This window comes from Anomaloglossus baeobatrachus, chromosome 3, assembly GCF_048569485.1.
Source record: "Anomaloglossus baeobatrachus isolate aAnoBae1 chromosome 3, aAnoBae1.hap1, whole genome shotgun sequence".
Taxonomy (NCBI): Eukaryota; Metazoa; Chordata; class Amphibia; order Anura; family Aromobatidae; genus Anomaloglossus; species Anomaloglossus baeobatrachus.
Genome location: NC_134355.1, coordinates 460,198,373 through 460,270,461, shown reverse-complemented (window position 1 = coordinate 460,270,461; position 72,089 = coordinate 460,198,373). Strand labels below are relative to the sequence as shown.

The window sequence follows — 72,089 nt, the reverse complement described above, 5'->3', positions numbered from 1 at the left end:
GTGGTCATGCCGATATAAAACAAATTACAGGGGCACGAGGCCTGATAGATGACTGCTTTAGAAGTACAACTAAGGTATAGCCTAATGTCGTACTCCTTATCATCCCTGGTACCTCTAAAGGTCTTGGCCTTACGCATATTTGCGCATGCCTTACACAGGCCACAAGGGTAGAATCCTACAGTTCCAGATGTTATTCTGCCACTATACCCTGCTCGGTAGTGACTATGCACAAGATGATCCTTGATATTCCTCGCCCTACGCGCAGTGATAAGGGGAAGCGATGATAAGCTTCTACTCAAAATAGGGTCGGTCTTAAGAATGTCCCAGTGTTTCTTAAGTATCCCTCCTATATCTCTCCAACGATTATTGTATGTTGTAATTAATCATACTTTATTTTCTTTTTGAAGTCTGGGTACAGAATAATTGGGATACAGAAGAGACTCCCTGGTACATATCTTTGCCCTATCCTGCCCAGGTTTTATCACTCTTTTGCTGTAACCCCGACGCAGAAACCTCTCCGTCAAGTCATCGGCTTGTCTGGAGAAAGCCCCTTCAGTGGAGCAGATCCTCCTAGCCCTCAAAAACTGGGCTACGGGGATGCCCCTGATGGTTGCCGGAGTGTGAGAGGATTCTGCGTGAAGGACAGCATTAGTGGCCGTAGGTTTTCTATATATTTCAGTGCTTAGCACACCCTGTTCCATAGTTCTAATTTTAATGTCCAAAAATTCTATCTCATGGCCACACTTGTATGTAAGAAAGACATTGATGGGATTCTGGTTGAGCCTGTCTATAAATCCAGCCAGCTCATTGGGGGACCCCTCCCACAGGAACCAGATGTCATCGATATACCTCATCCAATTGTGTACCCTACCGATATCGACATCTGGTTACGTGAGAAAAATCTGTCTCTCCCAGGCCCCCAAAAACAAATTTGCATAGGCCGGGGCACAGGCCGCCCCCATAGCGGTGCCACGCCTTTGGATATAGACAGACCCCCCAAAAGTAAATACATTGTGTGTTAGAACGTATTCCAATAGAGTGAGCAACAGTCCCACCAGTGCCCCATCGAGATTACTGGAGTTCAAAAACCATGCCACTGCTTTGAGGCCGTCATGGTGACCAATAGACGTGTACAGACTTTCCACGTCAGTGGTCACCATGATGGTCCCTTCGTCCAGAACTATATTGTCTAACCTCCTGAGGGCCTCCGTAGTGTCTCTTATGTATGATGGGAGGGCAGCAGCCAGAGATTTCAAATAAAAATCCAACAGCTGGCACACTCCCTCACACAACCCATCCATACCCGACACTATGGGGCGTCCAGGAGGATTAGAGTAGTTCTTATGCAGTTTGGGAATCAGGTAGAAGGTGGGCATCCTCGGATGCCTGACAGCCAGGCAGTCAAAGAGCTTTTTTGGAATAATACTGTTGTTATAAGCCTCTTCAAGGATCCCCACCAATTCCACCTGAAACTCCTGTGTTGGATCATTATACAGTTTCTGGTAGCAGGCCTGGTTGCCCAACTGTTTGTTGGCCTCTTTTTCATACATGATGTTAGGCCAGATGACAAGGTTGCCACCCTTGGCAGCTGGCTTAAATTGGACATCATGCCACTCTTTCATCTCCTCTAAGGCTCTGCGTTCCTGCAAGCTCAGATTAGAAAATCTATTGGGTTTTTGGTTCAAACCCTCAATGTCTTTCGTGACCATTCTGACAAATATATCAAGTGCAGGGCATAGACTGAGTGAGGGGAATTTTTTCGATTTTGCATATAAATGGACTGGGAACTTACTTATTTGGGCTCCTGCAGACTCCTCCGCTAGGGCCTCTAATGTTTCTATCGCCTCTTCCTCCCTTTCTACTTCGGTGGACCCTCCTGTAGGGGATTGGGTAAACATACGTGTAAACAACAATTTTCGTGCAAAAAGGTGGACGTCTTTAATGGCAGTAAAAGTATCCAACTGCATGGTAGGGGCAAAGGACAAACCCCTCTCAAGCACTTGGATCTGAATATCAGATAATACATGATTAGAAAGGTTGGTTACCTTAGATTGGTCCGTCCTTTCTTTTACTGCCTGAAAGAGGGGAGCTGTTCGTCTAACACCACCCGATGTAGTATTGACAGTACTGACCGATGGTAGTTCACTCTCTGAATGGTCCACCTCACTAGCCGTAGTCGCTGATGAGAAAGAACCCATTTTGGATCTCCCTCTCTTGGATGGTCCTGATTTATATTGCCATCTAAAGATTTTTTTATTGGCATAATCGGATACATCCCGCTGGTATTTCTTAGACTTTGTTGTACTAATTTCTTTTTCCCACTTTTGCATATCCTTCTCTACTTCCTCAAAAAAATTGTTGGACAGTTTCTGGAGGGAGATCTTTACGTATATTGCTAGCCAATTCCGTCATTTCAGTATCCAATCAGTATCCCCGCCCCGTATATCGATGTTAATCTGGTCTATTGCCTTGACCAGAAGGAGTCGGGAGTCAGAGTTATGAAACTCCTTAAAATGGCGGGGGATAGTTTTAAGTTTTTCGTCATCAGAGGCCTCCTTGAGGCGTGGTGGCTGCGGTCGCACGTGTCAGCCCATCGGTCAGGTCTGTATACTTGTTTGGCCCCCTTCTAATTATGTGGTCTGGATCCAGGCAGGACTTTGCCGGTCATGGAATTTATGGGTGAGCGGTGGGGCCGGATATCGCTACTGTAATGCCATTTGGGCAATAGATGTTGGATCCCTACAGTGGCGATCCCCTCCCCCACAGCTTCAGACTGATCCATACTGTGGATATAGTCTTTACCATTGAAAAGAATACTATAAAATCTAGCTATTATTCAATCTTGGCTTACCAATTGAGAACATGGTGGCCTCCTGAGTATATTTACACTAGCCAGAGACTTTATATTCTAATTTCTGCAATTGCGATGGTGCTATATGTGAATGTATTCAGGAATACTCTATGAATATATGGGTCTATCCCATGGTGTTCCATGGACCACGTGGTGGGCCATGTAAACATTATTTACATGATTACTTTGTTTAATATCTGTCTGATACCGATGGTCTGACTGTGTACGCACCTACCCCTCCCATGTTAGGAGGGACTCACTTGTGGTTCACACTGTCCTATTGAGCCTTAAATAAAATTGTCATTTTTTAGAAAAGTGTTTAATAAAAAATTGTTGTTTATGACATTGTGGCATTTTAGTAATTTCCTTGCGGGGTTACTTAGTGGTTTCAACAAGCACAAAATGTTGATAACATGTATTAGACACATAAAGCTTTCATGTGATGTAACATTTGTTACCATAGAAACAAAAAAAGATCACAAAGCCAAAGACTTATCAGCAGCCCCTCGTTTTATAATTTATTTATATTAAATTATTATAATTTAATATTTATTTATAATAAATAAATATTAAAAAGTCTCTTGAGAAGATGGACTCATTTGGGTACCCAGATGGGGATCTGTAAAACCGGATTAGTAGGCCTGAGACCTGTTAAAAAAAGTAAAAATAACCAAGAGTGAGTATAGGTGTACCAGTACACCTACACTCACTCTTGGTTATTTTTCTTTTTTTAACAGGTCTCCGGCCTACTAATCTGGTTTTATAGATCCCCATCTGGGTACCCAAAGGAGTCCATCTTCTCGAGCGACTTTTTAATATTTATTTTTTTATTTATTATTCAATAAATTAAATACTTTTTAATACGATTAAGTCTCAGTTGTTTCATCTGTTTCCACATTCACGTATTTCAACCCAGGCATAACTACATGTCCCAGATCCCTTCCACCTAGTGAGCTCGGTAGTCTCCAAATATCACTGTTCTCATACATTCACCCTCGCTTCCCATACTGTATGCACCCATCCCCTCCCTTGCTTCCCAAACTATATTTTCAAATCCCCCCTCTGTTCCATATTCTGTATCAGCACCCATCTTCCCCTCAGTCCTCATTCTGTGTCAGGACCCATCTCTGCCTTTCTCCCTAAATCATGTCCTCAAATAACCTTTTCAATTACAATAAATCTTTGGTGTCTTCAGCTCCACTGGAGCACTTACCACTAATGCCGTGTGTGCCTCTGTGGTGCCGGAGAGCGACATCAGCAGCATGATCAACTGACCTGAACATGGTGCTTATGTCACCCTGACCTGGAAGTGCCAGCAGTTAGGGCTTCAAATGTACTCGTGCATGAAAGACGCAAGTACAATTGATCACTGGGAGCCGGCACCCTATGGCCGTCTCTTACTACAGGGAGCTGCAAAATTAAGATGCCAGGGAGACAACTCAGACTCCTGCATTAGGTGGCCCAATGTCGCCCCCCTGCTGGCTGCGCCCGATGTCACATGCTCTGCCTGGACTACCTGGACACGCTGCTGGAGCACCAATCTTTGTACTCCTAGTGAACCCCTCAAAAGTTTGATATTCGAGCTGGTAAATTATTCTTTCCTGTATTTAGGATAGATTTACTAATTTGCAAAGCATTGTAATGCAGGCTGAATCATTATGCCTAGGCCGAGTGTAAAAGTAGCAGGTACGGTTGTTCTTGTCTTCTGAGGAACTCCTCATCGGAGCCTAAATGGAGCCTATGATGTTGAAAATAGTTTCTGATCTCCAGTTAGAATGTTCTGGAGCAGGAGAAGCTGATCGGAGTTGTTTGGTCTAACATGACTCTATGTGACTGCATACTTGTGAATCCTCACATCACATGCACTGTGTACTGTGAGGATTCCCTGGTTTAAAAGCCTGGAACAGTGGTCACATTGACACAAGTATGTGATATGCCTATTCCCTGCCAGAATACCATTAGATGGTTGTGCTCTCACTTAATTCACATGTATTGAGTGAGGCGGTGTCCATCTAGTCAGCTTCTGGCTGGGAGTTTGCATATCATATACTTGTGATTGCCGTTCCCAGCTCTGACACCTGCGAATCATCACAGTGCACAATGTGTGTAATGTGACGATTCATAAGTCTGCAGTCACATAGAATGACACAGAGTGACTGTGTGTCGCCCAGGGAATGGGGTGTTCAGTGCCGGGTGGTTTACTACTGGGGAATATCACTTTGGTGGTGGCCATTGCCCGGTCCCATGCACTGGGTGCTTTTTAATGGGGAGTATTTACAGAGGAGAATAGACATTTGTGTGACGCCACCTGCGGGTTGTGGTTATTATGAGGGAACCGCCGCTGCTGAAGTGATTACTCTCAGGGCTGGTGGTAATGACAGCTGTGGTGGTAGGCTGTCCGCAGGTAGGGCTAGACCTGGGAGATGTATGATGGAGTAATAGGGAAGACTACACCGTGGATTATAAACAACAGTCTCTACTCACTCGGATCCTTGGTCAGCTGGTTCAGGTCCCTGCAGTTCCAGTGGCAGTTGATGACCCGGTTGCTCTGTCCCCGGCATTCTCAGTATGGTTGGGACTCTGAAGCTTGGAACTTTGGTGGTCCCCCAGCCATGATACAGCGGTCCGTACGTTCGGCTGGCAGTGTGGACCCTGTGGGGAGGTATGTGTCCGAACCCTGATCCTTGCTTTACTGCTGATGCCCCTGGTTCTGTAGGTCAGTGAGGCCCGTGAAGGACCCTCACCGTGCAGCTAATTGCCAAGCCGTCTGAAACTGTCGCCTGCCCTAGGGCCCTGTGCCCCGTGCATGCCCGGTTCCAGTGGTGCTCCCTCATACCGTCCCTGGTCATTTCCCTCCGTTCCAGAGGTACTTGTTTGCCCCTATTCTGGCAACCTCACTCTTGTGCCCCCCGGGTCACCGTTATACGACCCAGCTCTCAGGCACGTCCGTGCACTTCACTGTGCACCACTCATCTCTCTAGATTGACTGACTGCAGTCCCTTCCCACCAGGCTGTCTAGTTCCCTGGTCAGGCTCCGCGATCTAGGTGGCCATGCCCTTATCTGACTATACAGTGCCCCCTGGTGTGGAGTGGTAACTAGGATTTTGGTGTGTGTGGGTGTTTCTGGCACTGGTGTTCCAGGTCCCAGGGGGTAGGTCCTGCATCCCCATTAGGATGCAGTTCCCTGTAGTGCCTTGAGGGTCTCAGGGGCACTACAACTGCAGACTTGTCATTTTAGGCCTGACAATCCCTTTGATATTTGATACTGAAAGTTTTGCCACAAAGTGTATAACTTGTATTTTATTCATTGAAATCAATATGTATTTATCCATGTTAGCCCAGTGCACTGTCCTATTCAGTGATAAACAGTCTTCGCTGTATGACTGTGCATGTAGTAAGCTGTCAATCAGCGTAGGACCGCTCACTGGACTCATCTAGACAAACTCAAGGGATTTCAATTAATAAAATACAAGTTATACTAAATCTTTCCTCACAAACCAATATATCAATCTACTCCATTCTCCTTATCTATTGTATGCGGTCCACAGATTGGACTGCATGTACAGTGTGACAACTTCTTTGTAAAAAACCTTATGGTTACTGAGAATCATGACTGAGAAATGCTGGTTTAGGGAAAAGACTTATTTGTTTCCCGCCTCGACTACTGCAACCTCCTGCTCTCTGGCCTCCCTTCCAAGACTCTTGCACCCCTCCAATCTATCCTAAACTCTGCGGCTTAATCCACCTCTCCCCTCGCTACTCCCCAGCCTCGCCACTCTGCCAATCCCTTCACTGGCTTCCCATCGCCCAACGACTCCAGTTCAAAACATTAACCATGACATACAAAGCCATGCACAACCTGTCTCCTCCCTACATCTGTGACCTAGTCTCCCGGTACCTACCTGCACGCAACCTCAGATCCTCACAAGATCTCCTTCTCTGCTCCTCTCTTATCTCCTCTTCCCACAATCGCATACAAGATTTCTCCCGTGCATCCCCCATACTCTGGAACGCTCTACCTCAGCACATCAGACTCCCCACTACCGTGGAAAGCTTCAAGAGGAACCTCAAGACCCACCTCTTCCAACAAGCCTACAACCTACAATAGCCCTCAGTCCAGTAGACCACTGCGCAACCAGCTCTGTCCTCACCTATTGTACCATCACCCATTCCCTGTAGACTGTGAGCCCTCGCGGGCAGGGTCCTCTCTCCTCCTATACCAGTCTGTCTTGTACTGTTAATGATTGTTGTACGTATACTCTCTCTCACTTGTAAAGCGCCATGGAATAAATGGCGCTATAATAATAAATAATAATAATAATAATTTGTTGGACATACAAGAAAATGTACTATTCTAACTTGACTGCTGAGACCCCAATGACCCATCAAGCCTCCCATGCAATGAAGACAGACACACTGGTGCAAACAAAGCATGTTTAATGGAGAGATAACACAACTGTCATCTTTTCTTTGAGGATGGGGTCAAACACAGATGTTTTCTGGGTCCCACAAGGAGGAGAGACCGGAACAAGGAAGCACAGAGATTTATAACAAGGGAAAAGTAGGCGGAGGAAGCACGGGAAGGGTAAGCAGAAGGGACATTGCATGGGAACTTTAACCCAATAACTGCCAAAGTGGGCACGGCAGTCAAGGGGCATCCAGGTAAACCCTGAGGTGCCCCACAGTTCATTGAGCCTCCAGGAATATGAAGCGGGATAATAGTGGTCAACGGACGCAACAGAGAGACCTCAAATACTGCTTTTAAATTTGTTGCTTATGTTTCTCAATATATTTTACATACATAAATATACTCGTATATATTTTTTAGCTACATACAGTCTTGGGCTCGACAGGATGAAAAGTAATTAATTTTCTTTTTGGTAAAATAATAGAAGGAAACAGACTGCTGGGATATATAAACCCCTTTAGAGATTGGAACATACAATAGTGCCCTCATTACAAAGGAGCTCTTATTTTCTTTCTGGTTGGACAGAGCGCTTATCATACAAGAAAGTTGCAAATAATAATATACAGTTTCATTATTATGTCATCAATAAACCGACCTGACCGCAAAGTTATGAGGAAACTAACTGTATACTTTAGAAAAAACTCCCCGAGACTGTGTATTGGGCCATCATCTGGCAACACTGCCTATCTACAATAAGTACTGCTGTGGTGACAGGAAGCCCACTGATTACTATCTAAACTCTACATAGAGGCTAAGTAATAAACTGATGATAAAGATGCAAATATGTTTCATTCTGTAGCTACAAATAACCTTTCAAAGCCTGTACAGAAGCACACAAAGGAAAAGAACGGAAGAATCCAGTCTATATACAGTTTAAGGCTAGGTTCGCACACTGCGTCTTTTTGACGCTGCGTTTTTGTGCGTTTTTGGCCGCTAAAAACGCACAAAAACGCACCTGCGTCGAAAAAACGCATCAAAAAACGCATGCGTTTTTGCCGCAATTTGGTGCGTTTTTGGCTGCATTTTGCTGCATTTTTGATCTCTGCGTTTTGCTGCGTTTTTCCAATGCATTGCATGGGGGGAAAACGCAGAAAAACGCAGGAAAGAACTGACATGTCCATTTTTTTTTTTTAACTCAAAAACGCAGGTAAAAAAAACAGATGTGTGCGGACAGCAAAAATGAAAACTCATAGACTTTGCTGGGGAAGCAAAGTCCTGCAGTTTTGAGGCCAAAAACGCACCCGAAAAACGCGCAAAAACGCCGCGAAAAACGCACTGTGCGCACATAGCCTAGTACTATGGGTACTGCATCTGTACAATGAATGTATGATGCACATCACACTCACAATATTGTTTATATGCCAGCTTGGTCATATCTGCTTTTAATAACATCACCCTACTGTAGCTTTAAGAATGATTAGTCTGGGGTTCTTAAATCAGGGGTTATTTGGGAAAGCTCTGACCATGACTTTCTTAACCCCTTTACCCCGGGGAGATTTTCCATTTTTCATTTTCATTTTTTCCTCCCCTTCTTCCGAGAACCATATTTTTTTTATATTTTTCTTTCAATTTCTCTCTTTTTATTTTTCTTTCAATCTTGCCATATGATGCCTTATTTTTTGCGGGATGAGCTGTACTTTTAAATGAAACCATTAGTTTTACCATATAGTGTACTGGAAAATGGGAAAAAATTTCAAATGTGGAAAAATTGTGAAAAAATTGCAATTGCACGATTGTTTTGGGTTTTTTTTTATTCACCATGTTCACTATATTGTAAAAATGATGGGTGCGAATGATGCCTCAGGTCGGTACGAGTTCGTAGACACCAAACATGTTTAGTTTTACTTTTATCTAAGGGGTGATAAAAATTCAAAAGCTTGTCCAATAAAAGAGTAGCGCTTTTGTTGCAATTTTCGAGACCCATAGCGTTCTCATTTTTCGGAAAACAAATGAATAGTCAAAAGGAAAAGTCAGAGGTCAGGCAACAAAGATCAGAATAGCAAACAATAAGTAATAGGCACACACACACCACCGAGCAAAGCTACGACTGGCAATGGTTTGGCCATTTTCTGACAGCTAAATAGCTAGGTAATTACCCTGAATGGGCGACACCTGGAAGAAACGCAGCAGACTTGCCACTATTGGGAGGCTGGGCCGTCACTCACAATACTTACAGCCCAGCACGTCCCTGACTCTGATTGGGCAGCTGACCTGTCATTCACAATACTGAAAGCCCAGCACGCCCCTGACTCTGATTGAGCAGCTGAGCTGTCACTCACAATACTGACAGCCCAGCACGCCCCTGACTCTGATTGGGCAGCTGAGCTGTCACTCACAATACTGAAAGCCCAGCACGCCCCCGACTCTGATTGGGAAGCTGAGCTGTCACTCACAATATTTACAGCCCAGCATGCGCCTGGGAGGCACGGTGGCTCAGTGGTTAGCAGTGCAGTCTTGCAGCGCTGGGGTCCTGGGTTCAAATCCCACCAAGGACAACATCTACAAGGAGTTTGTGTGTTCTCCCCATGTTTGCGTGGGTTTCCTCCGGGTACTCCGGTTACCTCCCACACTCGAAAGACATACAGATAGGGACTCTAGATTGTGAGCCCCAATGGGGACAGTGTTGGCAATGTATGTAAAGCGCTGTGGAATTAATAGCGCTATATAAATGAATAAAATTATTATTAATTATTGTTAATTCTAAAAGAAGGCTAACCTGTTATGATCCGGAACCATGGAAGACAATCACAAATCATTGGCAAAAAGGTGACAAGAGCATTGGCAACTAATCTGGCCGCCATCCCCTTACTAACCAACACAACTAGAAGTAGCCGAGGGGTGAACTAACATCCTGTGCACCGCGAACCCAGCCGGAGAACTAACTATCCTAAAGGTAGGAGAGATGAATAACTCTCTGCCTCAGAAAATAGACAAGAATAGCAAGCCCCCCACATTCAAAGACTGCGGTGATATAGGAAAAACACAATACACAGGTAGATGACAGGATTAGCAAAAGGTGAGGCCCCCGCTGACTAAAATAGGAAAGGACAGGAAAGGGACTGATGGTTGCCAGAGAAAAACCCTGCGAAATACCAACTTCCTGATAGTACAAAAAGGCCCTCAGATCGCTCGATCTGAACCCCGTCCTATACCAGGTGCCCTTGTCATACCAATGAACAGAAAACAAGAATTATAACAAATTCAACAAGCCACAAACACATGGACCCAAAAAGGAGCTATACTCCACACAGAACTGCAGGGAGTTCCTCAACAATCCACTGAGGGGGAAAATCCCTGGAAGGAAATAAACTGAAACCAACCACAAATAATGACAAACCCAGATAAGCAAAGAACCAGACAATAAATAAAGAGCAAGCACTTATCTGGGGAAGATGTGGTGTAGAACAGGATTAAGCAGGCTAGAGATACAAAGAACAACTGACATCCGGCAACAGCCTGCAATCAGACCAGGACTTAAATAGGCAGAGAGTTAGGAAAGGAAACACCCACTGCACAACACACCTGATCTCTATCCAAACCCTTCCTGGCCACCAGAGGGAGCCTCCCAGCAGCCAAGACATAACTAACATTCACAACACTAACCTGTCACTCACTGTTACCTAGGAAACCGAATTATGACAGCATGATTATTATAGGTGGCACAGAGGGGCACTATTTCTATGCTGAGGCTCAAAGGGAAAGCACTATATGAAGGCACAGATGGAGCACCTTTACTATATGAAGGTACTATTTCTACATGGAGGCACAAAAAGGTGCACTTTTGCAGTATGAGGGAATAGAAGAGGCACTATTATTATATAAAGGCACAGATGTTGGTATGGTTAATATATAAAGGTATAAAGCAAAGCACAATTATTATCTGGAGGCCACTTTTACTGTGTTTGAAGACAGAAATGCAAGAAGATTGAATATGATCAGGGGAAATGCACCTGTGGGTCACTGGATTTATGTGTCAGGTATACACTTATATGGTCCACAGAACTACAATTTCAGTGTAGAACTGAAGTTTGCTTTTTCACGTTCATCAAATTGAAAGTGGGCTTGTGTGCTTTTAATGCTACATCTGAATTTCATTCCCTGTCCATTACTGCTCCATGAGATGCAGGTTTCAGGATCATCAAACTCTCAGATTTTTTTGTTGGAGTGTCCCTCTCGGTAATACATGCTGGATGGGAGCTATGTATGTATCCAATGTGCTGCTGTCTTAATTTTTTATGTTTTTCTCATTGGCTATAGCCTGCTGTATTTCCTATCTATAAGATTTTAGCACCTCCCCCCATCACCACTGCAGATTTGTGTAAAACCCTCTTCACCTGCTATCTCTGCAGAAACAAGGGAGGGGAAAGCAGAGAGAATCATCATAACCAGGAGCAGGAACTCTGACAGATTTGTATCAGTTTTGCAAAAGCAATCCACTAGATAAAGGATTTATAGACCCTCTGAGCAGCAATATTTTAGAACATTTTAAGTGGACTATTTAGAAAGCTACTTTTCAAACTACTTATGTAAATTTTCAGCCAATCTTACAATGTTGACACCTTTGTTACCAGCTTGTTGCCTTGGAGACCGACCACTGCTGCTATGCAGCTGAACATACCCCATGCTTAGAAGCCTTTTTTATTGAGCTTGTAAGTACTATTTTAATGCTTTTAGAATTACTGGATCACGCTATTTCTTTCTAAACCCATCTAGCTTCAACGCATTGCTTTCAAGTTGACAGCAGCGGTGGTCGGTCTCTAGGCAATGAGCTATAAAAAAAGAAAAGTATAATATCTCAAGAACGACTGCAAAGTTTAAGAAGTACTAGCCAACAATATCCATTTATGAAGATGAGAATAACCTTTCAATGCCATGTTGTAAACAGTTTAGACCAGTGTTCCCCAACTCCAGTCCTCAGGCCCACCAACAGTGCATGTTTCCAGGATCTCCTTGGTATTACACAGGTGGTAATGTAAATATTCTGCACAGGTAATGATTCCAACACCTGTGCAATGATAAGGAAATCCTGAAAACATGACCTGTCGGTGGCTCTTGAGGACTGGAGTTGGGGAACACTGGTTTAGACAATGGTTTGCTTCTGGCAACAGTTTTCTGGACTTTTTCTGATTCTAGCATCACTGTGACTTTGTACATAATGCAAGGCTCATATCAAGACATTGGATGATTTTCGTGTCTAGGAACTGAAAGGATCTGTACAGAACCCTGACCTCAACCATGGCGAACATCTTGAAGATGAATTGGAATGTCAAGTGGGAGTTAGACCTCATCTTAAGGCCCCGTCACACTAAGCAACATCGCTAGCAACATCGCTGCTAACGAACAACTTTTGTGACGTAGCAGCGATGTTGCTAGTGATGTCGCTGTGTGACATCCAGCAACAACCTGGCCCCTGCTGTGAGGTTGTTGGTTGTTGCTGAATGTCCTGGGCCATTTTTTAGTTGTTGCTCTCCCGCTGTGAAGCACACATCGTTGTGTGTGACAGCGAGACAGCAACAACTAAATGTGCAGGCAGCAGGAGCCGGCTTCTGCGGAGGCTGGTAACCACAGTAAACATCGGGTAACCAAGAAGCCCTGTCCTTGGTTACCCGATATTTACCTTTGTTACCAGCCTCCGCCGCTCTCACTGTCAGTGCCGGCTCCTGCTCTGTGCACATGTAGCTGCAGGACACATCGGGTTAATTAACCCGATGTGTGCTGTAGCTAGGAGAGCAGGGAGCCAGCGCTAAGCATTGTGCGCTGCTCCCTGCACATTTAGCTGCAGTACACATTGGGTAATTAACCCGATGTGTGCTGTAACTAGGAGAGCAGGGAGCCAGCGCTAAGCGGTGTGCGCTGCTCCCTGCTCTGTGCAGCTGCACCCTGTACTCTATACCCTATATATGTACCCTGTGCAGCTGCACCCGGTGTGCGCTGCTCCCTGCTCTGTGCACATTTAGCTGCAGCACACATCGGGTAATTAACCCGATGTGTGCTGTAACTAGGAGAGCAGGGAGCCAGCGCTCAGTGTGCGCGGCTCCCTGCTCTCTGCGTGTGTAGCTGTGTGTGCTGGTAACCAAGGTAAATATCGGGTTGGTTACCCGATATTTACCTTAGTTACCAAGCGCAGCATCTTCCACGCGGCGCTGGGGGCTGGTCACTGGTTGCTGGTGAGCTCACCAGCAACTCGTGTAGCGACGCTCCAGCGATCCCTGCCAGGTCAGGTTGCTGGTGGGATCGCTGGAGCGTCGCAGTGTGACATCTCACCAGCAACCTCCTAGCAACTTACCAGCGATCCCTATCGTTGTTGGGATCGCTGGTAAGTTGTTTAGTGTGACTGGACCTTAACATGAGCACCTGAAAATCACAAATGCTCATTTTCCTTAATGGGGGCAAATTACTACAGACGACTACAACATTTTGTAGAAAGCCTTCCCAAAAGAGATAAAGAGGATATCCATGACTATTTTTTTTACCATAGGCCTAAAATCTAACAGGTAGGTATTTGTAGGTATTTCTAACTACCTGCCTGTTGTGCCCATCTCTGATTTCTGCGAGCACAGCGTGGTCACTGACTGCTCCTGCTGATGATTCAGCTGCTCCACGTCAGCAGAGCAGCTCATCTTCTTCTGGGCTGCTCTGTTGGCAGGGTGTGATTGCATACATTATGTTGATTGAAAACTGGCTCCCCGCAGTTAGGAAGTGGGGAGCCAACTGTCATGGGTGTGTCACATGTGACAGACAAAAGTTTTAATACTGTGTTAACCAGTTGAAAAATGATTGATTGCTCTCAGTGAGAGAAACAAAATTATAATCTTGTAGTTGTGATATCTTTTAATAGCTAACCAAAATAAAAAATCAAGGACAGTCATGTGGTTTCTGGCCATAGAAGCTCACAGTATCTGGCTGCACAGAATGCTCCCTGACTTTCTATTGTTCCTGCTGTTAGTATTCATTGGTATAGGTAGCGTTCCTGCTGGATTCATCTTTCTCCCTTTTGGACCCAGCAGGAGTTCATCTTGTACCCAGCTGTTGATTATCAGTTTTCCCTTGGTGTTAAATACCCCTTCCTTTGACTAGTGCTGGTGATATTTTTCAGTTCCTTCAAGCCAAGGTTGCAAGGAGGTAAGCATGTGGTTTGTACTCCTCTGGTGTGTCGTTGCTGAAAACTCTGCTGAACTTCTACCTGAGTTATCTAATGATAAGTAGTTGATGTTTTTCCCCCTGTGTGTCCCCATTGTGTCTTCTATAGCTGTTTAGTGCAATTGCTGAAATGTTTATCTGATCCATTCACTATTTAGGGCCCAGTAGTAGGGATACCTAGAGTCAGCTATCCGTCTTGGCACATAGTGCGGAACCTATTTAGGGTGGTGAGAGACACCAGGGACCAGAAGTAGATTCGGTCAGGGGTCACCATCTTCCCTTTCCCTAGACACAGAGTTTCCCTTCCCTTTTGCTGTGCGCTTGGTACTTCCCCGTACCTAGCGGGACAGCATGGTGTCAGCAGTAGAGATGAGCCACCCCCTGGTGTTCGAGTTCGGTTCATCGAACAGAGGCTCTGTTCGACGAACCGTTCGATGAACCACTCGAACCCCATTGAAAACAATGGGAGGCAAACACAAACACAGAAAAACACATTATACATGTACACATACAGTTAATAAACATTGCCATAACACTTACAGGTCCCCGCGACGCGTCCTGTACTCTGTCTCCCGCTGCTTTTCCTTCCGATAATCGCTGTGTCCTCCCGGTAACCAGCACTGATGATAGGACCTATCGTGACGTCAAAATAGCATGTGACCAGTCACGTGTCTATTATCTCATTGGCTACAGACTGGTCACATGGCTAGACGTCATGCTAGGTCCTGTTAGTGCATCTCTCCGGTACGCGGTGATCGTTCCAGCATCTCCTTCCCTGTCCATGCATGTGGGCGCTCTTTACAGAGTCAGCCCACATGCAAGGACTAGATGCCACAGCCGGTGAATTGTGGCACTGGGAATCACGTGATTGGAGCACCGTTGCTATGGTAACCCGCCTGTCAGCGGTGACGTCATCGCTTACAGCACGCAGCTTCTGCTCACTCACTGAGTGAATAGACTGCATGGAAAGCAGCAGCGTTCTTCCTCCCATGCAGTGCTGTCTGATGTAGCAGAGCTGCATGGGTTGAAGGAGAAAGAAGACAGAAGAGCAGGATCGTGGAGGGCTGACAGGGAGTAATAAACATGGAGTCTCTAATATGTCTGTGTATTTATTTCTACTAAAGTATTTTTTCTCTCTGTGGTGTCTTTTTTTTAACCCTTTATTGGAGATTCTTAATGGCCGGGTCAAACTTGCCTGACATTAAGAATCTCTGGCTTAATACTAGCTAGTAAAACAAATATAGTATTAACTCATTATTACCCAGCAAGCCACCCGGCTTTAGGGCTGCTGGAAGAGTTGGATACAGCACCAGATGTTGGCGCTTGTATGAAAGCGCCATTTTCTGGGGCGGCTGTGGACTGCAATTTGCAGCAGAGGCGCCCAGAAAGCTCGGTCCAACCTGTGCTGCGGATTCCAATCCACAGCTGCCTAGTTGTACCTGGCTGGACACAAAAATGGAGCAAAGCCCATGTCGATTTTTTTTTTAATTATTTCATGAAATTCATGAAATATTTAAAAAAAGGGCTTTCCTATTTTTTTTACTTCCCAGCCGGGTACAAATAGGCAGCTGGGGGTTGGGGGCAGCTGTACCTGCCTGCTGTACTTGGCTAGCATACAAAAATATGGCGAAGCCCACGTAATTTTTTTGGGGGGGCAAAAAACTCCTGCATACAGTCCTGGATGGAGTATGCAGAGCCTTGTAGTTCTGCAGCTGCTGTCTGCTCTCCTGCATACACTAGTGAATGGAGCATACTGAGCCTTGTCGTTCAGCAGCTGCTGAACCCAACCCCCAGCTGCCTATTTGTACCCGGCTGGGAGCCAAAAATATAGAGAAGCCCTTTTTTTTTTTAAATTATTTCATGAATTTCATGAAATAATTAAAACAAAAAAAATGACGTGGACTTCGCTCAATTTTTGTGTCCAGCCAGATACAAAATACAAAATCCAAGATGATATTGGATCCGTTCCGTCCAATCCGGATCCAATATCATCTAATCGGTTTGCTGGAAGGCAAAGCGATCAGATGATGTGTCAGGTTCAAAGGCCTGAATCACATGACACAGCAGTTGATTGTATAAACGGCTTTTATACAATCAGCTGATGCATCAGTGCAAAAAAAACCCCCAAAAAACTACACACTTCTCTGCAGACTCCTGTCCGACAGCATCAGCTGATAGTTTAGCCGGCTGGGCGGTAAAAAGCCGGCCTCACCGCTCGACTTATAGTGTCAGCTGATGCCGTCAGGTGACCACATCAGCTGATCATCGCCAGGTCTGGGAGAGAGAGAAAAAGAGAGAAAAAAAGAGAAAAAGAGAGAAAGAGAGAGAAAGAGAGAGAAAGAGAGAGAGAAAGAGAGAGAAAGAGAGAGAGAGATATGCAGCCTCATTCCGTGAACTGCTCCGATTTTAGAGGTGTGTCCCGCGGCTCACAGCTGATGTCCGACTCCTCCCCTCAGTGCATAATTAAATTAAATTAAAATTATAAATAAATAATTATAATTAAAAATAAATTACATTTTTTACCGGGACGGCAGGGACTCGAACTCGTAAACTATTGCTTCTTAGACAGGAGCTCTATCCATTGAGCAACTGGCTTTAATAAGAATCGTAGGCAAATGTGGTAATCTTGACGTCTACATTGCAGGGTGAAGTCTGGTGACAGCGCAGCTCACTTCAGGTGCTACGTGGAGAGGACACAGAGCACTCCCTGTCTACTTCATGTAGCAGAGCTGACAGTATCGTGTGGATTACTTCGGACCTGGATTGTTGTTTGGGGATTAATAAAAAGGTAAATGAGGTTTTTTTTGTCTTTCATTCCAAATAAAGGATTTTTCGGGTGTATGTGTTTCTTTACTTTCATTTACAGTTTAATCATGGAAGGTGTCTCGGGGAGATGCCTGGCATGATTAACTCCTTATTACCCCGATTGCCAACGCACCAGGGCAATTCGGGATGAGCTGGGTAGAATCCCGAGACTGTCACATCTAATGGATGCGGCAATTCTGGGCGGCTGCTGGGTGATATTGTTAGGGTGGTGGGCTCCCCATAATGTGGCGCTCCCCATCCTGACAATACCAGCCTCCAGCTATGTGGCTTTATCCTGGCTGGTATCAAATATGGGGGAACCGCATTTTTTTTTTTTATTTATTTTACTGCACGATATAGACCCCCCCGCCGGCGGCTGTGATTGGTTGCAGGGAGACAGCTGTCACTCAGCGTGGGGACGTGTCTGACTGCAACCAATTATGGGCGCCGGTGGGTGGGGAAAGCATGGAATAACTAATTGAATAATGAAGCAGCAGCCATTTTCAAAATAGGAAATGTCGCTAGAGATTTGTGACAGCCGTGCAACGAGACGCCCGTGATTGGTGAGTCGGAAAGAGAGAGGGATTGTGCTGGGGACGCAGGACACATGCAGATACGAAAGGTGCACACATATTTACTGTGAAAAGCCACGCTTTTGGTGCTCGAACCGTTCTCGAACGTAACTCGAACTGCCGAACTTTTACCAAATAGTTCGAGTTCGAACGACTCAAACACCCCCCAAAATCACTCGAACATGAAATTGGCGAACCTCTAACATCGCTCATCTCTAGTCGGCAGTCATGCCCCATCAACAGAAAAAAGCTTATGACAATTTGATGCTCTGATCTGTTAGCGTGACGTCAGCAGAAGCTGCTGAATCACGAACAGAAATTGGCACTAGGCATAACAGGCAGATGGTTAGTAATGACCTGCCTGTTAGTTCTTAGGCACATAGCATATACAAAAATTAGTCCTAGCTAAACCCTTTAACTATTCTGATCACACCACCCTACTGACATTATGATTCCGATTTATTGCTTCCTAATGTGATTATTTTGTTGCTCTTGCATTGTAACATACTGCTTGTTCCTTAGTAAACCTTTTGTAGATTTATTCAGATCTAAAGTCTATTTTTCATTAGTTTATTGAAGAGAAATAGCCTCCAAAGTGAATTGATCTGTTACAAATATGAGTGAATACAGCAGTACAGTAGATGAAGGCATATCAGAGGATTTAATAAGTAAACTCAGTGCTTAGTGTTCTTACTGTATAAATGTAAAAAAAATATCCTAGTTTTCTGTAGGATCTCAGTTTAGCATAGCCTTCCAAGAAACCCCACCTGCCCTGCCCCTTCTATGGTCAGAAGTATGGATTTGCTTAAATACTCATCATTTCTAGGAGGAGTGAAGGAGCCAGAGTAAATCCTTCTCCCAGACTGTGTTAAAATGAACTTTTGCTCACGTCCAGGACTGATCTCCAAACAAACACTATTTTGTCCCATGTATTAATAGCTTAATCACTGGGAAATCCCATTCCACAGACAGGCAAGCAGCGAGGAGGAGGGCAGTAGCCACCAACCAGCAAAACTGCTATGACTCCTGGAAAAACTGAAGAAATGTTTTAACCCATTGAGGCATTGACACATCCCCCTCTGCTGATTCATTGATCTACAAGCTGTATATAGGAGGGAACCAAAGCCTTCCTCAGTCTTACAGCCGCAACTCTGAGAGCTACTGGATAGCCAGCAACAAGGGTAGGTGACATCTGGATTCTATTATGTTCTCATATTCTTACAATATTTCTGCAATTTTCTTTCTTTCCTGAAAATAACTTCTTACTTCTGGAACCATTTGGATTATTCCTAGACAGATTAATGATATTTGTGTGAAAAGCTTTAAAGAAAATATTAGAAATGTGTAGTATTTTCTGATCTGATCTCCCTATTCCTTATTAGTTTACTGACCTTTTGTTAAGTACAGGTTGGGTGGTCTAAGGAGTTAACAAGTCCAAGCCCAAATATAAAGAAATCTTCAGCCAGACAGTATACATTCTTTTCCCCTAAAATTGCATTGCCTTTCTACAGAGCCTTTTTTCTCAGGAAGGTGCTAATAATACAGATTTTGCATGTCCCTCTATGACTTCCAAGTTTTTACTTGGTGACTGCTCCCTTCAGTCTGGAGCATGAGTGCACACTTGGATTCGCTTAGGACATATTTTTAAACCTAAAAATCTGGACAGTCATTTCTCAAGTACACCAATAGATTAATGTAGAATGAATCCAGATCGGCACAGATTCTAATGAAACATTTCCAATGCGATGTATACACAAGCCAATTCCTAGTAATCCACATGTACTGGGGAACTGCACAGATTTTAGACCTAGAAGAGTTGACTTGGACACTTTCCATCTCAAATGATGTTACTTTTTGGATACAAATACAATGATTCAGTGCACGTAAAATACAATATTGGGACCACATGAATAAGTTTGTCAGGACATCCTTCTACAAGCATGAGACAATCTTTTGGCTGAGCTCAAAGTGTTTCCAAGACAAAATGCAGCCTGTGTATTTGTATTTAGAGATTTATTGAAATACGGACATTGTGGAAAGAAGGAATTTGTGCAGAACATTACTCCCTGTAAAGGAGCTACATGAAAGTGATCACGTTAGATGGAGCTCTTCCAAAAAACATATAACATTAATGATCCAAATTAGAGCCTCCCAGGGTCCATCACAATGTACATTAACTTGTTTTACTATTTCATTTTATGTTTATAGTTTCATGCATGATTGCTTGTTTAATTTCCAAAGAATTTCCTTCCTCGTTTGATTTAAAGGGACCCGTTGATTGGGAAAAAAACTAAAGGCCCTGTCAAACACAACGAGATTGCAGCAGCGATCTCGTTATGTGTGACACCTACCAGCGATCAGGCCCCTGCTGTGAGATCGCTAGTCGTTGCTGAATGGTTGGGACCATTTTCTTCAAAGACGATGTCCTGCTGGGCAGGACGCATCGCTGTGTTTCACACCCACCAATGACCTTCTAACATGGTCCTAATGCCCGCCGAGATCGTTATACAGGTCGGTGATCGTTACTGATTCGTTGTTAAGGTCTGACTGTGTGACATCTCACCAGCGACCTCCCAGCGACTTACTAGCGATCCTTATCAGATCTCATAGTTTTTGGGATCACTGGTAAGTCGTTAAATGTGACGGGGGCTTAATTCTACTCTCTTGACACTCAGGTAGACAATGGTAGGTAGACTAACTATGTTAGTTATGTACCTTAAAGGGAACCTGCCGATCTACAGGTAGCATGTATCAGATATGCATGTATCATTTCAGCCATGTATGTTTGACTCTGAAATGCTACAGTGTTTCAGAGGAAAACATACTTTAAAGACTTCCGGGGACCCCCCACCTGGTCCCCTTGAATGATGGGTCTCTTCCTGTGTGTGTATATAGGAAACACCAGGCAGTCATTGGCAGTGGATGGGGAGAACCCACCGGGAATCCCCCGCATTTCTGATTAGTGTCCCGTTCCTCTTGGTCTCTGGCAGATTTTACAGGTTTTGTTTTTTTTAAACTCCTCAGTGTTTCCGAATAAAACATACACACATGAAATCAAACAGTCATCATCAGGTTCCCTTTAATTTTTGTCTAATATTTAAAGAATCAGCCTCATCTTGTATATATCTGTATGTAATGTCATCCTACCCAGATATTTCACATTATAAAATTTAAGTTTATCAATTAACATTTATTAAAGGAAATCTGTCAGCAGGTAGCAAACACCTGACCTCATCCACCTCATATGACTGGACCATGTATAACAAGCTTTTCTCCCCTCCATTCACCTTTTGTGCCTCCCCTATTTACTCATAGACTGTAAGCTTACGAGCAAGGCCCTCACTCCTCCTGGGATCTTAATTTTGTTATTTTGTATTGTCTCATATTGTCTGTACATGTCCCCTCTGAATTGTAAAGCGCTGCGGAATATGTTGGCGCTATAGAAATAAAACTTATTATTATTATTATCTGACAGCAAGATAATATAGGCAAGGAGATTCTGAATCCAATAGTGTATCACATAGATTACTGGGTGCAGCCGTTCTCACACAATCAAGGAATTGAGTTTAAGCATGTAGCTGAGCTAGGATAGCTGTCTGGCCCACACCAAACTCTCTATATAGATTGTGCTTTGACTGTGAAGAGTCAGTCAGGGGAGACAGGCGTTTCATACTGCTCTGCATGTGTGTTTCTAGTCCTGTAATGTTAATCACAGGGTAATAAAGCCATTAGTTAAACTAAACAATCGCACACACACAGAAAAGAGAGTCATAGTTGCTTTTTATTTTGTTTTTAACCCCTACATAATGCTGCTCTCAGCTTACATAGGAAAAACCTGCTGACCGATTCCCTTTAAGTCGATGTCTGGATGCAGGCATGGACACACCCATCAAAGGGCCACTGTGCAAGACAAGTATCTAGACTTTGTCTTTCTTCCAATTCAGCAGTTATCATAAGCTTTGATATTTGCTAACGTTTAGTTGACAGCCGACTCTGTTATCTATTGGTCCTCAGTATTCTGCTCAGGTTGCAGTTTATCTGCCTTTGGGCTATGCATTATGACCCTCTGCTGCTTAGTATCATATATTTGTGTAGTTTGTCTAGAAATGTTGTGATATTTTAGATCTTATTGACGTTAATTGGACAAAATCATTTGTAAAAGTGCAATTTCTTCTGTGGTTTCTATATGTGATACAGTAGGAAAGAACTCTGGACATTTTCTCCTATTTTATTTCTTAAACCAATGTATTCCTGGCATTCCATTTTCTTCCAGCCATTTGGGATTTCTGTGTTTTTGATGGCAAGAAAAGTGTTGTCTGCAGCACTATACTTGCCATACAAATCAGAAGAACCCTAAGGCTGCATAGTCGTTTGTGGAAAATCTGCTGCATTTATGGTGCCAGCAAAGTGCATGAGATTTTAAGAAATCTTTAGCATATGGTGTGAAATATATCCCCAGCATAAACTGACAGGAGGGGCAGGCTTGAGATCCACAGCATGTCCATTTATGTTGTGGATACAGGTGTGATTTTCTCTTGATGCCATGCAAATGGTGAAATATGCGGCTGCCCCACTTCTTTTCGTTAAGATATCCAAAATGGTATATACTGCTGCAGAAATAACTACCGGACCTCCGCAGATCCACAGCAGACTTGTTCTGTGGGAATTTAGCCTAGTATAAATAAGAGTGCCTGTGTATGTCATGTTTTAGGCTGCTTTCACACTTGCGTTGTTTTGCATCAGTCACAATCCGTCGTCTTGAGGAATTATGGTATCCTTCAAAATATTTTGCAGGAATCTGTTTTTTCCCCATTGACTTCTATTAGCGACGGATTGTGACTGATGCCCCTGCATTGCATCTGCCGCGTGACGAATCAGTCGTTTACTGACTGACCGTCTGACGGGAGCAACGCTGAATGTAACGTTTTTTGTTTGTTGCGGATCGTTTTTATACTGTGAGCTTGCAACAATAAAAAAACATGATCTACTGTGAATTCAGTTCCAGCGGCTGGAACAATCAGCTGATCGGACGGCGGCCGCCTTTTGTGAATGATCAGCTGATCGCCCAGGGGGCGCATTTGTGAACAATACTCATTCACAAAAGCCGGCCGATCAACTGATTGTTCACAAAAGCTGGCCGCCAGTAAAACAGTAAAAAAAACCCCCAACTGATCGTTTTTATGCAGCATCAGTCACATCAGTTGTGCCACTATCTGCAACGCATCCGTTGCATCAGTCACATAACTGATTGTGACGAATGCAAAACAATGCAAGTGGGAAAGCAGCCTTAGGGTTCATGTGCACGGAGCCTATATAGTAGTAGCACACGGATTACGGATTATAGGTCTGTGTTATGGATCTATGAGCAAATGTATGTTGCCGTGTGATGCCTCTGGGAGGCTCAGCATTGTCCCGTCCACCCAGTCATACCTTCCTAATTTTAAAATCAGGGACAATGACATATTACGGCAGGTATCCAGTAATTATACCAATAGTGAATTCCCTTAGTATAATTAATTTATTATCACTCACCCACTACTACACCCCTTTCAATGCCCCCATTCTGCATGATACCCCCACAGTGAATTTACCCCACAGTTTCCACTCACACATATTATGACACCACAGAGCCTCCAACAGAGTATGATGCTACCACCATTACCCTAACACAATATAATTCCTGCCTTAACATGATGCCCCTAAAGTGCCCCCAACTAAGTAGGATAGCCCCAGAGCTACCATATGCATAGCATATAGGGCACACAGGCAACATTCCCCACATCCCACACACACAGTATGAGGGCCTCCACACACAATTTAATGCCCCAACAGATCCCACAGTTATTGTAAGGGCCCCCACACAGTAAAATGTCACTCACAGCCCCCACAAAGTATGAGGGCTCCACATAATGGTGTGTCCCGACAGCCCCAACATGCCGTTTGAGGGACCCTACACACAATATTATGTCAACCACAGACCCCACAGGCATTGAGAGGGTCCTCACCCACACTATGTCACCCACAGCCCCCCTACAAAATACAAGGACCCCACAGCACCACACACAATATGATGTTCCCTTTAGCCCCAAAGTGCAGTTTGATGCCATACACACAGTATTAAAGCCCCCACACACAATACAATGGCCCCCTTAGCCCTCCACTCAGTATAAGGGCCCTCAGTGCCCAAACACAGTATGGGAACTCCCACAAACAAATTTATAGTATTCAAGGTCCTCATACATGGTCTACCACTATAAGCGGTATGCTCTGGTTGTGATGACATTTACTTATATTGTTGAAGTGTATATCATTGGGCATGTTTATCTACTAAGCTGAGTACTTTGATCACACATGCAGTCACGCTCCCCATAGTCAGATCTCTGCATAGCAATTCTAATATATAGTGGTGTAGCGGTTTTCATTCTGGAAGGATTAATCCACACAGTGTCATGGCCTTTCCGTGCTTCTGTTATCTTCTCTTATCTCAGCAGAATTCTGGGAATGTGAGTCTTTCCATATCCCTCTGCAGTTTACAATTTATGTGTAAGTACAGTATATCAATTTCCATCTCCTGCATATGTGCTGAACCTCATTGCCAAAATCTTCAACTTAAGAAACATGAAGTCAATTTTGATGAGAGCAATAATGTAACAAGCTGGGTTGCACAGATCACCACCGCGACTGGACCTGTGCTGCAGGGGGCGCGCTAACCTCAGAACCAACTTCTTCTGGATTTAAGTCCAATGACACACTTTCAGTTGAAGTGAATTGCCAATCAGAGGCCGGCAGCTGATGATGTTGTGGCTATGACCGCCCTTAGATATTGAAGTCAAGGCTTCTTCACCTTTTTTCTGGCCACCATTCCAGACTTATGTAATGTGTGTTGCATAGTGCTTGCATGCTCATCTGTGATCTCACTATTCCGAAGAATAGGAGCCACTTCTACTACCATGTTTGTCCTGCCAGAAGTGATATATATTGTGATGAGCTGACTTGTTGACTCAGATATTTTGCCTGGATGTCCACCTTTTGGCTTTTGAATGGATGGACGGACTTCATTTCATATTCTTCCAACTGTCAAGGCCCTCACATGATGCAGTTTGGCAATTTTATTAGCAGAGAAACCGCTATCGATGACCTGGATAATGCTGTTTTTCTTTTTTTTTGGGAGAAATCTTCATGCTGGGCCCAGGATGAGGACATATATACCACAATGTGGGACATATATACCTGAAAGGGGTCCAAAGGCTTTCTTATAGTGCTTTTGTAGTGTCAATTACACTGGGGATTTCAGTCATTATTTAACTCCATGAATAATGAAGAAACTGTTTTTTTCAAGAAAAAAATGTTAGCAAAGCACTAAAAAAAACCTACCCGGGTGTCTTCTAGCCATTTTTTGAGCCTTCCCCTTGACTGTTATTATAAAGTATAGTGCGTCTTTAGAGCAGAAAACATCTGAAGAATGGACTGCTCTTATTTTGTTTTTTAACTATTTACGTTATAAAAAAAGATGTTGCGTGCACTCATCTTAAGTTTACAGGTATCCACAAAATGACTTTTAAACACATAAAGAAATACAATACAATAAGGCTACCTACATGAATACATGTGACTGATAGATCTATATGTCTATTGATTAACTTCTACATAATTATTTTCAGCAGAATTCTGGTAAAATATTAGCAGTTAAAGTTATGATACTAAAAAGAATAATATTTCAGGTATGTTTTCATATTAGAAACAACAAAGAGCCAGCACCAATGTGCACTAAGGCATCAAATATTCCAAACTGCATTATAAAAATTTTTTTGAGATTTTTGGCAAAAAATTGCAATTTCTTGAGCTGCTTCGCCACGTCACGGCAAATCTCATTTGAAGCAGTCCTACACTAAAATATTTTTATAAAATGTGCCATGCGGCCTCACATATAAATAGCAGAACTGCTCTCAGCAGCACTCACCTGGTCTATTGCAGTCCCGTACCCATGACTGAGTCATGGCTGTGGGCGGGACAGGTCCAAGCAAATGCTGCATGAAGTATATATATAGCCTGTGGACAAAGCCTGATGACCCAATGTGAACAGTCACCAAACGCCAAAATCTATACAGATGGAATACATCCCAAATTGGGGTGCATAGCAAGGTGGAGGTCAACCACCGACCAATTCAACAAAGAAACAACAAAGAGCCAGCACCAATGTGCACTAAGGCATCAAATATTCCAAACTGCATTATAAAAATTTTTTTGAGATTTTTGGCAAAAAATTGCAATTTCTTGAGCTGCTTCGCCACGTCACGGCAAATCTCATTTGAAGCAGTCCTACACTAAAATATTTTTATAAAATGTGCCATGCGGCCTCACATATAAATAGCAGAACTGCTCTCAGCAGCACTCACCTGGTCTATTGCAGTCCCGTACCCATGACTGAGTCATGGCTGTGGGCGGGACAGGTCCAAGCAAATGCTGCATGAAGTATATATATAGCCTGTGGACAAAGCCTGATGACCCAATGTGAACAGTCACCAAACGCCAAAATCTATACAGATGGAATACATCCCAAATTGGGGTGCATAGCAAGGTGGAGGTCAACCACCGACCAATTCAACAAAGAAACAACAAAGAGCCAGCACCAATGTGCACTAAGGCATCAAATATTCCAAACTGCATTATAAAAATTTTTTTGAGATTTTTGGCAAAAAATTGCAATTTCTTGAGCTGCTTCGCCACGTCACGGCAAATCTCATTTGAAGCAGTCCTACACTAAAATATTTTTATAAAATGTGCCATGCGGCCTCACATATAAATAGCAGAACTGCTCTCAGCAGCACTCACCTGGTCTATTGCAGTCCCGTACCCATGACTGAGTCATGGCTGTGGGCGGGACAGGTCCAAGCAAATGCTGCATGAAGTATATATATAGCCTGTGGACAAAGCCTGATGACCCAATGTGAACAGTCACCAAACGCCAAAATCTATACAGATGGAATACATCCCAAATTGGGGTGCATAGCAAGGTGGAGGTCAACCACCGACCAATTCAACAAAGAAACAACAAAGAGCCAGCACCAATGTGCACTAAGGCATCAAATATTCCAAACTGCATTATAAAAATTTTTTTGAGATTTTTGGCAAAAAATTGCAATTTCTTGAGCTGCTTCGCCACGTCACGGCAAATCTCATTTGAAGCAGTCCTACACTAAAATATTTTTATAAAATGTGCCATGCGGCCTCACATATAAATAGCAGAACTGCTCTCAGCAGCACTCACCTGGTCTATTGCAGTCCCGTACCCATGACTGAGTCATGGCTGTGGGCGGGACAGGTCCAAGCAAATGCTGCATGAAGTATATATATAGCCTGTGGACAAAGCCTGATGACCCAATGTGAACAGTCACCAAACGCCAAAATCTATACAGATGGAATACATCCCAAATTGGGGTGCATAGCAAGGTGGAGGTCAACCACCGACCAATTCAACAAAGAAACAACAAAGAGCCAGCACCAATGTGCACTAAGGCATCAAATATTCCAAACTGCATTATAAAATTTTTTTTGAGATTTTTGGCAAAAAATTGCAATTTCTTGAGCTGCTTCGCCACGTCACGGCAAATCTCATTTGAAGCAGTCCTACACTAAAATATTTTTATAAAATGTGCCATGCGGCCTCACATATAAATAGCAGAACTGCTCTCAGCAGCACTCACCTGGTCTATTGCAGTCCCGTACCCATGACTGAGTCATGGCTGTGGGCGGGACAGGTCCAAGCAAATGCTGCATGAAGTATATATATAGCCTGTGGACAAAGCCTGATGACCCAATGTGAACAGTCACCAAACGCCAAAATCTATACAGATGGAATACATCCCAAATTGGGGTGCATAGCAAGGTGGAGGTCAACCACCGACCAATTCAACAAAGAAACAACAAAGAGCCAGCACCAATGTGCACTAAGGCATCAAATATTCCAAACTGCATTATAAAAATTTTTTTGAGATTTTTGGCAAAAAATTGCAATTTCTTGAGCTGCTTCGCCACGTCACGGCAAATCTCATTTGAAGCAGTCCTACACTAAAATATTTTTATAAAATGTGCCATGCGGCCTCATTGCCAAAATCTTCAACTTAAGAAACATGAAGTCAATTTTGATGAGAGCAATAATGTAACAAGCTGGGTTGCACAGATCACCACCGCGACTGGACCTGTGCTGCAGGGGGCGCGCTAACCTCAGAACCAACTTCTTCTGGATTTAAGTCCAATGACACACTTTCAGTTGAAGTGAATTGCCAATCAGAGGCCGGCAGCTGATGATGTTGTGGCTATGACCGCCCTTAGATATTGAAGTCAAGGCTTCTTCACCTTTTTTCTGGCCACCATTCCAGACTTATGTAATGTGTGTTGCATAGTGCTTGCATGCTCATCTGTGATCTCACTATTCCGAAGAATAGGAGCCACTTCTACTACCATGTTTGTCCTGCCAGAAGTGATATATATTGTGATGAGCTGACTTGTTGACTCAGATATTTTGCCTGGATGTCCACCTTTTGGCTTTTGAATGGATGGACGGACTTCATTTCATATTCTTCCAACTGTCAAGGCCCTCACATGATGCAGTTTGGCAATTTTATTAGCAGAGAAACCGCTATCGATGACCTGGATAATGCTGTTTTTCTTTTTTTTTGGGAGAAATCTTCATGCTGGGCCCAGGATGAGGACATATATACCACAATGTGGGACATATATACCTGAAAGGGGTCCAAAGGCTTTCTTATAGTGCTTTTGTAGTGTCAATTACACTGGGGATTTCAGTCATTATTTAACTCCATGAATAATGAAGAAACTGTTTTTTTCAAGAAAAAAATGTTAGCAAAGCACTAAAAAAAACCTACCCGGGTGTCTTCTAGCCATTTTTTGAGCCTTCCCCTTGACTGTTATTATAAAGTATAGTGCGTCTTTAGAGCAGAAAACATCTGAAGAATGGACTGCTCTTATTTTGTTTTTTAACTATTTACGTTATAAAAAAAGATGTTGCGTGCACTCATCTTAAGTTTACAGGTATCCACAAAATGACTTTTAAACACATAAAGAAATACAATACAATAAGGCTACCTACATGAATACATGTGACTGATAGATCTATATGTCTATTGATTAACTTCTACATAATTATTTTCAGCAGAATTCTGGTAAAATATTAGCAGTTAAAGTTATGATACTAAAAAGAATAATATTTCAGGTATGTTTTCATATTCGTGTTTTTTTTATGTTGTTTTCAAAGTCAAAGCCAGAAATGGATCTTTTGAGGAGGATCCTAAAATGATTGCAACTTCTTCTCTATAATCCATTTTTGGCTTTTAAAAACTACATAAAAAGTCTGAACATGTGAATGAAGTTTATGAAAATGATTCTGATGATTCTGATTGTGACAATTATTCTAAACAGACACTAGATGTCATTGTACCAATGTGTATTAGTGCCATTGGCGTATGTAGCATTTTAATAAATTCAAATGTTGCAAAGAATATCATTAATGTAATTTGGTGCTGAGTAATTGAAATCTGCAGTATGCCACTTTTTGCTGTGGTCGTCACCACAGATTTGCAATGTAAAGGGTGAAATATGCAGCCTAACCTCAATGATTCCCCATCAGGGGCAGATTACGGGTAGCCAGGGCCCTGGGAATTTTGGAAGGTGGGCCTCCCAGCCCCAATGTGCCACATAACACTTCAAATGATGCCCTTTTAATAGAACATGTGATAGATCACGTGATTGATACATAGGTGCTCTGGTGCACATCTGTAGATGAAAACAATAGAGACAGCGGTACGCTATGCACGCTGCACACATTTGTTTCCCTTATGTACAGCGCTAGTCAAAACATAGTGCTATACATAATAGAGCAGTGGTGGGAAATTAACTTTCCCGAGAGGCCACGAGAGACCATGACTGTTGGGGAGGCCTTAAATTAACCTCTTATGGACCTATGATGTACTTCCCTGATTAAGAAGGCGTAAATGTCTTTGAAATGCGTTGAAAGGTTTTTTGCCCAGCACAGGTCCCAGTAGTTTGAGCTTAGTGACGTCACACATGCTGGTGGTATCCAGGGCTGTTGCCGGCTCGAGCTCCCTGTTACCAATGTGTACCACTGCCATTTTTTTGCTGTCACACTCCGGAGAGTTTCAAGTGCGATTGATACTGCAGTGAATGCAGTTCATTATTGAGCCTTCGAGCAGTAGCGCACTTCCTCCCTCAGGCTAAAGTCACACTTGTGTGTGATTCTTAGGAGGATGGCATTGCCCGTACTGGACGTGGCTCTCCTGACAGGAGGGGGTCAGTAGCATAGCAATAGATGAAGCTGACACGCTCCTGTCAGGAGAGCAGCCAGCCAGTTCGGGAGGTGCGATGCGATCCTCACGCTAGTCACACGCAACTGTGACCCCAGCCTAAGGCAAGCATCGTCTATCTTGTATATCTAGACAGGCCTGGGCTGACCAGTTCCTTGTTATCTTGCTTCCAGCACACTGCATACTAACAGCTGACATAATGCAGTTTATAAACATTACACTGTTCCAAAGGCAAGCTTCAGCATCCTTTACATTCTAAGGAGGCTGTAACACCTGAACAGTGGCTTCACCTATGCACAGTATGTCCTGTTATCAGGTGAAACCTTGGAGGCTGCAAAGGAAAATCTAAGTATCACCCTAGGACTCCCTTCAGGCAAGGTATAGTACTTTGTAGTTAACTATAATAGGGTTGTAGTTTGAAAGCATTAGTTCCATATGTACTTTCATTTGACCTGTGTATAAGTAAGAACACAGTGATTAGTCATTATTTTTACTTGTGAACAGCATATATCCATGTGCTGATTGTGACTTAGTACCTATTTAAAAAATGTATTTACATAGCTCCCTATTTACAGTATGACCTCCCACATAGCGCTCTAGATACCGTAATGTATGAGGCCTCATGTAGCCCCAATATACAGTATGAACCATCACAAAGCCCCCTATATACAGTATGAGCACCTACATAGTTCCCTATATACAGTATGAGCCCTTACATAGCTCCTGAGATTCAGTATGAACCTAAGTATAGCCCTTATATACAGTATGAGCACCCACATAGCCTCCCTTCATACTGGATGAGTGCACACACAACCCCCTATATACAGTATAAGCTTTAATAAAGCCCCCTACATACAGTATGAGCCCTCACATTGCCCCCTATATACAGTATGAACCCTCACATAGCCTCACTACTTAAAGGATGAGTCTACACACATCCCCCTCATATACAGTATGATCTCTCACATAGCCCCTATACACAGTATGAACCCTCACAAAGCCCCCTATATAAAGTTTGAGCACCCACATACAGTGCTGGCCAAAGGTATTGGCACCCCTGCAATTCTGTCAGAAAATACTCAGTTTCTTCTTGAAAATGATTGCAATCACAAATTCTTTGGTATTATCTTCATTTATTTTGCTTGCAAAAATCAAATCATTGATCATTTCACACAAAACTCCAAAAATGGGCCAGACAAAAGTATTGCCACCCTTAGCCTAATACCTGGTTGTACAACCTTTAGCCAAAATAACTGTGAACAACCGCTTCCGGTAACCACCAATGAGTTTCTTACAATGCTCTGCTGGAATTTTAGACCATTTTTCTTTGGCAAACTGCTCCAGGTCCCTGAGATTTGAAGGGTGCCTTCTCCAAACTGCCATTTTGAGATCTCTCCACACGTGTTCTATGGGATTCAGGTCTGGACTCGTTGCTGGCTACTTTAGTAGTCTCCAGTGCTTTCTATCAAACCATTTTCTAGTGCTTTTTGAAGTGTGTTTTGGGTCATTGTCCTGCTGGAAGACCGATGACCTCTGAGGAAGACCCAGCTTTCTCACACTGGGCCCTACATTATGCTGAAAAATTTATTGGTAGTCTTCAGACTTTACAATGCCATGCACACGGTCAAGCAGTCCAGTGCCAGAGGCAGCAAAGCAACCCCAAAACATCAGGGAACCTCCACCATGTTTGACTGTAGGGAACGTGTTCTTTTCTTTGAATGCCTCTTTTTTTTTCCTGTAAACTCTATGTTGATAGCTTTTCCCAAAAAGCTTTACTTTTGTTTCATCTGATCAGAGAACATTCTTCCAAAACCTTTTAGGCTTTCTCAGGTAAGTTTTGGGAAACTCCAGCTTGGCTTTTTTATGTCTCGGGGTAAGAAGTGGGGTCTTCCTGGGTATCCTACCATACAGTCCCTTTTCATTCAGACGCCGATGGATAGTACGGTTGGCACTGTTATACCCTCGGACTGCGGGGCAGCTTGAACTTGTTTGGATGTTAGTCGAGGTTCTTTATCCACCATCCGCACAATCTTGCGTTGAAATCTCTCGTCAAGTTTTCTTTTCCTTCCACATCTAGGGAGGTTAGCCACAGTGCCATGGGCTTTAAACTTCTTGATGACACTGCGCACCGTAGACACAGGAACTTTCAGGTCTTTGGGGATGGACTTGTAGCCTTGAGATTGCTCATGCTTCCTCACAATTTGGATTATCAAGTCCTCAGACAGTTCTTTGGTCTTCTTTCTTTTCTCCATGCTCAATGTGGTACACGAAAAAGACCAAAGGAAACTTATATGTAGGGGAGGGATCAAGTGTATAGACCAAAGGACCAAAAAACCCCTTTAAAAATACTTTATATTTTATTTAATGCTTGTTAAAACATACCCCAAACAGACACAAAACACATATAGACGGGACATAAATTCCAATAACCGCCAGGAAAGTAAAGGACCCCTTCACTCAGGAGGTCACGCTGGCTAGCACCAGAAAAAGGGAAAATGCACGTCCCTAGTACATAGCAATTAATACTGCCTATTGAAACAGTCAGATTGTATATAAATATCCAATCTAGATTGGTTTGAAACATTCAAATAGTGTATGAATATCCAATCCGGTTTTAGAAGGTGCAACCAGGGTATGGCCAAACGAACCCTATGAAGGCCCTGCCTTGCCGCGGAGGTTGGCACCCTAAACCTAAGCGCTGTGGCGCCCCCACTCAACGAAGACTCACCCTGCTTTCCCTTCGCTGGTCTTATTGTGCAGCTAGTCTGGGAAGGAGGAAGTGAGGGACGGTTGCACTTTTGCAGAAAATACTCAAGGGAAATCTCATACAATCATAACAATAGAACAGTCTTCAATTAAATAGTATAGAGTGTTAAAAGTGGACCATACCAACAGTATTTATAAAGCTTCAAAAATTGGCACACCAATAGTTACTGTGGTGCCTACATATACCACTCACGTATCTCTACACATGCACAAGACAAGGATGGTAAGTCAAATGTGCCTACAATATAAAGAACCCTTGGAAAGACCTCCTAGGTTCCATAAACTACTCAAATGAGCACCCTCAATTCCAGAAAGAAGGAGATAGTCACAATTTCGCATGACAAGACAAAGGCAATGCCTAAAATGTCCTAAATAAAATCTCCTAATGACCCATTGATCACGTACCAAAAGCTCCCTCCACAAAGAGTTTTTTGGGAGACAACAGTCCGTATAGTTAAATAAACATAGGGTGCACACTTCACAGAAGGCAAATAAGATATTGTAGACACTTTCATAGAAGGCAAAATGAACTTCACAGAAGGTGATACATGCAGTGGATTATGAGCTAGTTACTAAGGTCCACATAACCATAACAGACATTGTAAGATGTAAGCATAGTACTTAGCTTAATCATAGAAGTCCTATGACGGATGTAAATACATCAGGGTCCAAATTGACACCACCAAAGCACTGCCCAGTGCTTTGGTGGTGTCAATTTGGACCCTGATGTATTTACATCCGTCATAGGACTTCTATGATTAAGCTAAGTACTATGCTTACATCTTACAATGTCTGTTATGGTTATGTGGACCTTAGTAACTAGCTCATAATCCACTGCATGTATCACCTTCTGTGAAGTTCATTTTGCCTTCTATGAAAGTGTCTACAATATCTTATTTGCCTTCTGTGAAGTGTGCACCCTATGTTTATTTAACTATACGGACTGTTGTCTCCCAAAAAACTCTTTGTGGAGGGAGCTTTTGGTACGTGATCAATGGGTCATTAGGAGATTTTATTTAGGACATTTTAGGCATTGCCTTTGTCTTGTCATGCGAAATTGTGACTATCTCCTTCTTTCTGGAATTGAGGGTGCTCATTTGAGTAGTTTATGGAACCTAGGAGGTCTTTCCAAGGGTTCTTTATATTGTAGGCACATTTGACTTACCATCCTTGTCTTGTGCATGTGTAGAGATACGTGAGTGGTATATGTAGGCACCACAGTAACTATTGGTGTGCCAATTTTTGAAGCTTTATAAATACTGTTGGTATGGTCCACTTTTAACACTCTATACTATTTAATTGAAGACTGTTCTATTGTTATGATTGTGTGAGATTTCCCTTGAGTATTTTCTGCAAAAGTGCAACCGTCCCTCACTTCCTCCTTCCCAGACTAGCTGCACAATAAGACCAGCGAAGGGAAAGCAGGGTGAGTCTTCGTTGAGTGGGGGCGCCACAGCGCTTAGGTTTAGGGTGCCAACCTCCGCGGCAAGGCAGGGCCTTCATAGGGTTCGTTTGGCCATACCCTGGTTGCACCTTCTAAAACCGGATTGGATATTCATACACTATTTGAATGTTTCAAACCAATCTAGATTGGATATTTATATACAATCTGACTGTTTCAATAGGCAGTATTAATTGCTATGTACTAGGGACGTGCATTTTCCCTTTTTCTGGTGCTAGCCAGCGTGACCTCCTGAGTGAAGGGGTCCTTTACTTTCCTGGCGGTTATTGGAATTTATGTCCCGTCTATATGTGTTTTGTGTCTGTTTGGGGTATGTTTTAACAAGCATTAAATAAAATATAAAGTATTTTTAAAGGGGTTTATATCAATGTGGTACACACAAGGACAAGGGACAGAGGTTGAGTCAACTTTAATCCATGTCAACTGGCTGCAAGTGTGATTTAGTTATTGTCAACATCTGTTAGGTGCCACAGGTAAGTTACAGGTGCTGTTAATTACACAAATTAGAGAAGCATCACATGATTTTTCAAACAGTGCCAATACTTTTGTCCACCCCCTTTTTTATGTTTGGTGTGGAATTATATCCAATTTGGCTTTATGACAATTTTTTTTTTTTCATTGAAGACAAATTAAATGAAGATAATAATACCAAAGAATTTGTGATTGCAATCATTTTCAAGAAAAAAATGAGTATTATCTGACAGAATTGCAGGGGGGCAATACTTTTTGCCAGCATTGTAGCTCCCTAGATACAATATGAGCCCTTACATAGCTCCCTGGATTCAGTATTAGCCTCCACATAGCCGCTATATACAGTATGAGCCCCCACATCGCCTCCGCACATACTAGATGACCCACTCACAACCACCCTATATACAGTATGAGCCCTCACAAAGCCTCTATCTACAGTATGCGCCCTCACATAGTCTCCCTATATACAGGATGAGTCCACACACAGCCCCCCTATATACAGGATGTATCCTCACATAGTTCAATATATATATATATATACAGTGTGAACCCTCAAACAACCTCATATATAGTATGAGCCCTCAAACAGCCCTATATATACAGATTAAAGGCTGCTTTACATGCTTCAATTAATCGTGCAATCGCACTCGCCCCCATCGTTTGTGCGGCACGGGCAATTTCTTGCCCGTGTGGCACAATGCAGTAAACCCCCGTCACACGTACTTACCTTCCAAACGACCTCGCTGTGGGCGGCGAGCATCCACTTCCTGAAGGGGGAGAAACGTTTGGCGTCACAGCGACGTCACACAGTGGCCGGCCAATAGAAGCGGGGGGGGGGCGGAGATGAGCGGGACGTAAACATCCCGCCCACCTCCTTCCTTCCGCATTGCCGGTGGGACGCTGGTAAGCTGTGTTCATTGTTCATTGTTCCCGGGGTGTCACACGGAGCGATGTGTGCTGCCCCGGGAACGATGAACAACTGAACGTGCGATTTTTAGAAAATGAGCGACGTGTCAGCGATGAACGAGAAGGTGAGTATTTCTGCTCGTTCATAGCTGTCACACGCTACGATATCACTAACGATGCCGGATGTGTGTCACTTACGACGTGACCCCACCGACATCTCGTTAGATATATCGTAGCGTGTGAAGCCCGCTTTAGCCCTTAAACAGCCTCATATATACAATATGAGCCCGCACATAGCTCCTATATACAGGATGAGCCATCACATAGTTCCTATATGCTGTATGAGCACTCACTTAGCCCCTATATACAGGATGGTCCCTGACATAGTCCATATGTGTTGCCCCATGCCCCGTTACCTTCAGGTTGCCTCAGGGTCTTCAGGGATTCCACGTACGGGATTCTTCTGGTCACAGGTAGGTTGACTTCTATGGGATTCGTGACGCCACTCTCGGTATTTTGGTCAGGGCAACCGCCTCTGCAGTTTAAGGGGCACCTGGGACTGATGGTAGGCACAGTTAGATGTGATAGCCTCCCGAGAGTGAGGCTGGCCCCAGGGCCCGGTGTAGGTGTGTGGAACCACCGGTCACAGAAGAAGCTCATACGCACAGCAGGAATGTCTTTCAGGGTTTTTACTCACTTCAGGTGGCATGGGTGAGTTAACCCAGTCGATGCTGTGATGCTCCAAGTGGGGAACCAGGCTCCTTCAGGCTGACTTAGGGGGTGGCTACTGACTCGCCTTCCTAGCCCTCTTGTTTTTGTGGTGACCCAGACTTGAAGTCCTACGGGGGTCACCCAGGGAAGTTGCTTCCGCCTGTTCTCCCCTTTTCGGCCCGTTTGCTTGTAGCCTGGACCAAGTAACTCCGGCTGCTTGCCTCTTGTCACCTATGGGCCCTCTCGTTGCTATGTGACTGCGGACTCGGTGTTGGTGAGGTGAAGGGCATGAAGTGCCCTCACCAGCAGGTTCAGCAGGCCAACTGAATGGGCCCCTGCTCTGGGGACCTGTAACCCCGTGCGGGCCTGATTCACCTGGCAGTCCCCGCACTCAGCCACCTTTCTGCACACCGGCCTCAGGTGGTTTTCGGCGGCACTACAAGGTGACCGTTCTCCCCCGCCAGCAACCACTGCACCTGCGGTGTCTGACTAGTGACAGCCTCCAGGTTCTTCCTCTGCGACTGCTCTCTCTCCATGAGCTTCACTAACTGACTGTCTCACTACTTCCTCCCCTCTGTGCATGCCTCCACAACTTAGCAACCAGCCTCTCTACCACACCCCTTGAGTGGAGATTGAGGTGTGGCGCCGCTGATCTGGTCAGGCACCCCTGAGTACTGCACCCATGCTGGGGGCAGTACAATACAGGTAATCCAGAAGGCTGACCAAGGTGTGATTACACACGTGCATAGTAATCACGTCTCCCACATCTACCTTTGAGTGGACCCCTGGGGAATCCAGGAGGGGGTGTTGCCTCCATCTCCACTCAAGGGGTGTGGTAGAGAGCCTGGTTCCTAAGTTGTGTAGGCAGGCACAGTGGGGAGGAAGTAGTGAGCCAATCTGAAGTGGAGCTTAGGGAGAGGAGACGCAAAGAGGAGACCTGAGGCTGCCACTAGTCAGACAACGTACGGGTGACTACCAATGGGGGAGATCGGTCACCTGGTTGTGCCACCCGAAATCCACCCAAGGCTGGAGAGAGCAAAGGGGTGGCAGAGTAAGAGGACTGCCAGGGAGGTACCAGGCCCGAAAGGGTAACAGGTCCCAGTGCAGAGATTATTCAATTTTCTCCTGCCAAACCTGCCGGTGGGGGCACTTCAGACCCTCACCATAACACCACAGAGTCCGCAGCTATGTAGCAAAGAGAGGGCCCATAGTTCATAGGAGGCAAGCAGGCGGAGTGACCTGGTCCAGGCTACAAGCAAACGGGCCAAAAGAAGGGGAGAGAGGCATCAGCAACTTCCCTGGGCGACCCCAGCAGGGCTTCAAGTAGGGGTCACCCCAAAACACACAGGGCTAGGAAGGCGAGTTGGTAGTCACCCTCATCAGCCAGCCGGAAGGATACCTGGTTCCAGCCTGGTTCATCCCAGCTACGCCCGGGTTACTCACCCTGCCATCAACTGTGAGTAAAAACCCTGAAAGACTGCCTGGACTGTGTTTGAGTCATTCTGTGCCTTGTGGTTCCACCCACTCAAAACGGGCCCTGGGGCCAGCCCTACTCTCGGGGGGGCCACACCATCTAACTGCACCTACCAACAACCCCAGGCGTCCCTTAACCTGCAGTGGCGGTCCCCTGACCGCAATTCCAAGAGTGGCGTCACGAAAATCCTATAAAGGTTCCCTACCTCTGACCAGACTGTTCCCTCCACGTGGAGTCCCTGAAGGTAACGCACCGACACAACACCTGTGGGGCTTCACAGAGGCCACGCCACCTCCTGGATTCCCCAGGGGCCCCTTCAAAGGTCAATGTGGGAGACCTGGTTACTATGTGCCTGTGTGTCCACACCCTGGTCAGCCTTCTGGATTACCTGTGTTGTACTGACCCAGCATGAGTGCAGTACTCAGTGGTGCCTGACCAGGTCAGGGGCGCCACACATATATACAGTATAAGCCCCCAAACAGCCCCACATATACTGTATGAGCCCTCATATAGCAACTATATACAGAATGAACCGTCACATAATCTGATATATGCAGTATGAGCTTTCAAACAGCCCCAAACATACAGTATGAGCCCTCAAACAGCTCCATGTATACATTCATTCTTTTTCTATCCCCAATCCAGTATGTGAAAGACTAGGAGTGAATAAGGACATGTAGTCTGAAACTAGTTCCTCTACTCTATTGTTCAATGGATTTTTTCTTTTAATTCCCGGATGGACTAATGTGGAATAAAATAAAGAATTTTATTTTTAATATAACCTGAACATGATTGCTGGACATCTTGTTTTCTCCTAGTTCCTTGTATACAGTATGAGTGTGTCGCTCAGGGCTATGGGGTACTCGGTCCTGGGCCGTATATGTACGGGGGATGCTGTGTCACGGTTGTGTAACAGCCGATGCCCAGTTCCATGACCCTGGGGGTTGCTTTTTAAAAGGGGATATATACAGGGGAGATTAAAGAGTTTATATCGTGACGCCACTTGCGGGTTGCAGTTATGGTGATGGAACCGCCGCTGCACAGTCTATTACCACTGGGGCTGATGGTGATGGCAGCCTGGATGGTAGGCCCTCCGCAAGTAGGGGCCAAGCTCCAGGGAGTCAATGGTGAGATCCGGTGCAGAAAGAAGGGAGACCACACGATGGGGATGCAGTGCAACTTCTGTTTTAGGCTATGTAATCGAGTAGCGTATTTTCATGCAGTTACGCTGCGATCTGCACCGCAGCGTAACTGCATGCGTCCTGCGTCCCCTGCACAATCTATGAAGATTGTGCCTAATCCATGCCCACGTGGCGTATTAGAATGCAGCGCTTCGGCTGCTCCCGAAGCTCTGCGTTCTAAGAAGTGACATGTCACTTCTTTCGTGCGCTTTGCATGCAGCCCCCGCTCTGTCTATGGGAGGGGCTGCATGCAGAACGCATGAAATCGGCTTTTCATTACAGACTGTTTCTGCAGCGATTTGAAGCGCACGTGTGCTGTTCAAATCGCTGCAGAAATTTCTGCAAGGACAGAACGCAACGTGGGCACATAGCCTTACTCATGGTGGTGTTGAGCTTTAGCACTGAGGACAGCTGGTTCAGACCCCTGGTCCCTTTCGTCCCAGTACCAGTGTGGGGACCTGGTAGTCTCTTTTCCCGGCACCTCTCACTGGTTGGTGGGACCTCGTAGCCTGGAGTGTTTGTGGGTTCCTTACTGTCTGTCGGTAGTCTCTCGTTCGTACGGCGGGCAGTGCAAACCCTGTAGGGTTGGTGTTCTGTTCCAGTCCCTGGCTCAATCTTTACTGCTGGTGCCCCCGGATTCTTGGGTCAGTGAGGTCCGTGAAGGTCCCCTCACTGTACAGGTATTTGTCAGGTTGCCCGAAGCTGTCGCCTGACCTAGGGCCCTGTGGCCCGTCGGTGCTCTGGTTCCAGAGGTACCTGGCTGTACCCTCCCTGGCAACCACTCTCCTTTGCCACCTAGGTCACTGTTACATGACCCCGTCTGGAGACACGTCCGTATCCTTCAACTGTTACTATTGGACTCCCTACTGTCTTTCTGTCTGTGTGTCTGTTTGTCCCCTCCCACCAGGCTGTTGGCTAGTGGACTGGACTGGCTCCACCTCAGGCCGGCCATCCAGTGCGTCTCGGACTAGTCAGTCATCCCTAATGGGGAGTGGGAACTAGGGATGTTATGTGTTTTGGTGTTACCGACACTGGTCTTCCAGGTCCCTGGGGCAAGTCCCTGCATCTTTGTCAGGATGCAGTACCTAGTAGTGCCCTGATGGGTTCAGAGGCGCTACATGAGCCATCACAGACTACTATATACACATGAGCCGCTACATAGCTTCTTATATACAGGAGTAGCCTTCATACATCCCATACACACATACAGTTAGGTCCAGAAATATTTGGACAGTGAAACAATTTTCGCGAGTTGGGCTCTGCATGCCACCACATTGGATTTGAAATGAAATCTCGACAACAGAATTCAAGTGCAGATTGTAACGTTTAATTTGAAGGTTTGAACAAAAATATCTGATAGAAATTGTAGGAATTGTACACATTTCTTTACAAACACTCCACATTTTAGGAGGTCAAAAGTAATTGGACAAATAAACCAAACCCAAACAAAATATTTTTATTTTCAATATTTTGTTGCGAATCCTTTGGAGGCAAATCACTACCTTAAGTCTGGAACCCATGGACATCACCAAACGCTGGGTTTCCTCCTTCTTAATGCTTTGCCAGGCCTTTACAGCCGCAGCCTTCAGGTCTTGCTTGTTTGTGGGTCTTTCCGTCTTAAGTCTGGATTTGAGCAAGTGAAATGCATGCTCAATTGGGTTAAGATCTGGTGATTGACTTGGCCATTGCAGAATGTTCCACTTTTTTGCACTCATGAACTCCTGGGTAGCTTTGGCTGTATGCTTGGGGTCATTGTCCATCTGTACTATGAAGCGCCGTCCGATCAACTTTGCGGCATTTGGCTGAATCTGGGCTGAAAGTATATCCCGGTACACTTCAGAATTCATCCGGCTACTCTTGTCTGCTGTTATGTCATCAATAAACACAAGTAACCCAGTGCCATTGAAAGCCATGCATGCCCATGCCATCACGTTGCCTCCACCATGTTTTACAGAGGATGTGGTGTGCCTTGGATCATGTGCCGTTCCCTTTCTTCTGCAAACTTTTTTCTTCCCATCATTCTGGTACAGGTTGATCTTTGTCTCATCTGTCCATAGAATACTTTTCCAGAACTGAGCTGGCTTCATGAGGTGTTTTTCAGCAAATTTAACTCTGGCCTGTCTATTTTTGGAATTGATGAATGGTTTTCATCTAGATGTGAACCCTTTGTATTTACTTTCATTGAGTCTTCTCTTTACTGTTGACTTAGAGACAGATACACCTACTTCACTGAGAGTGTTCTGGACTTCAGTTGATGTTGTGAACGGGTTCTTCTTCACCAAAGAAAGTATGCGGCGATCATCCACCACTGTTGTCATCCGTGGACGCCCAGGCCTTTCTGAGTTCCCAAGCTCACCAGTCAATTCCTTTTTTCTCAGAATGTACCCGACTGTTGATTTTGCTACTCCAAGCATGTCTGCTATCTCTTTGATGGATTTTTTCTTTTTTTTCAGCCTCAGGATGTTCTGCTTCACCTCAATTGAGAGTTCCTTAGACCGCATGTTGTCTGGTCACAGCAACAGCTTCCAAATGCAAAACCACACACCTGTAATCAAGCCCAGACCTTTTAACTACTTCATTGATTACAGGTTAACGAGGGAGACGCCTTCAGAGTTAATTGCAGCCCTTAGAGTCCCTTGTCCAATTACTTTTGGTCCCTTGAAAAAGAGGAGGCTATGCATTACAGAGCTATGATTCCTAAACCCTTTCTCCGATTTGGATGTGAAAACTCTCATATTGCAGCTGGGAGTGTGCACTTTCAGCCCATATTATATATATATAATTGTATTTCTGAACATGTTTTTGTAAACAGCTAAAATAACAAAACTTGTGTCACTGTCCAAATATTTCTGGACCTAACTGTACACACAGACATAAACACATAATTACCTCCCTCCCGTTCCCCTGGCACTCTTCTCCGGTCCCTGGGTATTCACACCTTCTTGTGGCTGGCGCGTACATACTGGCGCACTGGTTGAATAAGTCATTGCACTGGCACATTGCAGAAGAAGCAGTGGGCGCTTCCCTGGAGCTGGGCTGCTAGTCTGTATTGCCAGCAGCAGAGCTCCAGGGAAGCTCCCTGCTGGAGGAGATGTGCGCCATTATGATGAGGACAATCTTGCAATGGGTCCCCTGTAGCCTGAGGCCTCGGTCAGTAGGCTAGATTGCTCTCATTATAATCCACCAATGTTCCCCATCAAAATCTGTGGTGGCATTTATTGCTGCCAAAATGTTGCAGTTCAAAAGCTCCACAGTGGAAATGTCCCAAGTGTTCATACCCTAAAAGGTCTAACTTTTGGTTAAAGGTATATTTCAAATCCTGTAATATAGACAGTAAACATGGCTCTGGAGAGCCACCCGGCAGACTGCAGCATGTGTGGGCACCATTACTTCTTTAGAGAACACTTTAGAGTTTATATAAGCATTACTTACAAGCTTCCTGACATCCCATGTTTATGCTAATCACTGCCAGACACAGTCTGCTTCTTCCATGTACAATACTCCCATTTGTGTATATTAGGGTCCATAAGCATGGATATATGAATGTGCCCAGGGATTTTTTTTTAATGTTAATTTGTAAGTACACATTAAAATAAAAAATAAAATGGATATTAAATTTATAAAAGGCGCACACTTTAATTTTCAATGTGCTCCATTTGTGTACAAACATTTGTGCCGATTGACTAAGATTGGCATTGTGCTCCCCAGTAATAATGAAGGGCTCGCTGGAGTATGATGCACCAAATTAATTAAGAGTAAGGGGTACTTTGCATGCTGCGACATCGCAAGCCGATGCTGCGATGTCGAGCGCGATAGTCCCCGCCCCCGTCGCAGCAGCGATATCTTGTGATTGCTGGCGTAGCGAACATTATCGCTACGCCAGCTTCACATGCACTCACCTGCCGTGCGACGTCGCTCTGGCCGGCGACCCGCCTCCTTCCTAAGAGGGCGGGTTGTGCTGCGTCTCAGCGACGTCACACGGCAGGCGGCCAATAGCAGCGGAGGGGCAGAGATGAGCAGGATGTAAACATCCCGCCCACCTTCTTCCTTCCGCATTGCAGCCGGGACGCAGGTAGGAGATGTTCCTCGCTCCTGCAGCTTCATACACAGCGATGTGTGCTGCCGCATGAACGAGGAACTACATCGCACCAGTCGCTGCACCGGCATTATGGAAATGTCGGATCCTACACCGATGATACGATAACGACGCTTTTGCGCTCGTTAATCATATCAAAAAGGATTTGCACACTATGATATCGACTGCGACGCCGGATGTGCGTCACTTTTGATTTGACTCCACTGACATCGCACCTGCGATGTCGTAGTGTGCAAAGCCCGCCTTAGTCGCACGCCACTTAATGAATTTGGCACCTCTGTATGCTTCGCCAGTAATACTACTTCAGTTATATTTCTGACGTATAGAAACTCCGCCACTTGTAATGAATTGGACGGGCGAGTGCAGTCATACCCCGGCTCCTCCCCAGCTTGGCGGATTTTGATGGAACTGCTTCAAACTGGCGTGAAAATATCAAAAATCATAAAATGTCTGTGTAACTGTGCAACTTTTTTTTTAAAATTTTCAAAGTGTTTAATGTCAGTTTTCTGGCGCAAAAGATTTAATAAATCGACCTCACAATGTGGAGAAGAATCAATAAATGTTTTTTCGAACTTCCTAAATAGACTTGATGGCTGATATATCGGTTAGCTACACACTTAATAGACTATTGTTGCTGACTGCTCTATAAATATATTTGCTTGAATACGCATATTTATTTTAGGGTTAAAACAGCTCGAAATCAAGTTACAGTATATCTTGACATCAAGATTTATAGATAAGACCTTTTATTGGATAACCATCTGCCACTGAGCCTGTACTGACTACTCGGGAAAATATGGCTAAACCACAAGCTAAGCAACTGCAGGAAACTAGTGTAAGCAATGATTTCTATATGTAAGGTGACCGGTCACTTAAGAAAGACGACTTCTTACTTGCAATAAATGTATATTTCCCCTGGTGTCAACGCCACTGTTCTCCTTATTCTGGAGTATTTATTTTGTTCCTGTGCCTTTACATTACTGAGATATAGACCCCCGTATTCCTTAATGCAGATTTAATGTTTTTAGGTTGGTGACATTTGCACAGTACCACTCTCATAAACCCATAGAGGTTAATGGAGAACGGTCACACACTTGCTCTACTGCTCCATTCACGTATGATTTTGGGAGCAGTGGGGGTGCCAGCAGTGTGAGCCCCAGTGACCACAGTTGTACTTTTGAATGACACCATTCATTCTGCCACATATTATACTGGAAAACAGGAAGAAAATTCCAGGTGAAACTGCAAAAAAAAAATACTTTTTTGTACACTTTTATTGTTTTTACAAGATCCCTTAAAGGGCTTCAGGCTGATATACTCTGATAGCTTTCGCTGTGCAGAGTGGTTTTAGCATCGCTCTGAACAGCAGAAATGCTGATCTCCTGTCTATGTCATGACAATGACAGGTTCGTCAGCTGGCCACAGCTGTCATGACAACCCATCGGCACCCTGTGATTATGTCACAGGGCCGCCGATGGGGGCTTGGAACGATGCACATTAAATCCTACTGTCAGAAATTGACACTGGGTTTTAACTAGTTAACAGGTGCCTGTTACCTGCAGATGTCAGCTGATCAGATCACCTGACATATGCAGGGGAACAAGTGGACTCACCAAGTCCGCATTAAAGGGACAGACACAACCTATGATGTACCGGTCTGACATGGGTCGTGAAGGGGTTAAAGCACCACTCCAGCATGTTTGTTTTTTCAGTGCTGAAGTGGTGCTTTAAATCTAAGACCCCTGACTCAGGTCTTATACTTACCCTCAGGCATGTTCACCTTTTTGAGATGTCGCTCCAGTCGTGCGGCACCCTCTTGTGACCATAACATCTGACTGGCTGAAAGTCAGAAGTTACATCACAAGTTCTCAATGCAAGTCTATGAGATCCAGAATGAGGCTCTCATAGACTTGTATTGAGTTGTGATTTCCATCAGGCTTCATGAAATACTGGAGCATCCAGCAGGTCACAAACTAACTGATAACAGATGAAGATGACGGAGGGTGAGTATAAGACAGGGGACAGGGAACATAGATTTAAAGCTCCACTCCAGCACTGAATTAAAAAAAAAACCCTGCTGGAGTCATGCTTTAAGTGTATCAGATAAGTCTTTTTTCTTCACCACTATGAATACTTGGCTGCAGGATTGATGATATATTGCATTAATACACCACAGATATAGCTGAGTTCAGCTTGTCATTTAGAAGTTTGTAATTTCATCTAATTTATGCATTGTGTCTTAGCTCACCGAATCACAATGTGTGCTGCCTGCAGTGTTACATAGGACTGCACCATTATATGGCGTTATAATGACCAACGAAGGGGAATATAATCATAAACTCATCTCTGTATCCATCAATCACCTCGTCTTTGTATGCTTCATTCCGTTATGTGGAATGTCTTGAACGTCTCACGGGTTACTTATAAAATAACTTGAATTCTTCACTTAATCCACTGTTATAATACCTATGAAATCTACTAAAATCTATGAGTGTACTGGATGGGAAGATCCTGGCATATATGGTACCATAGATCTACTGTTTCAGGTTTGATATTCATTTCTACTGCAAAGCACAGCAGATTGAGCAGGCGAGGAGTGTTTGGAAGTCTTCCTAAAGCAGTAGACTTAAGACTGTAAAGAGTACTGGACCGTCAGGATGGGAGGGCAGACGAGGATAAGTGGCTGCTGCCTGGATTCTTGGATTCTGCGCTGCCCTGAACAGCCAGTCGCTCAGGAAAAAAAAAGTTACAAACTAATCTTGTAATTCTAGAAGCTAAATGTGATGTCAGGACAGGGGCACAGCTCTAGTGTTCTGCTTACTGCTGCGATTGGGGAAATCGACAGAACTACCAGTACGTGCAGAATACATAAGGCCTCTGATACACATCCGTGCCGCCGGTACAGAATTTGGTACGTTTGGCGGCATGGAGACACGTAGACCAATGCTACCCTATGGTAGCAGGCACACACACGTAAAAACACACGGAACGTGTGTCCGTGTCGTTTGTACGTGTGTGCGTTTTCCAACACGCTCGACATGTCCGTTTTTCGCCGGCATCACGCAGGCACTTACCCGCTAAAGTAAATGGGTCCGTGCCTGCACGGACGGCAAACGTAGCATGTCCGTGTGCTACACGTACCGTCTGTGTGCGTTTTTTAGTGAGCGATGTCGGTCAATCTATTTTTTATGTGGTTGTCAGTCAATATCACTTTTCTTCTGTGGTAGTCAGTCAATATCCCTTTGTCTGTCGGTCTTTATCTCTCCCTGTCTCATACTTACCGATCCCGATCACCAGCGCAGCGAAGAAGGGCTGCGCAAAAGATACGGCGGCTTTAACTATTTTGAAAATGCCGGCCGCTCATTATTTAATCTACTATTCCCTGCTTCCCCCGCCCACCGACACCTATGATTGGTTGCAGTCAGACACGCCCCCACGCTGCGTGACAGCTGTCTCACTGCAACCAATCACAGCAGCCGGTGGGCATGTCTATATTGTGCCGTAAAATAAATAAATAAATAAATAAATAATTTTAAAAAATGGCGTGCGGTTTCCCCCAATTTTGATACCAGCCATGGTAAAGTTACACGGCTGAAGGCTGGTATTCTCAGAATGGTGATCCCCATGTTATGGGGAGCCCACCACCCTAACAATATCAGACAGCAGCCGCCCGGAAAAGCTGCATCCATTAGAAGCGACATTTCCGGGACTCTAACCTACTCTTCCCGAATTGCCCTGGTGTGGTCGCAATCGGGGTAATAAGGAGTTAATGGCAGCAGCCCATAGCTGCCACTAAGTCCTAGGTTAAACATGGCAGCCGTCTCCTTCCATGTTCAACCTGTTATTAAAATTAAATAAACACACACATTCAAAAAATCCTTTATTTAGAATAATTAAAACAAACAAACACCCTCGTTCACCAATTTAATAAAACCAAAAAAACAATCCAGGTCCGCCGTAATCCATGGATGTCCCACGACGCTCTCAGCTCTGCTACATGAAGGTGACAGGAGCGGCCACACACAATGACTGCTCTCCATCACCTCCAAGCAGCAACTGAAGTGAGCCACGCGATTACCGATGACGTCAGTCAGGTTACTCGCGGCCACCACTGGATCCTCCACCTGTGTCAGCGAGTCGCCCAAGTGACTGAAGTGAGCTGCGTGATCAGCGAAGAAGTCACAGGTGAGTTGTGGTGTCGGGTGGGTGACTCCAGCTAGCCGCGGGTAACCTGAGTGACAGCAGCGCTAATGTCGCCGCTAACTTCAGTTACTCAGGGGATTAGCGGACACGGATGTCCACTAATCAAGACGTCACACACAAACAGAGCCGTGGTATGATAATGAAGTCGGGTGAGGTTCACCCGAGTTCATTCTCATCGCTCGTCTCTGTCTGTGTCGGCTGTCAGCGGGTATGTAGCAACGACATTTTACAACACACACAGATCAACACATACAGACACCACACGGAAATTACACGTATGCATACACGGACATTCCACACGCACACACGTACCGGAGAAACGCCCATAAAAAACAGAACACGGACCCGAAAGATGGAACGTGAGACATGTGCATTTTTTATGCGGAGGTGTGTTTTAGGCATAAGGCAAACTGTTCAGTAGGTAAAGTAACGCACAAGGCGTGGTGAGAAGGATTTGTGTGAGTCAATACAAATGGTTTCTACAAAGGGCTGTTTTGTAACTTCTTTTCACATTTTTGATAGATTTTTGGATACTTTTTACTTTCCAAATGCAGCATGGTCTGGGTGTGTCTGACCCTCGAATGTGTCGAAATGTGTGTGAAAGAATCTCCCCATCATCATGGCTTTGCAAGTAAAGTAATATCACCAAAAAAGCAAGTGTGAAGGAAGATTAAAGGGAATCTGTCAGCAGGTTTTTGCTACCTCATCTGAGCAGCATGATGTAGGTGTTACGGGCGGGGGACAGACCATAGCAGGGGGGGCTGCTCGAGACGCTCAGATCCGGGGTCATTGCTGTGGCTCGAGTGATAACCAGACCCGGGCTCGTGCAGCCGTCCGTCGCCCACAAGTCAAAAAGGGGGTTATTTACAGTACAGGGGAGAGTTTGTCAGTGACGCCACCCGTGGGTTGCGGTGATTGTTGGTGACACCGCCGCTGCCTTGGTATGGGGTGTCCGGGGCTGATGGAGTGGGGCAGCAGGATGGTATCCTCTCCACGGGTAGGGGAGGTGTAGTCCCGGGACCCAGGTGTAGGTGGAGTGCTGGGATTCAGTCTGCAGGGCTGGACCGGATGATACCGGTGTACTCACTGTTGTGAATAAATCACACAAAGTCCAGACAGTAAACCAACGTCCGTTAACCGGTAGCCTCCGGAGGGGTGTGCTCGGGTCCCGCACACCGGTGAACAGAACAGGGACCCTTCCTCCTGCACTTTAGTTTGGTGTCTTGTGTGTTGACTAGTCCACATGAAATGGGGTAAGTCCACTCCCAGTGACTCTTCTGTGGGAGCTGTGGCCCGCGAGAGCTGATCCTTGGGATTTTAACAGGCACTTGCAGACGCCCTATCCCCCGCCTTGGGCTTCCATCTCGCTCTATCTGGGCTGTTAGTGGGACAAGAATTGGAATCTTGTCCCCTGCTGGTTAATTGGAAAGGTGCTTGCAGCTGTCCTTGCCCTGGGGTCCAGGTACCCCGACTGTGCACGGCCTCCGGACCGGATTCCCGCTGTCGGCACGGGCAGGCTACAACCCTGCCCTGGTCCCCTTAAGGTCTTCCACGACCGGATCTCCGTCGCCTGTGGCCCTGCTCTGCTGTCTGCCAACTAGTCAGCTCAGGTAGTCCGGTAGTCCAGGAGCTACAACCCCCAACTACCACTTCACTCCTCTCACTTCCACTGTCTCCACTAAACTGTTTCTTCCCTCCCCTTGACACCTCAGAACCCCTAGGTGGGTGTCGCCATCTTCCTGGCCCCGCCCACTGGTGTGTCCCTATTTTCCTGGGGGGGGTGGCTAGGCTTTTGTGGCTGATGTTATGTACCTGTGTGGGGTTGTGTTGGAGGGACAAAGAGGAGAGAGTCCTGCATCTAGAAAATGGATGCAGTCTCCTGTGACAACCTAATTTTGTCAGGGTGTCACACTGGCAAAGAGATCCTGAATAGAGAAGAGCAAAGTTGAACAGTAATTTTCGATGTTCGCACTGAACACAGACTTTTAAAAAAAGATCAGTGTCTGAGTTCGAGTGCTTTACTTCTGCTGACCATGTGCTCGGGTACACTCGGTGCTCAGCCCAATGTGAGCCACTTGCAGTGTTTGAATGGCTCTAACTGGAGACAAAATCAGCGTTATCAGATGTAATGTGTGCAAAAAAAAAATAAGAAAGAAAACCCCCCCCACCCATTTATGGTTGACTACATGTAGGCAGAGACTCAAACTGCCCAATCAGTGAGTTGTAAAGGGGTTCAGGTCAAGTCCAGATCCAGAACTGAACTTTATCTACAGTCCAGCTGACCCACGGCAAACCCAAACGTAAACAACTCTGCTCTTTTGTAATTCTGAATCCAACAATGTATCACTTAGATTACTGGCTGCAGCCATTCTGACACAATCAAAGCTTTTAGATTTAGCAAAGCAGCAGACCTGATAGAGCTGTCCCGCCCACACCAGGCCCTCTATAGAGACTATACATTGACAGTGAGGTGACAATCAGAGAAGGCGGTATGCGGACTGACATTGTAGTCCAAACAATGATAATCACTAGGTGATAAAGTCTTTAGTTTAAATAAACAATAGCAAACAGCCTAATAAGAGAGGCATAGATGATTTTTTTTAACCCCTACATTATACTGTCTTTAGAATACATAACAAAAACCTGCTGACAGATTCCCTCTAAATTACTGCTCACAGAAATAAATACATAAATTTAATGTGCAGCTGGGAGCTATTGCACAAACCAGTAATGTAATGGAAGATGAAGCTATTGTGTGCATTTTTAAAAGAGTCATCCAAGGGATTGTCATGAACAGGCACCAGCACATCTCATGGCAGCATAAGTAAACAGTGTACACACAGAGTTGCAACAGTACAGCTCCATACACTGTCTAATGGCCATATTTGGGTACTGCAGCTCAGCTTCTGATCACTTCAGTAGTAGTCAAGAATAATCACTTTGCGGCAGTATGTTGGCTCAGTAGTTAGCAATGTAGCTTTGTATCCTGCGATCCTTGTTAAATTCTCACCAAGGGCAACATCTGCAAAAAGTCTGTATCTTCTCCCCATGTTTGCATGGGTTTCTACCTGGTACTCCAATTTCCTCCCACACTCCAAAGACCTACAGTTAAGGCTACTTTACACACTGCGATATCGGTCCCGATATCGCTAGTGTGGGTACCCGCCCCCATCTGTTGCGCGACACGGGCATATCGCTGCCCGTGCCGCACAACATCGCCCACAGCCGTCACACATACTTACCTGTCCGGCGACGTCGCTGTGACCGGCGAACCGCCTCCTTTCTAAGGGGCCGTCCGTGCGGCGTCACAGCGACGTCACTGAAACGTCACTGAACCGCCGCCCAATAGCAGCGGAGGGGCGGAGATGAGCGGGACGTAACATCCCGCCCACCTCCTTCCTTCCGCATAGCGGCCGGGAGGCAGGTAAGGGGAGCTTCCTCGTTCCTGCGGCGTCACACGCAGCGATGTGTGCTGCCGCAGGAACGAGGAACAACCTCGTTACTGCTGCAGTAACGAGATTTGAGAATGGACCCCCGTGTCGCCGATTAGCGATTTTGCACGTTTTTGCAACGATGCAAAATCGCTTATCGATGTCACACGCAACGGCATCGCTAATGCGGCCGGATGTGCGTCACGAATTCCGTGACCCCAACGACTCCGCATTAGTGATGTCGTAGCGTGTAAAGCCCGCTTTAGGGAATTTACATTGTGAGCCCCGATGGGGACAGTGATGATGATGTCTGTAAAGTGCTGTGGAATTTGATGGCGTATATAATAGCGCGTATAAATAAATCAATACACAGTGTACTGAGGTCAGAACATTGTGTACTTTCAGCCGCAGTATAATATGATAACAGCTAATCAGTGGGGGTGTTGGATGTAAGACCCCCACTGATCTTGATGATGTACTGTACCTTAAATATATCTGATAGTACAAATATTTTAGCTATAGTTTTGATATGTCCATTTTGGTAAAAAAATTGTATTACCAGGAAAATACCAATTGTGGAGCAACATTTATTATAACTCATGCATAGTGCATATTGTCTGCCTGAAAATATATGAAGAAACTGACAATTGGGCATCACTATTTCTATTGTATACAAAAAAATGGTAACACCCAGGTGAACATTTATTTATGCATTTCCAGGAGGAATAAAAGAGGAATTTCAGAGTACACAATTTGTAAGAAAACAAGAGGCAGAGGTTTAATGGCAAATAATTATTTATTAAAACAGATTGTTGACAAGTTCCTGTATTTAAACATAACCACACATCACATACAGCGGGATTGTGGTGCAGCTCAGCACATTGCACAGCACAGCTTTTCACTTAGGCCGGCTTTGCACACTACGACATCGCAGCTGCGATGTCGGTGGGGTCAAATCGAAAGTGACGCACATCTGGCGTCACTTGCGATGTCGTAGTGTGTAAAACCTTTTTGATACGATGAACGAGCGCAAAAGCGTCGTTATCGTATCATCGGTGTAGTCTCCGACATTTCCATAATGCCGGTGCAGCGACAGGTACGATGTTGTCCCTCGTTCCTGCGGCAGCACACATCGCTGTGTGTAAAGCCGCAGGAGCGAGGAACATCACCTTACCTGCGTCCCGGCTGCTATGAGAAGGAAGGAGGTGGTCGGGATGTTTACATCATGCTCATCTCCGCCCCTCCGTTGCTATTGGCCGCCTGCCGTGTGACGTCGCTGTGATGCCGCACGGCCCGCCCCCTTAGGAAGGAGGCGGGTCACTGGCCAGAGCGACGTCGCAGGACAAGTGAGTGCATGTGAAGCTGCCGTAGCGATAATGTTCGCTACGGCAGCTATCACAAAATATCGCACGTACGACGGGGGCGGGGACTATCGCACTCGACATCGCAGCATCGGCATGCGATGTCGTAATGTGCAAAGCCGGCCTTAGTGTAGCAGTTGAATGCTTGATGAGCCTAATGTGATCCATAGTGGCTCACAAGTGAAATGTGTATATATATATATATATATATATATATACAGTTAGGTCCAGAAATATTTGGACAGTGACACAATTTTCGCGAGTTGGGCTCTGCATGCCACCACATTGGATTTGAAATGAAACCTCTACAACAGAATTCAAGTGCAGATTGTAACGTTTAATTTGAAGGTTTGAACAAAAATATCTGATAGAAATTGTAGGAATTGTACACATTTCTTTACAAACACTCCACATTTTAGGAGGTCAAAAGTAATTGGACAAATAAACCAAACCCAAACAAAATATTTTTATTTTCAATATTTTGTTGCGAATCCTTTGGAGGCAATCACTGCCTTAAGTCTGGAACCCATGGACATCACCAAACGCTGGGTTTCCTCCTTCTTAATGCTTTGCCAGGCCTTTACAGCCGCAGCCTTCAGGTCTTGCTTGTTTGTGGGTCTTTCCGTCTTAAGTCTGGATTTGAGCAAGTGAAATGCATGCTCAATTGGGTTAAGATCTGGTGATTGACTTGGCCATTGCAGAATGTTCCACTTTTTTGCACTCATGAACTCCTGGGTAGCTTTGGCTGTATGCTTGGGGTCATTGTCCATCTGTACTATGAAGCGCCGTCCGATCAACTTTGCGGCATTTGGCTGAATCTGGGCTGAAAGTATATCCCGGTACACTTCAGAATTCATCCGGCTACTCTTGTCTGCTGTTATGTCATCAATAAACACAAGTGACCCAGTGCCATTGAAAGCCATGCATGCCCATGCCATCACGTTGCCTCCACCATGTTTTACAGAGGATGTGGTGTGCCTTGGATCATGTGCCGTTCCCTTTCTTCTCCAAACTTTTTTCTTCCCATCATTCTGGTACAGGTTGATCTTTGTCTCATCTGTCCATAGAATACTTTTCCAGAACTGAGCTGGCTTCATGAGGTGTTTTTCAGCAAATTTAACTCTGGCCTGTCTATTTTTGGAATTGATGAATGGTTTGCATCTAGATGTGAACCCTTTGTATTTACTTTCATGGAGTCTTCTCTTTACTGTTGACTTAGAGACAGATACACCTACTTCACTGAGAGTGTTCTGGACTTCAGTTGATGTTGTGAACGGGTTCTTCTTCACCAAAGAAAGTATGCGGCGATCATCCACCACTGTTGTCATCCGTGGACGCCCAGGCCTTTTTGAGTTCCCAAGCTCACCAGTCAATTCCTTTTTTCTCAGAATGTACCCGACTGTTGATTTTGCTACTCCAAGCATGTCTGCTATCTCTCTGATGGATTTTTTCTTTTTTTTTCAGCCTCAGGATGTTCTGCTTCACCTCAATTGAGAGTTCCTTAGACCGCATGTTGTCTGGTCACAGCAACAACTTCCAAATGCAAAACCACACACCCGTAATCAACCCCAGACTTTTTAACTACTTCATTGATTACAGGTTAACGAGGGAGACGCCTTCAGAGTTAATTGCAGCCCTTAGAGTCCCTTGTCCAATTACTTTTGGTCCCTTGAAACTATGCATTCCAGAGCTATGATTCCTAAACCCTTTCTCCGATTTGGATGTGAAAACTCTCATATTGCAGCTGGGAGTGTGCACTTTCAGCCCATATTATATATATAATTGTATTTCTGAACATGTTTTTGTAAACAGCTAAAATAACAAAACTTGTGTCACTGTCCAAATATTTCTGGCCCTGACTGTATATATATATATATATATATATATATATATATATATACATGTGTATTTAGATGTATATATGTATACACACATTTCTTTTGCGGTGGATTATTTCAGCTTTATATAAGCAATGATTAGTATATGGTAAATGACATACTTGATATGAATCCATGTCCCTATTAAATCGCTGAGAACATAATGTTCCAAAGAATTTGGAGGTAAAGTTTCCAGTCCTCTTCAAAACCCTATTCTGAAATGGGTTGAATACGGTCACTGGATTACAGTCCTAATCTTGGCAGCTAAAACATGCAGAGTCTAACCACTGAAATGGGTAATGCGGATACACTGAATGGAAATGTTCCCCTGTAGTAGAAACACTTTCAGGTTTTTATTTGGATTAGAGACATGGCTGTTTTAACCTGTTCTGTTAACAATGTAGTGAAGAGGTGTTTATCTTCCAGTTTGCAGTAACAGAGAATCAAGCCATCGAAGACACAAATAAAACCAGCGACACTTTCCAGATACAGAGCATTTTAGGGAACGAAAGATCCATCTGCCAGAAACAGTTATTCCTTTGAAGATGAATTATAAACTGGGTCTCCCTCTCAAAGAAACTTTGTAATATATCTTATCAGAGAAATCTGCTTCCTTCCCAATGTATGAGGCACTTCTTCCTCTCCCCATCTCCAGAACCCACAATGCATTCTGAAAAAAACTGCTCAAATCTAACTTGCTCACATGAGACGGACGGTCAGCAAAATTTGGTTTCAGGTGACACAGGCCATTATACTTTTTGGAGGAGGAGAGCAAAGAATGACAAGTACAGTGAGAAAACAGACACAGGGCAACACAGAAAGATACTGCAGAATTTTCTAACAAGTCTTTTACCTCTCCCCCAAAGCTGGATTCACATTCACACGTCTTAAGCCCACTTTACACGCTGCAATGTATCTTACAATGTGTCGGCGGGGTCACGTCGTAAGTGACGCACATCCGGCATCGTAAGGTACATTGCAGTGTGTAACAGCTAAGTGCGATTGAACGGTAAAACGTTCATCACATGCACATCATTCATTTCTCATGAATTGAACGTCAGATTGTTCATTGTACCCGGGGTAGCGCACATCGCAGTGTGTGACACCCCGGGAACGATGAACAGATCTTACCTGCGTCCTGCGGCTCCCGGCCGGTAATGCGGAAGGAAGGAGGTGGGCGGAATGTGTACATCCCGCTCAGCTCCGCCCCTCCGCTTCTATTGGCCGGCTGCAGCGTGACGTCGCTGTGACGCCGATCGTCCCTCCCACTCCAGGAAGTGGACGTTAGCCACCCACATCGAGGTCGTATGGACAGGTAAATACCTGCAAGTTCCTCGTATGTGCGGCACATTCAACAAATTGAACGTGCTGCACATACGATGGGGGCGGTCACGATCGCACACGATATCATATGCTGGAAAGTAAGGTGTAAAGCAGGCTTAAGGCGGGCTTTGCACGTTGCAACATCGCAAGCCGATGCTGCGATGTTGCACGTGATAGTCCCTGCCCCCGTCACAGGTACGATATCTTGTGATAGCTGGCATAGCGAAAATTATCGCTACGCCCGCTTCACATGCACTCACCTGCCCTGCGACCGTCGCTCTGGCCGGCGACCTGCCTCCTTCCTAAGGGGTCGGGTCGTGGGGCGTCATAGCGACGTCACACGGCAGGCGGCCAATAGCGGCGGAGGGGCGGAGATGAGCAGGATGTAAACATCCCGCCCACCTCCTTCCTTCCGTAGAGCCGCCGGCGGCAGGTAAGGTGAAGTTCCTCGCTCCTGCGGCGTAACACACAGCGATGTGCGCTGCCGCAGGAACGAGGAACAGCATTGTACCTGTCGCGGCAGCATAATTATGGAAAAGTTGGAGCCTGCAACGATGATACGATAAAGACGCTTTTGCGCTCGTTAATCGTATCATCTAGAATTTACACACAACGATGTCGAAAGTGACGCTGGATGTGCGTCACTTTCGATTTGACCCCACCTACATCGCACGTGGAATGTTGCAACGTGCAAAGTCACCCTTAGTGCTACTGTACAATTTCTTGCAAGCCACTACTGTTTTTGTCTGTGTGATAATTAAGGAATGAAGAGCAAGAGTCTATCTTTGTGTGTATTCTGGGTATGGCAGACATCATAGCAGCCAGCTCAGAGTCAATTACAAATTAGAGATAGAATCTTCAGAGGTGAAAACTGGTGAAAATGCAGGAGTCTTATAATGACCTGAAATAGTGATTTTTTTTTTCCCCCTCATGTACGCACATGTACATGAGAAATTTTACTTGAAAGTACCTTACCCTTTACAGTTTCTCATATCTCTGTTGGGTGGTTAGGAATGCACGTAATGTGACATATTTGAAAAGGCGGCTCAGGTTACAAAGGGATCGTTTTTCAGGGGTTGTCCCCAGAGTGGTGAAAAAAAAAGAAGCAAAAGTTACCTACTGGCCCGATGCTTCTCCTCCAGAATCTGGCATTAACATCCATTGGGGTAGGGAGTTTACGTGACCGTTGCAGCCTTCCCATTCCATCTGAGCGTAAAAAAAAAAAATGTTGGAGCATCTTTACTTAGAACTCTTATTCCTCCAGTATAAGTAAATTGTGACTCCCTTTTTTCATTGGGGTGTTTACCATAGAGAAGACATATTTCATTGTGGTCAATTACTTGCTTAAGATGTGACCGAAATGAGTGCAGTGAATAAATGGAATAGTTACACGGTTTTAGTAAATGTAAGCCCATATAAATTCACTTGAAAAAATCCTTGATCCATATTCTATTCTTGGGTCAGATCACCATTTTCCTCTTGTGAAGTGTATCATTATGGTATGTGTTGGCCATACACATTAGATAGTAGTCGGCTGAACTAGTGTTCATTTGGTAGACTCCCAGGCACATTAGGTATTAGGACGACTCCACATAAATTAGTGTCTTCGGCTGACTTTTATCTGATATCTATGGGGTCTATAGTGTAGATTCACACCATGTCCTCGTCCACGTTTAGCGTCATTTGATGACTTCCATCTGACTCTCTTTTTTTGTATAAACTTTAGACCCAAATTTAACTTATTTCCAGAAAGGATGTCAAACAGAGAACAGCAATTCATTTTTTGGACTCTGTTTGCTTTATTGAAGTCAATGGTGTTGGGAATGTCTGAAAACTGTTTTTCAACTATCCAGATGGAAGCCTCCTATGGAGTGCTGAGCATGGACCAAATCGTAATGTGAACCCAGGGTGACAAAATAGAAAAAAAATAGAGTCTGAAAGAACAATAATTACAATGTAAAGTTGTACCAGCAGGTTGATTAAAATGGTGCTATCACGTGTGACAGTGACCTCCGTCCACTTTTCCAGCTTTGACTTGAGTTTATAGAATCCAGCATCTTCTTGGCTCGAGAAACACTTCATTTTCTTGACTGCTTAATACTAGCCTAAATGAGTTATTATTATTATATTGCTGTCCATAGTTGATAATATACAACACATCATAAGTAATATCTCCATTAAATATGTATATCATAGGATTGTAGAGTCCTTGTGTGAACCTGTGGTCAGTATTGGATCGAGATCTGAAGTAATACCAAAACAATGTAAAACAAGAGTCTTCCATCAATGATGTATGCATGGAGCAGCACATTAAGCACAACTAATCCTTATCACGTGCTACACGCTGGCTGATTCCTGCTCTATTTATATCTTGAAAGAATAAAGATGTCTGTATTAAACGCAGCTGGAAGTTGAAGTCCGAGACACATGTGGCCTGCATTAGTCTTGTTTTTATTTCCTATCCCTTCCCCGAGCTTGTCTGACATGACAGAGACAACATAACTTAGTTTCCTGGAGATAGAGAATGTTTTGAACCCACAGATAAGGCAAATACTGGCTGCAATTTGTATGAGATTGATACCATATTATATTATTTGTGAATTATTTTCTAAAACTCAAAAAAGATTGGAGCAGAGAGTGTGCGCCTCGACTTTTGGAGACTTTGCATTTATTTATTATGTGTTTAGAACAATGTTTGCCGCACACCTAGCAAAGGGATATTGCTTAATGAAGTGGATGTGGTGGGGTTAGATGGAGGGCATGGCCTACCATGCTCCAGTCTGTGCTAAAATATGGGACACAAAATAGGTCTGGAAGTGGGCCAACAAAGAGATAGTGTAAAATTAGACAAAAGTGTCTAAACATCCAGCATATTTATCAATCAGCATGAGCCAGTATGATAAATTTGGTGAATTTACAGACTATTTTTTTGCCGGTTTCACACATCTGTGAAATGGATCTCTACATGTCCCAGCCTAAACTCCCATCACCCCATATGGCAAATAAAAAATATATAGATTTTCCAGATAAAAATGGCACATTTAGCTATAGTAACCAAATCGATCACATAAGTTTGATTGTAATTGATTGTTATAAGCAGATAATTCACATATGCCATGGAGTTGACCTCTGTTAACCCTGCTATTGGATTTTTTTTATTTTTTTTACAGGGGAAGCTTCTCCTGCTTTCTGTTGCATGTATCTGTATTTCACCCATTTACTTTCTTCTTTTATCAGCCTTCAGCTCAATCTCGAGCCATGATGGATGAACACTATGTAGAAAGTAGAAAGATCGATCTTGCACAAGCCTAGATAGGTCTACCAGGGTCTTCTCCGCCGTTATTTTGATAGTATCAAGCCATCGGGTTACTGGTCTTCCTCTTCGCCTTATTCCTTCTATTTTTCTGACCATGATGTTCGTCTCCAGTGAATGCTCTCTTAGTATGATGTTTCCAAAGTTTACAACTGTGTAATATTCAGAACAGGGGTTTCTTGATGCAGAGATTCTATGATAGTTCTGACCAAGGAGACCTTCCACTATGATGTCCACATGAAGGGGTTTGTCCAGGATTAGAAAATTATTGCTGATTTCTTGCAGAAACAGGACAACACCTGCCCATAGTTTGTGTTAGGTATTATAGCTCAGCATCAGTGACGTACATTGGGCTGACCTGCAATACCATTCACAGCCTGTAGATACGTGTGTTGCTGTTTTGGAAAAATATTTTTTACACCCCTTCCCCCTTGAATATTAATATATAACAATGTTTTCCTCTCATGGGATGTCTTTGGGGTTCAAAAAGGTTGTATAATAAGAAAGAGTCTTTTTTCAGGCTACAGTGCCACTTTTACTCATGAGTTTATTGTATAATCAAATGAAGGGATATGAATCCTGATGCTAGATACAGGCTATAATCAAAAGTTGTGCTGTTTTGGGGATAAAAATCTGAATAAATAGGGTATATGAAAAGTAGTTGACTGCCATTTTAGTGTTTTATTCTGTAGCTCAGAATATTATTGCAACAAGGGAATATATATATATATATATATATATATATATATATATATACATATACATACAGTATATATGTGGCGCCCCTGACCTGGTCAGGCACCACTGAGTACTGCACCCATGCTGGGGACAGTACAACACAGGTAATCCAGAAGGCTGACAGGGGTGTGGAACACAGGCGCATAGTGATCAGGTCTCACACATGTACCCATGAGAGGACCCCTGGGGATCCCAGGAGGGGGCAAGCCTTCACCTTCACTGGAATAGTGGAGGGGGTAGAGCCTCCATCTCCTCTCAAGGGGTGTGGTGGAGAGTCTGGTTGCTAGGTGGCGTAGGCAAGAACAGGAGAGGAGGAGCAGTGAGTCAGTTAGAGAGAGAACTCCAGAGGGCTCAGTGAGGAGCAGACCTGTGGGGCTGATGCTGTCTAACAGCGCCCGCGCAGTGACTACAGACGGGGGAGAACGGTCAACTAGAAGTGCTGCCTGAAAGCCAGCTTCAGCTAGAGAGTGCACGGAGTGGGAAGTAAGGAGACTTCTAGAGAGCACCAGGCCCAACCGGGCGGCAGATCCCGAAGCGAGGATAGATTCACCTTTCCCTGCTAAACCTGCCGGTGTGGGGCTCTTACAGCCCACACCACAACAACCAAAAGCCGCAGCCACGTAACCGCAAGTAGGGCCCATAGGTCACAGGAGGCAAGAGGCTGGAGTGGCCTGGCCCGGGGAACAAGCACACGGCAAAACAAGAAGGGGAGAGAGGCTTGGAGCATCTTCCCTGGGTGACCCCCATAGGGACTCAAAGTCGGGGTCACCCCAAACCACCAAGGGCTAAGGAAGGCGAGTTTGTAGTCACCCTCATACAGTCAGCCGGAAGGATACCTGGTTCCCACCTGGTTCATCCCAGCTACGCCCGGGTTACTCACCCTGCCACCTGAAGTGAGTAAAAACCCTGAAAGACACTCTGCCTGTGTGTGGTCATTCTGCGACTTGTGGTACTACAGCTTTACAAAGGGCCCTGGGGCTTGCCTCACTCTCAGGAGGCTACTACACCCGACTGCACCCACCATCAGCCCCAGGTGCCTCCTAATCTGCAGTGGCGGTCCCCTCTGACCGCAAATCTGAGAGTGGCGTCACGATCAAAACTGAAGATTCCCTACCTGTGACCAGCACCAGCTACGTGGAGTCCCTGAAGGTATGCACTGATACAGCACCGGCGGGGCTTCACATCTGGCGTCACGAACAGGATAAGGACTAGACCTGTCCAGACAGGTGACCATGTGCCTAGGCGGTCCGCTTGAAAAATTGGAAGCGCCGCCATATTGCCACCATGAAAAGCGCGCTGAAAAACAACAGCAGCCCGCGCTGGAAGAAGTTACCGCCCACGAAGAGGTGTGGCTACCCAGAGATCCCCTGCAGAGTTCTGACCTTGCCAGCTATGAGAGTGGAAGCGTCGAGAGACGTCGGGACAGAAAGGGAGCCAGAAGCCTGCTGCTGGGAGAGGAGCTACTGAAAGAGGCAGAGCAGAAACTGGACAGCTTGTTACAGGAGGCAGCGAAGAGTCCACTGCTGGGAGACCGTGCAGAAGACGGCGCAGAAGAAATGGCGTCTGACCGCAGGAACCCAGAACCAGGCTCCGCTGCCTGGTGGTACCGAGAGCTGGCCCAGTTTTGCAACCGGCTGGAGACCCGGGTCGTGGAGCAGATTCGGGAGGAACGGATGGAACTGCAGGAGCTGACCGCGGCGGTTCGGGCCTATGAAGGGAGAGCTGCATGCCGGGTGTCAGGCGGGACGGCGACGACGCAGACCCCAGTGCTACCAACAACGGGTGAGTCGAATGATGCCCCGGCCCGCGCAAGTGCCCCGACCCCTGCTGCCACGTCCGCGGTCCCTGAAGAGGCGTCCGGTGCGGCGACGCTGAAGCAGGCCGCAGCCACGCCAGGGGCGGCCCTCCAAGCCCCAGCGGCTGCAGCGATGCCCTGCTCGGCCCACCGAGACCCAGTCCCTGCAGCGATGCCCTGCCCGGCCCGCCAGGACCAGGCCGCCGCCATCCTGGGCGCGGCCCGCCAAGACCAGGCCGCCGCCATACAGGGCGCGGCCCGCCAAGCCCAGACTGCTGCAGCGACGTCCAGCCCAGCCTGCACAGAGCCCCCTGCAACAGCGACACTGATCCAGGCCGCCATGCCGGGCGCGGCCCGCCAAGACCAGGCCGCCGCCATGCCAGGCGTGGCCCGCCAAGACCAGGCCGCCGCCATGCCAGGCGCGGCCCGCCAAGACCAGGCCGCCGCCATGCCAGGCGCGGCCCGCCAAGACCAGGCCGCCGCCATGCCAGGCGCGGCCCGCCAAGACCAGGCCGCCGCCATACAGGGCGCGGCCCGCCAAGACCAGGCCGCCGCCATGCCAGGCGCGGTCCGCCAAAAGACTACCTCAGCATTTACCCCGGCCTGTAAGGCCAGAGCAGACACCGCTCCCCGGTCCACAGAGGTTCCTGATAGGCAGCCCACGGTGGGTGAAGACCCTGCATATTGGCAGATGAAGGCTGACCTGGAGGCCAAATTTCCACAATGGCTGGTGAGCCAGTACATACCCCCTCCGCATACCCCAAAGAGTCTCCTGCTAACTCCTGCAGCAGCTACACCAAGGAGTCCCTCACCTGGGCCGGCCGAAGAGCATCCATCCCCAGCACTGCCACAGCCGGAGTGCCAGAAAGAACTAAGGGGGAGAGGAGGCCAGGAAGTAGAAGGGTTGACTCCGACTCCAGTGCCACCCGCAGCAGATGTGTATTCAGAGCCGGAAATGCTGCCATACTCCCGCTGGGACGAGGAGGACCTGACCCCCTCTGCAGAAGAAGAGCTGCCTAAGAGCTTCACCTGGGAGCCCACAGGCATGGATCCAGCCCGCAAGACACGGCGCAGAAGAACACAGTTTGCTCCAGCACCACAGTCTCCTGAACAGAGAGCAGTCACCGCCAGAGACCTAAAGGAGAAGCGTATGTTGAGAGAGTCCAAAGCCCAGGCTAGAGGACCCCTGTGTTATGGCGTAGTGGAAGATTTCAACTTGAAAAGTGGTTATGGCTTCATCGTAGCACCAGGAATAAAAGAAGGGATATTTGTAAACCGCAGAGATGTGAACGCTCATCTGCCAAGAGGACACCCTTGCAGAAATCTGAAAATGGGAGATTTGGTACAGTTTACCATGCACCAAGGTGAAAGAGGATTGTATGCTCTGGGCGTAACGCTATGTCCCAACAAACCCTACAGCCATCCCATGCCACAAGAAAGACAAGAAAGACAAGAAAGACAAGAAAGACAAGAAAGACAAGAAAGACAAGATAGAGATAAAGAACCAGATGTAGAAACAGATGAAGACCAAGAACGGAAAGATAAAGATCCTACAGATGAAGAAAGAGACAAAGAGCAAGAAAGTCACAGGTGCCAGTGCCCAACGTGCCCTCGCCCTAGTGAAAAAGAGGAGTAAAGTAAAGTACAGAAAAGAAGTACAGAAGTTAAAGTTTTGAAAGTTTTGTTTGCAACGTTCACGTTTAAGCATGTGCCCACAAAAACTATTGTGAGAAATAAACTTAAGGCTATGAACTTGCTATAGCCACAAACTCTCGCAGTGTAAAAAGTTACACCAGTGGCACCACCACCAGGGCCAGCCTGTTTAGGGGCTTGGCTCGTCTGCAACCAGGGGGGCCCGTCCGTAGAAAAGGGCCTTGGCTCACCTGCGACCAGAGAGCACGCCTGTTTATGGGGCCTTGGCTCACCACCACAAAGAGGGTACCTGGTCAGCACCAACTGTGGAGGCCGCCTCTGCATCCTGCCAGAAGAGGCTGAAGGCGCGGATCCACCAGGCCAGGTATACCCTGAAACCACCAGCCCATGTAAGCCGCCTCTACATCCTGCCAGAAGTGGCTGAAGTCGCGGCCAACGGGAGAGGAAGATTGGAGGAAAGGTCTGGGGAAGTAGATGGCCCAGATCTGGTTGCCAACAGGACCGGTGACCTGCCTCCTGAGAGGGTTTTGGGTGGGTTAACGGACTTGTGGGTGGAGGGTGGTGATGTCTGATATCTGGTGCTTTTAAATGTTTTACATGTTTTAATGTTTTATGCATTTTAAAATGTTGTCTTGCAGCCCGAGGACGTGCTGGTGATAACTAAGGGGGAATGTGGCGCCCCTGACCTGGTCAGGCACCACTGAGTACTGCACCCATGCTGGGGACAGTACAACACAGGTAATCCAGAAGGCTGACAGGGGTGTGGAACACAGGCGCATAGTGATCAGGTCTCACACATGTACCCATGAGAGGACCCCTGGGGATCCCAGGAGGGGGCAAGCCTTCACCTTCACTGGAATAGTGGAGGGGGTAGAGCCTCCATCTCCTCTCAAGGGGTGTGGTGGAGAGTCTGGTTGCTAGGTGGCGTAGGCAAGAACAGGAGAGGAGGAGCAGTGAGTCAGTTAGAGAGAGAACTCCAGAGGGCTCAGTGAGGAGCAGACCTGTGGGGCTGATGCTGTCTAACAGCGCCCGCGCAGTGACTACAGACGGGGGAGAACGGTCAACTAGAAGTGCTGCCTGAAAGCCAGCTTCAGCTAGAGAGTGCACGGAGTGGGAAGTAAGGAGACTTCTAGAGAGCACCAGGCCCAACCGGGCGGCAGATCCCGAAGCGAGGATAGATTCACCTTTCCCTGCTAAACCTGCCGGTGTGGGGCTCTTACAGCCCACACCACAACAACCAAAAGCCGCAGCCACGTAACCGCAAGTAGGGCCCATAGGTCACAGGAGGCAAGAGGCTGGAGTGGCCTGGCCCGGGGAACAAGCACACGGCAAAACAAGAAGGGGAGAGAGGCTTGGAGCATCTTCCCTGGGTGACCCCCATAGGGACTCAAAGTCGGGGTCACCCCAAACCACCAAGGGCTAAGGAAGGCGAGTTTGTAGTCACCCTCATACAGTCAGCCGGAAGGATACCTGGTTCCCACCTGGTTCATCCCAGCTACGCCCGGGTTACTCACCCTGCCACCTGAAGTGAGTAAAAACCCTGAAAGACACTCTGCCTGTGTGTGGTCATTCTGCGACTTGTGGTACTACAGCTTTACAAAGGGCCCTGGGGCTTGCCTCACTCTCAGGAGGCTACTACACCCGACTGCACCCACCATCAGCCCCAGGTGCCTCCTAATCTGCAGTGGCGGTCCCCTCTGACCGCAAATCTGAGAGTGGCGTCACGATCAAAACTGAAGATTCCCTACCTGTGACCAGCACCAGCTACGTGGAGTCCCTGAAGGTATGCACTGATACAGCACCGGCGGGGCTTCACATATATATCTATATATAAAAGCCGATGTGATAACTCGTGCTTGCTCGCTAATCCTCCAGCACAGCAGAGTCCTGCATACACTGAGGAGCTGATCATGTGACCCCTGACTCCTCCCCTTCATGTGACATCATCACAGGTCCTGTAAGCACAGACACAAATCATGTTGTGTATATTGCACACTCACACATCTCAAGCTGAGCTGATTCAGCCAATGACAGACAAAGGCCGCATAATGCTAAATTGCAACTCCCAGCATTTTTCACGTCACGTTATCGTTCCACTGTCACTACTATTACAACGTCTTGCTTGGCTCCGAACCGTACACGTCACGTTTTCGCGTTAATTAGATAGGAATGGGCGTGCCGAGCGTTAGCTGGCTGGTAACTAACATTATACATTAAGCCGGTCTTAATGTATGGGGCCTAAAGTGTGTTGTGCTCATTTGTTACGTTAGTTTTAGGCAATGCTTGCATTTTTTTGAGCATCTTATCAGAACTTTTGCATATTTTGGGATAAGATCAAATAATAAATTAAGTAACACTTTCTCTTTTGTTCCAGGTGTCACAATGTGGACCTGTCATTTCATTGGGATTGTGATTTTCCTTATGGTTCATCAAGCCTACAGCCAGTGCCCTAAACAATGCAGATGCCTTCGAGCTGGTCAGGTAGACTGTTTTGGAGCAGATATTGTTGAAGTTCCACGTTCTATCTCTCCGATCACCAGAAACCTTCAAATTATAAACACAGAGGTGTCTGAACTCGAAGATGGTGTCTTGGAAAACATGACTTCTCTGTTAATTTTGAGAATTGAAAAAAGTGAACTGGCTGCAATTGCTCCTAATGCATTCAACAACCTCATTTCCCTCCGTTACTTAAGTTTGGCAAGCAATAAAATAAAAGAATTGCCTGAAAGTTTATTTAGAGACCTAGCCAAGCTGGAAACACTTCTTCTGTCTAACAATCAGATTGGTCAGATTCCTGTATTACTATTTACTCCACTAGTTAACGTGAAGGAGCTAAGCTTATTAGGAAACAGTCTCAGGTCCATACCAAGGGGAGCTTTTGATCAGATGAGTGGCCTTTTAAAGCTGAATATAGCTAAAAATAATATTACACGTCTACATTTAAGAACTTTAGATAAAGTCACAAAACTTCAAACCTTTCGAGCATATGAAAACCAGTTAAAGAACGTCCCTGAAGGTTTACTAAAAACACTTACAGATCTACAAGAAGTTGCACTGCAAAGTAATCAGATTAGTCAAATATCTGCTGACATGTTCTCCAACAACCCAAATTTATATAAAATATACTTATCAAATAACATGATCACATCGTTGCCCGAAGGATTATTTGTGAATTTACCACATCTGTCCAAACTAACTTTATTTGAAAATTCCATAAAACATATTTCCCCAGGAGTGTTTGGGCCGATGCCAAATTTAAAAGAACTCTGGTTATATGATAATCATCTTGAAGAGCTTTTGGATAATGCCTTCTCCAATCTAACACAAATACAACTGTTGATTATATCCAGAAATCAAATCCAATCTATCTCTAGGAATGCCTTTAATGGATTGGATGAACTCCAGGAACTTTCGCTACATACCAATGCACTATCTACGTTAAATGAAGGTGTCCTCCAAGGATTGTCCAAGCTGCAAAATATCTCTTTTCATAGCAACAAGATTAACCATCTCCCTGCAGGAGTCTTTAGAAATATGGACTCTTTAATGACCATACAACTGCAAAATAATTCTTTAGAGTATCTGCCAGAGGAAATTTTTGAAACTCTAGCACATGTAAATGAAGTCAGACTTTTCAATAATCCATGGAAATGCGACCTTCACATCCTTCCGTTCAAGAATTGGATTGCTAACAATTTGGTAAAACTTGTAAACCAAAGCCAACTTGTGTGTACCAACCTTCCCTTCATAGGAACGCCCATAACTGAGCTTAATGAAGACCAACTATTATCTTTGACATCTACAGTAGCACCAGAAATGGTTGAAACAACAACTATTTATGAAGAAAGTAGTTCTAATGTTCCAATCCAAATTTCTGAAGACCCCAAACCAGTTAGTAGCACAATTTCCATGACAACACAATCTGGCAACTCATTTGATGACGATGATGATTATGATATCGTGGATGCTACAGATGAAGATATAATTACTAATGGAAAAGAACACGGTGGAAGCAAGATGGTTGGAGTAGTTATTGCAATAATTGTGCTGTGTTGCATAGCAGTAGTTTGTACAATTATTGCATGTGTACTATATCACAGGAAAAAAAAGAACCATGTGGTACTCATGAGAATGAAGCAGCAGAATCAAGCTTGAAGGAATTGGTTTTTCACATTTAATCACTAGGACATATTTTAAAGAAGCACTGTTTTAAGATTGCTTCAAGATATTTGACTTCGTTGGGAGTTAATGGTTCCTTGATTATTGGATCTGAAATCAGCCAACATTTCCTATTTTTTACTTACTATGTACATATACTGTATGGTTAAAATTAATTCCATTCACTAGACTATAGAAGTTGCATAAAGCATCCAGTATATTGAACCTCAAAATTTTATGGTCCAGCTCACCATGTTGCTAATCCTCATCCCGTCATAATTAACTGTGCTGAGTACTCCGAAACGCGCTGGTTGCACAATTGATGCATTCACCGTCTGCTTTATAATGCACTGTATGTAAACTGGAACAAATAAAGAAGATTTCGTATATCAGAGCTGGACTTCTACCTTTGTTGTTTTGGATTACGCAAAAATTAATGCAACGAGAAAAGACTCAGCACATTCTTCTCACAGTTGGTGCTACCGCAGCTTTCTCTTCCTCAGTGAACATTTTATATGCTTTCATACAATGTCTTGAAGTATTTTGGGCGTGGATTTTAATATACTTAAGAATTGGGTTGATTATATTTTATTTTTATGTAAGAAAGAGTAAATTGTGAAAGAGAGATCTTGTAAATATTTTAGCATTTCTTCTGTAAATTCAATAAAATTTCTCAGAGACATAATCTACCCAAGGCCCCCTTCACACATCTGTGTCTCCGATATGTGTGACGTCCATTTTCACACGTACCAGAGATATGGACACACATAGACCCATTAAAATCAGTGTGCGTGTTTTGACATGGATCGTTTGTCCATGTGGAGCACACGCATGTCCATGTGCTCAACACAGCAAGATGTCCATTTTCTGTCACACAGACCGCAAACTGATGTGATCCATGTGATACACACCGGAGAAAACATAGTTGACATAAAACTCAAGAATTTTTATACTTACCTGTCTCCGGTGCTGCTGTCTCTGCCTCTGCTGTTACTTCCTCTGCACTCCCTGCGGACCCGGAAGTAACAGCAGTGGCGGAGACAGCAGCATCAGATCAGGGACAAGTAAGTATACCACCTCATGCTGTCCATGTGCTATCTGGATGCAACATAGATAGCACAGGGTCAACCCACATAAAAAAACACACACACACACACACGTACATACCTTCACCACGGACCGTGCAAAATTTACTGTTTTCCACGGACGTGTAAAGGAGTCCTAATACTAAAGCTGAGTTTGCATAGTGCCAACACCATTTCACTGTTTCCATCCAATGTATTACTAGCGGTTGTTAACACATTGCAACAGAATTGTTCCCACTTGTCCATCCATTGTGACAGGCACCTAAACCTTTTTTTATAAGGCTAAAAAAAATAGAGTAGAATGCAATGTATACATGTGAACTCAGCCTAAAAAGTACACAAAGCTCTGGTATACGCTATTAGCAGGACATCGTATACCTTCAACATAAGCCTAAAATAACAGTTATACGTTAATCTACATTACATATACTTGTATATACTGAACACAGAATTGGCAAGGCTGTGACTATGGCATAATGGCTTGACATGGTATAAAAGTATGAGAATTGATTGCCACTACTGTATTTTCTTAACAAATGGTACTGGTTATTTGGCATTATTACATGATGATTACTAAGGAAAGAAGCATGCATTTTAAAGTAAATCCTATATGTGGATCTACCTTAGTAAATAAATGTAAATACGTCTAGTAGTGGAGACCTTTTTAATGACTTGTTTCCTAGAATAGTACAATCCGAGAAAAATGAGGTTTTTATTTATAGAGACCTTGAGATTAGGTTTTGGTACGGTAGCCATCTTTGCAAAAGTGACAACAGGACATAAAGCCATATTTCTTGTCAGCTATACCCGGATGTAAGAAAATAATAACTACATGTAATTGTAAATTGTCCAGGATGTTGAATTTATAGCATAAGAGCAGTTATATCACCAATTAAAGAAAGTTAATTAACAATATGAGTGGGCTTCTATTGTAACATTTGCAAAATCGCTCTGTAAGCAAAACATGTATAATCACTTTTTCTCTAACTTCTGATTTGCTATTATACAGTCATTTTTTGGGGGAATGATAATGTTTTTTGAAGAGGCCCTTCCAAAAAAAAAGTATCTTTTCAGTTGGTAATAGACACAGTTGTGCTTTTAAAAGGAATCTGTCACCAGGTTTTCAGAACCCCATCTACTAGCTGCATGATATAGGGGCATAGTGCCTGATTCAGGTGACGTAGCACTAACTTAACTGATTTCTGCAGTTTTGCTAGAATCACTGTTTTACCTGTTGTAGATAATGCAGTTCTCTGACTGATGACCTCTGTATAACCCCGCCCACACCACTAATTGATTTCTGTTTACACTGTTCATAGGCAGAAAGCTGACAAGTTTTGGTGGTGAGGTTATACAGAGCTCATGAATATGGAGGACTACATTGCAGCAGCTTTACTAGTGCTCTAGGGCTAATTTCCTGTTGAGAAAACAGTGATTTCATTCAAACTACGGCAAGCAGCCTAATAAGTGACATATCACTTGACTCACGAGTTCTGCCTCAATATCATGCTGCTCTCAAATTAAGTGCCAAAAACCTAGTAACAGAGTTACTTTTACTGTTCAAAACATACTTACTTTTATGAATAGACCAGAAGTCAGCTTTCTCCATGTGTTCCCATGTGAGCCCTGATATGAGATCCACAGGATCCATAGGATTGCATAGAGAATCTGACATTTGCTCCACAGTGAATACGCTGCTCGATTTAGATAGTCAGAGTGTGGGTCCCGTGGTACAACAGATCACCGGAACAGAGCTTACGTTTCAAGAATACGTCCGGTAAGAAAATGATCAGCACAGCCATGTACCAGGTATACATTACCAGCAATGAGCCTAACTATAGTTATTTTTCTCAGAATGCCTTGTCTACTTATGTTATGTACAGTAGGTTAGTTGTTTAAAAACTCCAAAGACTAAATAACTTTTTTATATAACTTGTATTTCTTAGTTAATTACTTTAGGTTACTTTAGTTTTCCAGTACTGAATTTACTACTATACATTTGAAAGGAATGTGTCATCAGACAATGACCTATTGTTTAGATCACATTTTTCTATTAAACATATTTCTAAAAACTTTGTGTGATTTTTATTTTTTAAGTAGTTCATTTTTTATTAAAAATGGGTGAAATCCCCCTCTCTGCCCAATCCCCCTCCCTGCCCTCCCTCTGTACATGTTACATGCATTCCTTGAAAACTCTCCTATGGAAGTCAATGAGAATGATCTAGTTTTCCTTCCTATGTCCCATGTTACTGCTGTAAAATATATCTCTAAATGCGGTTAATAGCAGATCATGAAAAATGAATGTCATAACACTTTGCACCATTCTGACACCTCAACCCTCATGCCACACACCTCCTTAGCTTGATTGACAGCACTCACTCAGAGTAAATTTAATTTCCGACCCTGCACGTCTGCCCTGACACTGCAAGAGCTGAGCGTACACACACAGGGTCTCTGCCGGCGTGCGCTCATCCTCTCTGCAGTGGCCACCCGTTTTTTGGGAGACAGACTCCCTTTAATTAGGAACAAAATATATAGTTAATGCAATCAAATATTATAACCAGTTTATTGATATAACATAGTTATTGATTTATTTATTGTTTGGGTGGGATACATTTCAAATAAAAAAATACTATAATTTGGGACATTTTTAGTTGATCACAGCAAAAGAGAAGAGGTGTCTTTCACCTTTATTATGGCATTATTTTGCAAAAAGCTTACAAGGCCTGTACACACACTTATCAAAGCTTATCCTGTTCCAAAACAACAAATTCTGAATCACTGAATGAAGAGGTAGAATATATATATATATATATATATATATATATATACACACACACACCGTATTTTTCACTTTTTAAGACGCACCTGATTATAAGATGCACCCCCAAATTTGGTGAAGGAAAAAAGAATTTTTTTTTTTAATGTTAAATGGGGTCCATCTTATAATGTCAGTGTCCGTCTAACAAATCATATAGGGTATATGTCCCTCATAGCCCCCCATCCTAAAATTAGCCCCCCTTAATCTGGATATGGCCACCTTATATTGAATATAGCCCCCTTGTGCTGGGATACGTCCCCCAGTGATGACACACATCCCCTATTGCTGACACATGTCCCCTATTTATGGCACATGTTCCCCTGTGCTGCCCATGGCCCCTATGGATGGCACACCTCCCCTGTGTTTGATATGGCCCCCATGTGTGCTGCCCATGGACCCTATAGATGGCACACCTCCCCTGTGTTAGATATGGCCCCCATGTGTGCTGCCCATGGCCACTATAGATGGCACACCTCCCCTGTTAGATATGGCCCCCATGCTGCTGCCCATAGTAAAATAAAACACTCTTTCCTTACCTTCTCAGCGCTGTTCTCCTCGTGTCTCCCTCCGTGCTGCTGCTCCTCCTCCACTTCCTGGTTCTGGTGCCGGTCATGTGATCGGCACAGCAGAGTGATATCATCTCTGCGTGCCTGATCACAGACAGCAGCAGCAGAGACACCGGGAGATCAGCACTGGAGGTAAGTAAAGCTTTTTTTATTTTACTATGGGCAGCAGTATGGGGGCCATATCTAACACAGGGGGGATCATGTGAGATCAAAGGAGGGTGCAGGCAGATATAAGATGCGCCGCTGCCCCAGCCCATCGCCGCGGTGCGGTTTCAGCACCACGGTGATGGACAGCGGCAGTGCATATTATATGAGCGGGAGCAGGAGATCAAAGGCTCCCTCCTGCAGCTTTCACAAACGCCCAGCACCGCTCCAGAGCTGCCCACACCTCCCCTGGACGCTGCAGCATATATATATATATATATATATATATATACACACTCCCCCCGTATATTCGGATTGTAAGACGCATCCCCTACTTTCCCCCAAAATTTGGGGGAACAAAAGTGAGTCTTACAAAG

The 72,089-nt window shown here is 44.9% G+C and overlaps 1 protein-coding gene across 1 annotated transcript; it reads left to right on the top strand.

Annotated features, from left to right (window-relative positions):
- The first annotated feature begins 18,831 nt into the window (after window positions 1-18,831).
- LOC142295422 (uncharacterized) lies at window positions 18,832-70,182 on the top strand. Its single transcript, XM_075338524.1, has 2 exons — window positions 18,832-19,017; window positions 65,313-70,182. Exon 2 carries the CDS (start codon window positions 65,321-65,323, stop codon window positions 67,091-67,093), a length of 1,773 nt encoding a protein of 590 aa, XP_075194639.1. The 5' UTR covers window positions 18,832-19,017; window positions 65,313-65,320; the 3' UTR covers window positions 67,094-70,182.
- Window positions 70,183-72,089: the final 1,907 nt, after the last annotated feature.

What these genes read in the sequence shown, in the direction of transcription:
- LOC142295422 (XM_075338524.1), top strand. Translation starts at nt 65,321, where the DNA reads ATGTGGACCTGTCATTTCATTGGGATTGTGATTTTCCTTATGGTTCAT.